Source organism: Pyrus communis, chromosome 10 (genome assembly GCF_963583255.1).
Source record: "Pyrus communis chromosome 10, drPyrComm1.1, whole genome shotgun sequence".
NCBI classification, from domain to species: Eukaryota; Viridiplantae; Streptophyta; class Magnoliopsida; order Rosales; family Rosaceae; genus Pyrus; species Pyrus communis.
Window position 1 is genome coordinate 15,716,762 of NC_084812.1, and position 64,474 is coordinate 15,781,235.

Below are 64,474 nucleotides of genomic sequence, written 5' to 3' on the forward strand. Positions count from 1 at the left end.
GTAGGTTACAAATGGGTGTTTACAAAACAACACAATGAGAAAAACGAGATTGACTCGTTCTGCAAGATTTTTCATAAAAGCTCGAAATTGATTATAAAGAGACATACTCTCTGACTACGAATGCAATTACGTTCCGTTACTTAATAAGTATGGTGGTTTCAGAAAAAACTTCATATGCAACTCATGGATGATAGGAGCATATTTATGCGACTTTGTTAGTTTAATTCCTTGCATTTAGTGAGTTAGTTTCTATTTATTATAGTGATTTAAGCTATTGTTGTGTGTTTGCAGGTTCAATTGGCTAAAATGGCAAGAAAAGGCAATTTGCAGCATTTTAGAGCAGTTTTGGGCTTGGAATGGATAGCATATGGTTGGAGCAAGATGGATGGACGAATTTGAAGTTCAAGAAAGGCTAAGAATATGCTAAAGAGATGGAAGAATTAATTTAAGACAAAGAAGATATGGAGCTCAGCAAGAAAGAAGGAATGTTAGCCAAGTTACCTTATTTTGTCCTAACCCTATTCTAATCCTACACCACCTAGGTTCCAACTGCAAGAAGGATTCCTAATTATATTAGGACATTTAAATAAATGATTCTAGAAGGCCTAATCCCATTCCTAAAGGGAGCCGCACCTATTTCTTCTAGAAAACCTATTCCCTTGCCGTGCAAGGCATTCCCCTTTCCTCTAGGATCTGCCGCACCTCGCTTTCCCTTTCCCTTTTGGATTCTGACATTTATTTACCCTTTTTGCTTCAGAATTTGGTGTAAAAATTTGTCTCCAAAATTAATTAGGGTTGTGACTCTCTTGCCATATAAATTCAAGCAAATGCCGCATGATGGGGGATTCCTCACCACAATTATAACCACTCATCCCTATCTCAACACAATTCGCAACATTCATCCATCTCTCACCATAATCCAATTTCAGAGACAAACTCCCTTGTGCCGCAACCTTGCAAGGAGAAAGGAGAGGAGACCCTTGGAGCCGTGCCCTACCATTCAAGTTTGGATTGTTGGAACGTTCTTAGGTGTATTCTATCTTTTGTTTTCAATGTTTAATTTAAGTTATCTTTGTTTAAGTGCGAACATGAGGAGCTAAACTCATTTTGGCTAGAGGAGAATTCAAAGCCATGAACATATATGTGATATGAATTGATTTCATCCAATTATTGCTTCATAAAACATGAATGTGATTTGCTTAACTGCTTGATTGATAACTTATTCTTGTATGTTGATTAAGGATGCATACTTAGTTTGCATGCATGAATTTGATGCTAAAATATAAGGGATTTTCACCTAATCATTATGAACTTCTATTTGCAAAGTAGTGGAGGTCGCTAGTCATGATCGTGTTAAGTAAATTCCTGGCAAGAGTATCATGCTTTTCATAGTTACGAATGCCATGTCAATGCTTATGATTTCCATAGAACTTAATGATCTTTGATATGTCTCTCTATTATGTTGTTCATATAGGGAACTTGATAAGAATAATTTGATTGCGTCGCTGAGTCCAATTCAATGAAATTAGGGAAATCTGAGAGTTAATTTGTGCAGTTCACAATTAATTTGGGGCATTGTCATTCATGGTTTGTTGGAATAATAATTGGAAATCAATTTGTATGCCTATCACCCATCAATTCACCCAAATTCGTACCTTTAATTTAGTTTTATGTGACTTGTTTGTTTAAGTTTTAAATTCATCAAAAACCAATTCCCCTTTAATATTTCGTGTTTACTTAATTAGAACCTATTTAAATTTGTTTCTTTTAGTGTTTTGAGTCAAAGTTTAGTTGGAATTCATCCAAAATCACCCTTAGTTTCTGTTTTGAGTCAATTTGCTTGTTTTGTGCTGTTTTTGGTCATTCTAGTTTGTTTTAAGTCATTAGAGTCTAGTTTTCTATTTTTGAGTCTAGTTTAGTGTTTTAGAGTTTAAAATTGAGAGATTAGCATCCCTTCTAATCTCCAGCCTATAACGATCCCTACTTATTCATACTACAACTACATAAAAAGGGTTTAAGTTTGTGTGCTATTTTATATCACATCAATGGATGTCATCATTGCATATCTATATGGAGAATTAGATACTAATAGCTGTATGAAAGTCCCATAATGACTTAAGTTGCCTAAAGCAATTAACAAACCACGAGGTATGCTCTTAATCAAATTAAGGCGATCGTTATATTGGTTGAAATAATTTGGATGGATGTGGTATAATCGTCTCAGTGAGTATTCAATTAATGAAGGATATACCAATAATGTCATTTGACCCCACTAGGTATGCTCTCAATCAAATTAAGGCGATCGTTATATAGGTTGAAATAATCTGAATGAATCTGGTATAATTGTTTCAGTGAGTATTTAATCAAGGAAGGATATACCAATAATGTCATTTGCCCATTGTGTGTTTATTAAGAAATTAGACTTTGAGTTTGCTATAGTGGCAGTATATGTTGAAAACAAATTCGAAATGAAAGAACTTGGAAAAATGAAACATTGTCTCGGCTTGCAGATCGAGCATTGTGTTAGTGGGATTTTGGTCAATCAACCAGCTTTACATTGAAAAAAGTTTTAAAATGATTTGGCATGGATAAATCCTATCTACTCAGCACGCCAATGGTTGTTCGGTCTTTTAACATTAAGAAAGATCCATTTTGCCTAAAAGAAGATGATGAAATGGTCATTGGTCCAGAAGTACCATATCTAAATGCAGTCGGTGCTTCATTTTATTTAGGATAATGTAATAGACTGGATATAGCTTTTTCAATTAACTTGTTCGCAAGATATATCTTTGCTCCAACAATTCGACATTAGAAGGAGTCAAAGATGTTTTATGATATCTTCGTGGGACAACAGAGATGGGCTTACTCTACTATGAGAAACCCACAAATGACCAGAATCTTGTTGGACATGCAAATACTAGTTTTCTCTCTGATCAATAGAAAACCTACTCACAAACCAGATATGTGTTCGCTTAAGGAGATACAACGATCTCATAGCGTTCAACGAAGCAAACACTAGTTGCTACATCCTCTAATCACTTAGAAATACTTACTTTCCATGAAGTCAGTCGTGAATGTTTTTAGTTAAGATCAACGATTCATATCTAGGATTCATACTGTTTATCATAAAAAATAAGCTCTCCAACTGTCGTTCATGAAGATAATGCAGTGTGTGTTGCTCAAATGAACGAATGATTCATCAAAGGCGACAAGACAAAACATATATCTCCAAAGTTTTTCAATCAACACAACCTTCAGAAGGCTAAACTTATTGAAGTCAAACAAATTCGATCCAACGATAATCTTGCAAACCTGTTCACTAAATCTCTGCCAAAATGTCGATTCCAAAAACTAGTACATGGCATCGGATTATGCCAATTTTGTTGGAAATGTGCCCTAAAACCAATCATATGATGATACTTTACGGACATTTCACAAAGTTAAACTAATGTAGTTTAAATGTAAAGGGCAAAGATTATTGTTTGAGCCGTCTCATATAAATGTTATATGCTTAAACGATAAGTCCAAGGAATATGTGATTGGAAGAATGCGATCTAAAGAAGTTAGATTCATGAGACCATTCTTTCGTTAACACATCCTAAACGTTCCTGATCATAGGATTGTCAATTGGGCATTGACAGTCCGTTAAGATCAGTACGTGCTATGTCTTCTCTTAGGGAGAGTGACTAGTCTCGAGTCATTGGTGTGTGTGACATCAAGACAAGTACGTAGGTGCTCAATAGAGAATGAGTTCACTGAACACGATCAATGAAGAGTTCTCATATTCATGTCACATGAGAACTCATGGTTGGGATAATGCAAATTAGTCTTTTGACCTGAGGCATCACAGTTGTCTTGTGGTTAGGTCCTTAATCTTTGATTATGTCAAAGTCACTCCATCAGGAGGGTGTCCACGGCATCGTTGGGGTTAAGCCACTTAGCCATGGAGGCAAGTGAATGCGCAACAAGGGATCTCTAACCTTCAAACTGTTTGAGGGAGAATACTCTATGATATGTTTAAGAATCTTTGGCCAAAGTATGAATGAGATTTAGGAATGTGTTCCAAATCACATTCAAGGTAATCATATAAGCACAAGACTCACATTGGATAGTAGACATGAATAAACTATCAAACCAAACAATGTGGTCAAGAGTATTGTATTAGAGAAAGACCGTATTGCATTTGTAATCCTAAAACTGAATAGGTTCTCCACCTCTTCTGATTAGCTTGGGTAACCATGACATGCTGCTAGGCGTCAACCATGGTTTGTGGAAGCCCTAAAAGTGTATTATCACTAACGGGAGAATTGAAAGTAAGTTTCAATTCACAATCGATTAGAAAGAGTTTTAATCGCCCACTGCCTCGCTAAAAGGAACCTAATGGATCGTTCACCGAGTAAGGTAGAGTTTGAAGAAACAACGGAGATGAGTAAGAATAATTAAATGGTTTAATTATTTATCTAAGGCTAGGATTAATTAATATGTTAATTAATCAAACGAATAAGTTCGTTAAAGACCTCGGGTTAGTTTTGGGCCGCAAGGCCCAACGGGATTTGAATGTCAAGCCCATTAACTCAAGTTGTATGACAACTTGAATAAACAAAGGGCTTGAAAGCCCAATAAACCCTATAGGCCGGCCATGTTAGAAGAATAGGGCTTTTGGTCCATTAGGTCACTTATTTGAAGGGACTATATAAAGGACTTTATAGCCTAAAATTCATTAAGGGTTGTTTTTGGGGAAAGGATGAGAACACAAGCTCTCCTTTCTCTCTAAAATTTCGGCCACCTTGGAGGGATCATCTAGCAATCAAACTCCTCCAAGGTCACTCATTTCTTCTTCATTATGCCTTGGTGATGAATCATTAGAGGTTCTCAATTTTGGGAACTTTGGAGAAACCTTTTTCATCCATCCAAATCCATAGATCTAAGATGCAAGAATGAAGGCCCTCTCTTTGGGTGATTAGCCTTTGTTTAAATACAAAGAGGAATCTACAAAGGTATATATATATTTCAACTCACTTTGTTTTGAGTTGATTATTGGTTCACCATTTTACCAGGCTTTGAACATTCATGGGTAATGTTTTGTTTTTAAGTGCATGCTAGCATGATTCCGCCTTTAATTTGTTAATTGCATGCTAATGATGTTGCTTAAATGAACATGTCATCTTCCAAAATAATCCTTCAAGTGGTATCAGAGCCTAGGCCTAGTTTATGGTGGATCCTTTTGGGTTTTGTGATTTAAGTGTTGTAAATGTTACAAGCTTTGTTCTTGCTTTGAATATAAATTTTGCTTGAAAATTTAGCATCTCAAATGTTGTAGATGTTTTTCATTAAAGCATGAATATTGGAACTAAAAGTTGGTGCCAAGTGTTTTGGGATTTTCGGCCAAATCCAAAGGGTGATTTTTTTGGGTTCATGTTAGGCTTGTTAAAATGGTTTTAAAGTGCTTTTTGGAACCCCTAAGTACCCTAGGATATTAACCCTCTTTTGAGTTGTGAAAAATTGAGTTTTGGTAAGTGAAAACATTCATGGAGCTATTATGAGTTTTCATGAGTGTTCTTCAATGTTCTTGAAGTTCTTACCAAGAACAAAAAGTTTTGAAGTTTTGATTCAAGAGTTTTATGTTTTTCATAAAGTTTTGTTTTTCAAATGGTGGGTGATAGTTATTGGTGAGATGTGACTAAAAGAATTTTAAAGTTTTATAAAAAACATTTTCTTACAAACCATCAAAGTCACCTTTGTCTCACCTACCAAAAACCACTTACAAAACTTTGGATTTTTTCAATTTTTCAACACTATGGCCGGCCACCTTTGGTAAAAGGTGTTGGAGGGACTTTTGTGCAATTATATAAAGTTTTGATACTTTTGTGTATTTGCATTTTGACCCCAAAAGTTTTTGTTTTAACAAAGTGACCCAAATTGTTGTGGTCATTGTTTTTTGGCCCAAAACAAAATGAGAACAAAAATTGTTTTGTCTCTTTAATGAGAATTTGATTTTCATTATATTTAGTTCCATTTAAATCAATTCTATGGATCCAAAAACCAAATGATAATTGTTGCATTCCATTTAATTAGTTAAAGTGTTAATTAATTAAAGGGTGATTATGAACCTTAGCCTACGATAATTGAGCTATGTGAATGGCCGTTTCAAATTTGTTTGAACCATGGGAATGAGTAGATTAGATTTTGGTTGTAATTTGATTTGATCAAATGTTGTAAAAGGGCATAAGCTCTTCTTTACTTTAAAGTAATTAGTTATATTCAATTGTTGTAAAGAGCATAAGCTCATATTTACTTTGAAGTACTTCTTTCTTGCTTTATTTGATATGCATGAAATGAAGTAGTTGGGTCCAACGCCCTAAGACAACACGCCTTAATGTGATTAAACGCGTAACTAAAATCAATCTCCATCCCTAGTCCGAGATTCAACACAAGTCTCGTGTTGGATCTAATCAAAGGTTCATAGTCATCCTAAGGCCCTAAGGCAACTATATAGTCCATCAATGAATGCAAACCTTATGTTAGTAGTATCATATACTCTTGCTTTAAAACCGTTTTAAAAGCTTAGTGGGAGTATTATATACAACTAAATCAATCATATGGACCAATAGTTGTAATAGGACCAAAATTGTTTTAATTATGATTAAAATGAATATATATATGTGATGAGACCTAAAACCCTCAACAAACGAATATTAAGTTGATAAACGAGAGATGTTTTGAACATTTCTTCGTAGGCCTTCCACCGTAGTGGGCTCCAATCGTTTGTGACTTGTACACCGGCTTCACCCTATCATGGGGGAGTACAAAGTGCATGCTTACACTCAGGAGGAGTCCATAAACATATGATGAGGTAAGTGTAGGCAACGAGGATGGCCGATATCATATCATTGTGAGGCTATTCTTGAACCCCTTCATGAACTAAGCATGGTGGGAATAACTTAACTAAGTGCAATGGTGCCGATATCGTATCATCGTGAGGCCACATTCTCTAGAGGCCAAACTAGATGGGTAATTACAAGAGTTGTAAATGAGTAAAGTGTTATTCTCTCATCATTATTTTTGCTAACCAATATCGTATCATCGTGAGGTGGGCTTGGTAATGGTGAGTCTCCCATACCCCGTTAAGAGTTCAACAAAACTCTCGAATTCCGATGAGGGATATGGAATTTGCCAAAAATAGTGGGTGGTGCTATTTGATTTAAAGACCCGAATCAAATGGCTTAAAATCAATCAATTTATATTCGTTATGTAATTGTTTACCAATATATTTGCAAACGCTATCCAAAACTTGACAAAGAAAAGCCGAATGCTTTAATTTCCGGACTTAGTTCTACAATCCCATAGATTGTCTTTAATGGCTTGTAGATGTAACTAAGTAGTCTCATCCTCACAATCTTCCTATTGATAATGTATCATTGGAAGAATATGTTAGATAAGTCTAACATGAGAAGGACAACACTTTTAATGTCATAATTCTTCAAATACAAATTGTTGTATGAAGAAATAAGAGTTGCTTTGAACAACCCTTAATCAACACAAACTTTAGTGCTTGTTTCTTTGTTACATAAACAAGGAACTTTTGAAGTAAGCACAAGGGCATGGACGCTTTACGTGCCATGATTCTTCACTTACAAATTGTTGTATGAAGAAATGAGAGTTGCCTTGAACAACTCTTGAAAGTTTGTAATTATGTTTAGAACATAATGGTTGGTTGACAAAAATAGTCCATCAACATGGACTTATGATGATTTTGAATCATTGAGTGTTGAAGTGTTAAACCACTTAACGAGACGGAAATTAGGCAAGGACTTCACCTTTGTGTCCCTATCCTAATGGTTCACTAAGTTTATTGTAAACTATATAGTGAACAATAACCACACACTCTCCAAATTGTTTGATGTGTATAACACAATTGAAATAAGTTTCAAGAGAGATAGTGGGAGTTTAGGGACCATGACTATTGTAGTCAAAGGAGAAGTCAAATGAAGAAGGCAAAATAACTCCAAGGGAACAAACTTTCTTTATGAAAGGATGGACATTGGAAGGGGTATTTGCAAGAAATGTCTTGCAAGTGTCAAGAACACACCTTTCGAAGGTGTTGTAATATGTTCTTGAAATAGTTCAAAACAGTTGGTTCTTCTACTTGAATGCTTGATTCCGTATTAGTAACTATGTTTTACAATTGTTGTAAAAGTGTGCTAATAAAAAGTAGAAGATTAATGAGAGAAGAGAAAGTACTTCACATTCGGAAAGTGAATAAAATATAGATCTCTGCGAAAGCGGATTGTACTTACTTCCTCATATGAACTACCAAAGAAATTGGAAAATACTAAAGATTGTCTTTACATTCCAATTTTAAGGAACTTAAATCCGTCACTATAGTAGAGATGGATAAATGTTTTGTTTGACAAAACATTGTTCTTTATTAATCAATAATTAGATTATTGTAATTTAATTGGTTGTCTCTATAGTAGAGATGATGTGGTAGTTTAACTGTTTAGAATACGATGATGCTTAAAACCCAAAAGGTTGCAAGGTAGTGACTAATCCCAACTGAGTTGTGATACCTCTAAAACATAAGTTACGAGTTGGTCATAGATGGATGCTTTGGATCGTTAGATCCGGATCCAATACCTTCTTGTTAAAATTGTATAGAGGCGAAATGTTCGAATCTTTATTCTTTTGGAAAGAAGAAAGAATCGCAAAGTTGTTGAGGTTAATTCACTTAGATGTTAGTGGCACTTGTCCACAACATAATACTACTCATGTTGTATGACATTCACCGAAGATCACTCTCGATTGGACTATAGTTTATTTTGAATAAACACAAGTCCGAATACTTTGCAAAAGGTTTCAAAGAATTCAATAAATGTAAGTAGATGAGTAAGACGTCTAAAGTATTTACCTCCTTAGATTTGATCCAAGGAAAAAGTAACACTTTAGATTAATTTCCTTGAAAAATATCAAGGAAAGTAGCATCGTAAGATAATGAATTTCTCCATTAGGAGAAGAATGAACATGAATAAGATTTAGTTCGTTGGACATTATCAATTACCCATATATATATGATATATACTTCTAAGACAACCTAGTTCCTATACCACAAGCTCAAAGGTAGTCCAGAAGGATTTATAAACCGTCTCAGTTGAATGGTTTGAACTTTATGACTATGTCATAGAGTTGCACCTCTTAATTCGAAAGAAATAAGAATGAAAATCCTTATGACTACATTGAGTGTATATACGATATATACTCAAGGAAATGGTAAAGTACCATTTGACCCGAAATAATGAAACCTTCACAGCTAATTGGTAGCTTAAGGTGACTACACTCAAAGAGAATGGTTGACTTTGAAGAAACCATCTTTGACGTAGTCTTGGTTTCAATTAATTCGAAGATTGCTAGCTACAACTAAATGGTGATTTAATGTTTGGACATAATATGGGTTTCTGAAACCATTATTAAGATAGTCTTGATAATATATGTCTAAAACTATAAATCACAAGACAGGTTAGTTGTAGAGATCCATACATCATGGATCTTAGCAAGCTAGTGGGAGCTATAAGCATCTTATGAGAAAAGATCAATTGTTTGATTTCTCATAAAGATGTAAATGAATATTTTGTTTACTAGGTTTACAAAAGATTAGTGGGAGTTAATCGTATTCCTAAATTTAAATATATATATATGATATATTAATTTTTGGAAATGAAAAGAGTACTTCTTCGTTAAAGTTATTCTATAACGATAGAATGTATATGGGAGATATAGTCTATATAATGGAATGGAAATCTATAATGATATATTTCAAGATATAATTGGATTATATCAATCCCTAAAATAGACAAGAGATGCTAGGAAGTTTCTCATTTGATGATAAACTTCAATTAGAATGACAATTCTAGTGAGACTAGGAAGTTGTTCTTCTCAAAGGGAATGTACCCTTTGACTCCCAAAGAAATAATGCGTAAATAGAATCCTTTATGCATAAGCAGAAAGGTGATTTATGTATTTCATATTGTATGAAAAACATTGATATAAGATGTACCTAGAAAGGTACAAGACAATATCAGTGCAAGCTCAGGATCAGAACCATGGCAACTGTCAAGTGAGTCCTTAAGTATTTGAGAAATACTAAAGGATATATTACTCAATAATTGAGAAAGAATTAGAGTAACGTAATGGAAGCGTAAATGTATTAGATTATGAATCTAATCCATCATTGGATATTTCTTCATTATGAATGAAGAGATAAACAGATATCTCTTTATTATGACTAAAAAGATATTTGGATGGAAACATTAAAGTAATGACTTTAGTGTGTTCCATTATGAATGCAAAATATATTGCCATATAGAAGTTTACAACAATGTTGTTTGGATGGGAAAGTTCATTCATGAACTCTCTATTCGGTTCCAACCAGAAAGTGTATGACACTAATGGGGCGATAGCTCAAGCCAGGGAATCAAGGTCTCATCAAGGTCCGAACTCAAATGAGAGACTGAACCACATGATTAGGAATCATGAATAATGGTGACGTCGTTATTCTCAAGGTTGCTTCTATGGATAACATATAGATATCCATCTTGTTTAGGCCTACTACTCAGCCATTTATGAAATGAATTACAGAAGAGGTATCATCACTGATAACCAAGCTGATTGGCTCTAGTGCAAGTGGGAGATTGTTGGAAATGTGCCCTAAAACCAATCATATGATGATACTTTACGGACATTTCACAAAGTTAAACTAATGTAGTTTAAATGTAAAGGGCAAAGATTATTGTTTGAGCCGTCTCATATAAATGTTATATGCTTAAATGATAAGTCCAAGGAATATGTGATTGGAAGAATGCGATCTAAAGAAGTTAGATTCATGAGACCATTCTTTCGTTGACACATCCTAAACGTTCCTAATCATAGGATTGTCAATTGGGCATTGACAGTCCGTTAAGATCAGTACGTGCTATGTCTTCTCTCAGGGAAAGTGACTAGTCTCGAGTCATTGGTGTGTGTGACATCAAGACAAGTACGTAGGTGCTCAATAGAGAATGAGTTCATTGAACAATATCAACGAAGAGTTCTCATATTCATGTCACATGAGAACTCATGGTTGGGATAATGCAAATTAGTCTTTTGACCTGAGGCATCACAGTTGTCTTGTGGTTAGGTCCTTAATCTTTGATTATGTCAAAGTCACTCCATCAGGAGGGTGTCCACGGCATCGTTGGGGTTAAGCCACTTAGCCATGGAGGCAAGTGAATGCGCAACAAGGGATCTCTAACCGTCAAACTGTTTGAGGGAGAATACTCTATGATATGATTAAGAATCTTTGGCAAAAGTATGAATGAGATTTAGGAATGTGTTCCAAATCACATTCAAGGTAATCATATAAGCACAAGACTCACATTGGATAGTAGACATGAATAAACTATCAAACCAAACAATGTGGTCAAGAGTATTGTATTAGAGAAAGACCGTATTGCATTTGTAATCCTAAAACTGAATAGGTTCTCCACCTCTTCTGATTAGCTTGGGTAACCATGACATGTTGCTAGGCGTCAACCATGGTTTGTGGAAGCCCTAAAAGTGTATTATCACTAACGGGAGAATTGAAAGTAAGTTTCAATTCACAATCGATTAGAAAGAGTTTTAATCGCCCACTGCCTCGCTAAAAGGAACCTAATGGATCGTTCACCGAGTAAGGTAGAGTTTGAAGAAACAACGGAGATGAGTAAGAATAATTAAATGGTTTAATTATTTATCTAAGGCTAGGATTAATTAATATGTTAATTAATCAAACGAATAAGTTCGTTAAAGACCTCGGGTTAGTTTTGGGCCGCAAGGCCCAATGGGATTTGAATGTCAAGCCCATTAACTCAAGTTGTATGACAACTTGAATAAACAAAGGGCTTGAAAGCCCAATAAACCCTATAGGCCGGCCATGTTAGAAGAATAGGGCTTTTGGTCCATTAGGTCACTTATTTGAAGGGACTATATAAAGGACTTTATAGCCTAAAATTCATTAAGGGTTGTTTTTGGGGAAAGGATGAGAACACAAGCTCTCCTTTCTCTCTAAAATTTCGGCCACCTTGGAGGGATCATCTAGCAATCAAACTCCTCCAAGGTCACTCATTTCTTCTTCATTATGCCTTGGTGATGAATCATTAGAGGTTCTCAATTTTGGGAACTTCGGAGAAACCTTTTTCATCCATCCAAATCCATAGATCTAAGATGCAAGGAATGAAGGCCCTCTCTTTGGGTGATTAGCCTTTGTTTAAATACAAAGAGGAATCTACAAAGGTATATATATTTCAACTCACTTTGTTTTGAGTTGATTATTGGTTCACCATTTTCCTAGGCTTTGAACATTCATGGGTAATGTTTTGTTTTTAAGTGCATGCTAGCATGATTCTGCCTTTAATTTGTTAATTGCATGCTAATGATGTTGCTTAAATGAACATGTCATCTTCCAAAATAATCCTTCAAATTTATTAACCAATCAAACTGAAGTGGGAATCAGGGGGAGATAACCAATAGGGGGAGCATCCAAAACACAAACATGTTGTACTCTTTTTCCTTCGACTAGGATTTTTCCCATTGGGTTTTTCCTAGCAAGGTTTTAACAAGGCAACAAAAAGCGCTCCCAACACAAAGTTGTACTCATTTTCCTTCGACTAGAGTTTTTCCTACGAGGGTTTTAATGAGACCACTAATCAATGATGTGTGGGCATCCAAGGGGAATGTTGTAAGTCTGGATGCCTATATGGGCAAAATAGTTGATTTGCATAAGGTGAATAGTATTTATTATTTTACTACACTGTCTTTTGTCTGTAAAAGATGGATGTAAGGTGGTGATATTTGCCTATATAAAGGAGCCATGCTAAGACTCCAAATACATATTGAAAAACCAGCTTTTTAGTCCTTTCTTGTGAAACAACAAAAAGCACAAACAATAGCGGAAAGAAATCATACAATTGTCTTTCTACATTTTTCTTTTGCATCCATTTCTTATACCCGAAACAAGTATAGATATTAAGGAAGTGAGATACTCTGATCTTGTTTCACTTCGACCTCCTGCAAAGGTTATCCCACTCTCTTTTTGGCCTATTTAATATTTATAACAGAAACCACTCACTAACGTAGGAGTTTTTATTTTATTTTATATTTTAAGTTCTAAATTTAAAATTCATTCAAAATTAAAATGTGGAGAATTACTTTAAATCATTTTTGACACACCTCGACTCGGAATGTCAACTAGGACTCCGAACCGAGCTGTGCTTGCCAACACCAGGAAGGTGACGAAGCCATAAAGTGTATTGATGTGGAATATGTGAATAAATTTAAACATAAAAGTGCCTAAATATAAGAGTGCGCTATGAGCGGTAATGAACCCATTTCCCGCGTGATTACAGAGCATAAGCAAAGTACAGTCAGGTAAGATAATGATTATACCATCATAGGTAGCCACCTATACTAGGATATGCTAAGAATCCTCGTCGATACGGAAACTCAGCTACTAAAACCTGAAGGGGGCGAAAAACAGAAGAGTGAGTGGGCTAAAAAACAAAGCTTTAGAAAACACATTTCTTTTTTTTTTAAAGTAACAACCCCTCACTGTAAAACCCATATAGTTTACAGAAAATAATACCACATAAGTACGAAAATGAATGCCTGAGTGCAGTGAAAATGGAAGCATACCATGCCACGATATCTCAGTAATAATAAGTGTAAGCCAGGTGTGAAATTAGTCTAACTAACATGTCAGTCGGAGTCACCTAATGTGACCTGTATGACTGGACCAATTGTTCATCAGTCTATACTAGCACACGAGTCGAAGTCACCTAATGTGACCTGTACGACAGGTTGGGTGTGATAGGATTAAGAAAACACCACAAAGTAGCACACAAATGTCCTATTGATTTTCTTTATTAATACTAAGATTTTTCAATTGTAGCATATGAAAATAAGGGTCTTTCCCGCAGAAGATTGTTTTATCTAACTACTTAAAATGTCACAAAAACTGGGCTGCTATCCCTACTGGCCAGCCACTGAAAAATAATTCTTAGAGCGACTTACACTTATCTAAAGTCTACGAAATTTTATATTCAAATACTAGACACAAAGAGCTACATTCACACAAATTTTTGGGATTTTTGGAGTTGATTTTCTATTTAAATTAAATCGAACAAAAACAGGACAAAAACAGATTTTTAAGTAGTTCACAAATTAAGAAAAACGAGTTAGGGGAATTGTTATCCACCACCAAATAATCATACAAACATCTTATGTTTCATTCAAATTCCTTTTATTTCCGGATTAAGATGCTCAAGTTGGCTCAATGTTAGAACTCAACTTATTACTCTTTCTTATGTAGTATGTTAAGAGAATGGCATGTTCATAGATTTAACAAGTAGAAATCATTAAGAATGAAAAGAGTTTGAGTCATCACAAGACATCGTAAGTACTGGCGTTGTCTTACTTATCCTAGAAATTGGTTCGCATGTTAATTGCGATTAACAAGTACTACTCTAGAACATATGTAGGTCCTCATTTGATAAGGGCAGGCACACACATGTTCATAGCATTAGAATCCTAGATATGCTTACTAAGTATGCATCCGTAGAAAACACATAAAGAATTCATCAATGAGACAAGTAGTGAACCAATTTTCATCCATTCATAAAAGTAATTCAAACGAAATGTCATAACAAACTTGCAATCATATTTGGGGCTTCAAACAGCCCCTAACTACTAAAAATTTAGTTACACAATCCTTAAGTTGAAACAAAAGATAGACATGATTTTGAGAAAATAGAACCGAAAGAAATCGACTGAGGCTCTCCCTTTCCTTCATTTCCCAACACTGCTTTTAAACCAATTCTTGCTGCATCATTTTCTTCTCCTTAACTCACCCACTAATAGTCATTTAGTGATGACAATAAGTGAGAGGAAATGGTAAAACAATTGTAACTCATTGGGTAGCCTTTATGCCAATTACTCCCTCTTAATCCTCATCTTTAATTCCATTTCCTCTGATATTTGAATAGGTGTCAGCTGGTTTGTTCTTGGCTGCATCAGTTTTGGCTGGTAGATTTATTGGATTTATTGCTTTCAATGCTTTCTTATCAGTTACAAACTGCTCAGCCTCTTGGGAACCTTTCAATGGTTAAACGGCCATAACTTCTTCTAGAAAAATGATATTAACAATCTGCGAAATGTTCCAGAAAATAGACATCCGTAACTTTCCAAGAATATAAGGCACATTCTCTAATTTATTCTGAGCTATCCGCAACTTGCTTCCAAAGTCAGTTGAACTGCACAGGCAGTTTTGACGAATTTGTTACTTAAAAATTTCACTTGTGCTATTTTTCTTTTCTTTGCTTGACAAATCCTACAAAACACAAAAACAAAGTAAATAACTCAAAAATATAAGGAACTAACTAAGAAAAGACAAGTGAATTTGATATAAAAAAAATATATAAATATGAGCTTATCAGGGTGTGAATATGGATGCTTTAGTGCTACGATCACGTGATGGCTAGCGATAAATCGCAGATCACCTATGAGTCGAAACTGCCTAATGCAGTCTGTACGACAGACTAGCACCAACTTGGATCCAAGATGAGCAAGCGGTGTGGGAGATGAACATCACGTGAAGGTTGTGCCCTGGCCCGTGGCAGGAGCACTAACACCGGGGTGTAGCAATGATGAGCTCTAAATGCATATATGCATGCTCATATAATGCAACCATTTCAACCACATAATAACTCACTTGAACTTACATGCGCTTTCGTAGGATCATTTGTCATGATCACAAATCTCATCGTAATGCAATATTTAAACATAACACATTTAAATCATGGCATGCTATGCATAATCAATTTAAAACATTTCCGGAAGCTGTAATATATATATATATATATATATATATATATATATAGATACCAAATGGGGCGGAACTAACAACAGGCGGCAAAGCCGGCCATAGAATATAAAGTGCGGAAATAAAACATAAAATAGCAGCAGGCGGCATAGCCGTCCATAGAATTTAAAGTGCGGAAATAAAACATATAAAAACAGAGTAGCATATCAAAATAATGAATTAAACGTAATGATGCAAATATATTTGGAAAATAAGTTTTATTGAAAACTTACTGCAATGCAGATAACAAACAGGTATTGCCTAATGGCAGATGAAACAAGTAAACAAAGAGATGGAGCTCGCAGGCATCCTGAATAATATATATGTACTACAAGTGTTTGAATAATCTCAGAGACTGAGCTTTTGAAGTTAAAACTTATATGCCTCTTCTGAAGATGAATCCTCGTTATATAGAGCGAGGAGACTGAATGAGACTTGGCCAATTGATCCGGGAATCCCGCTGTCTGCTAAAGCTGGGTGAATGAATAGTGAAGATGCTTTGATTCTTTTACAAAAGTTAAATGAATAGTGACCTTTTGTTTTTCACTATTGTGAATAGTGACCTTTTTGTTTTCACTATTGTGAATAGTGACCTTTTGTTTTTCACTATTGAAGAATAATGCTTTGTCTTTTGCGGAAGAGATGAAAGCAGCTACTGCTGATGATGTTGCTGGGCTGACACAATCACATGGGCAAATATTGTGTCTCAGATATCAAATGGGTCATGGGCATCTTGAAAATCTGCTTGATCAGCCCATTTGGCGGGAAGCTGAGACGAGGCAACAGAATTATCTGAATCTGAGTCTGAACCTTTTTTCTTTTGCAGCAATGCTGCTTCCGCCATTAGCAGCTGAGCCATATCCAGCAGTTGGGTAGTTTTTTCTTTCTTTGAACTGGAGGACTTGGCTGACTTGGAAATTCCTTTGAGAGAGGAAGATGGACTAATGTCTGATAAGGACTGAACTGGTTCCTGAGCTTTTGGTAATTCAGGAAATTGCTGATGAACTGGCAAAGCTTGTGAGGACAAAGATGAAACTTTGATTGGCAGTGCCTGAAAAGATGAAACTTTGATTGGCAGTGCCTGAAAAGATGCCTGGGGAAATTCCACTTTTACAAGATCAATAATTTTTTGGTGGTTGAATTTATCCCACCATTTTACCCATCTGGTTCTGTAAATACCACCGGTGTCCACTTCAAAGTTCCATTTGAGAATCCATGGGATCTTGTACTTGGCCATGAGCAATGAAAAAATAGTAACTCTGTTGTCGAAACGACTTCTGTCAAAACTGGGCTGGAAGTTGTTTGTGAGTACATGACGAAGGTCATCTGGAATGATAGAAGAGCTTGGGCCATGGGAAGCCCACCAATCTGGAAACCATGCAGGAAACCGCAATCTGAAATTCTTATCAAAGGTTATGAACCATGAATGACTAAAATCTTCTGTCTGGTGGAGAAAAATGTTGGTCCATGCTTGGATATAATCATAGTAATTGTAATGATTGTTTGGGATGAGAACATGCTGAGTATGAAGGGGTTTTGTGTGATAAAGGGGAATTCCCCATTCGAGTTCGGTAAGGAATTTTCCAATATGGAGTGAATGATACAATATTTTGTTTTGGTGAGTGGTACTGTAAATTGGCTTAATAGCAATGCTTTCTGTTTCTGAAAGGATAGCCTGGTAATATTTTAGGCTTTTGTAGGATTAGTACCCATTCTTCCCCTGCAAAAATTCTCTGGTTAGAAAATCTGGGATGCAATTCTGGCTGCCTTTAATGTATTCAATATCAAAATCAAAAATACTTAATATGGCTTGCCAGCGTGCAAAAATTTGTTTTGATGCAATGTTTTGAACATCTTTTTGTAAAACATGTTTTGCAGATTTGCAATCAACACGTACTAAAAATTTTTGATTTAATAAATCATCTTGGAATTTGCTAATGCATAATACAATTGATAAAATCTCTTTTTTAATAGTACTATAGTTACTTTGAGCCGGATTCCAAATTCCTGAATGGAAACGAACAATTTGTTCAGGAGATTCGGAAGAAGTTTTCTGTTTGAGGATACCTCCATAACCGATATCGGATGCGTCGGTTTCGACTATTTTGAGAGAGTCGGGAGTTGGAATGCCAAGGCAAGGCAAAGTCTTGACATGATTTTTTATCTGTTTAACAATGGAAGTATGATTTTGAGACCATGATGGAGGATTCTCCTTGAGACGATCAAACAAAGGTTTACATTGTTGACGAAGATGAGGATAAAATTCTGAAACATAATTGAGAGATCCAAGGAATCTTTGAAGCTGGGTTTTATCAATAATTTGATCTGGAAATTTATCAGCAAACTGGATGACTCGATCAATTGGTTGGATGGTAGACCTGTAAATATGGTAACCTAAAAATCTAACTTTGGTTTGAAATAACTTAATCTTAGATGCCGAGACGACTAACCCATTAGACTTAATGATCCTAACAAATGCATGCAAATGCTTCCAATGCTCATCTATTGATTTTGAGAAAATTAATACATCATCAATATAAACAATCGAAAAATGGCTGTATTGATTAAAAATCTCATTCATGATATTTTGAAATTCACTTGGTGCATTTTTCAAGCCGAAAGGCATTACATTCCACTCGTAATGTCCGAAAGGAGTTACAAAAGCAGTTTTGTATTTATCAAATTCATGAATTTGAATTTGCCAAAAGCCTGATTTCATATCAAATTTAGAAAAAACAGTTGCCTGAGAAAGTCTTTTTATCAAATCTCTTTTGTTAGGAATTGGATATCGGATCCATTCTAAAACATCATTCAATGGTTTGTAGTTGATAACCAGACGTGGAGCGCCGCGTTCTAATTCTGCGTTTTTCTGGACATAAAAAGCAGGGCAAGACCATGGAGATTTGCTTTTACGGATAATTCCTTTTTCTAAAAGCTGATTGATTTCAGTTTTACAAAATTCTAAAACTTCTTGGTTCATTTGAATCGGTCGTGCTTTTGTGGGGATTTTTGACTCAATAAAATCTTTAACATAAGGTAGTTTAACAATATGTTGTTTTCTGTGCCAAAAAGCATTTGGAAGATCGGAACAAATTTCTTTAGTAAGCTTATCGGAAAACTGGCGAATAGCATTTAGCAAAGATTTGTTCGTCAACTGTTCTTCAATTCTTTTGTGAATAATTTCTTCTTGTAGAAATGCAATTTGTTGGGATTTTGCAGTAATCTGGTTGAGAGTTTTTGAAACATTATCTTTTTGAAGTTGTTTTAACTTTTTAAGATCTGTTTCTATGCAAAATTCAAAAGTAATTTTTTGGCCAAAAACCTTGGTAGAAATACAGTTATGATGAACTTTGAAAGGATAAATTAATGCAATGAAAGGGAGTCCCAAAATGACTGGATCAGAAATATTCTTGATCAAAACAAATGGAGTTTTAAAACAAATATTTTGTTGACAAACATGGGCTTTGGGAATTTCATATTTTAATTTCATCGGGGATTGATTTGCAGCGCTAAGTGTTTCCGTAGACTTGTGAAAATATTTAGTAGGTATTAATCCTTCTTGAATGCAATTTAAATCTGCACCTGAATCAATTAAAGCGATGGTTTCTAAATGAAAATCTTCGATTACTATCGTAACTTTAGAATACCATTTTCGAATTCTTATTTTATCTAAAAGACTTAAAACAAGTTCTTTTGAAGAAGAAGATTTAGCTGAGTGAGCGTCGGAATCGGAATTTGAGGAAGAACCATTTTGTTCTTGGACGAGTTCTTGCGTACGTACTCTACTGAGTTGTGAACGAATTTCGGTATTTTCGGATTTTAAAAACTTAATTTCCGATTTGATTTGATTAACTTCTTTTTGCAGATCTTTGAGGGTGATCTCCTTTTTATTTTTATTAAAACGTTCCAAAGTGGTACTGAGAGAAATCTTTTGAGAAGAAATTTGACTAGTGCCAGGTTCATGAGAAGAAATCAAATTTTTGAGTTTTTTCAAATAAAAAGATTTTAAATCAGGGTCATCAACTTTACTAATTAATTCCATTAAAAACTCTTCTTGTTCTTCTTTCTTATTAAGCACTGAAATTATGTTACAACAAGTGTCCGTGCACCCAAACTTAATGTTTGGCGAGGAGACGTCGCTAGAACTGCTAGAGTCGGAGACGGAAAAATCGGGATTTTTATCAGATTGACTAGAGTCGGTATTTCTAATTTCTAAAGCCTGGATAAGTTGAACCTTCTCTTCTTCAAAGATTTTTAGTTGGTTAATAACCTTTTTAACCTTGCATTCATTTGCATAATGACCAAATTTACCACACTTGTAACACTTTCCCTTTTTATTTTGAAAATCCTTTTTAGACTTTCGAAAAGGTTTTTTGTTTGAAGATGGTTTTTCATAAAATTTATTTGTCTGAAAAGGTTTGTTGGAAGATCTTTTGTTTTTATAAAATCTGGATTGATGTTTAGAAAACTTGCTGGTTTGTTGGGCTTTTTTCTTTTTACTCGAAGGAACGATTGGAGGTAAACCGTATTGTTCACAAAATGTTCCAAGTTCGTATTTAGCAATAGATTTATCTTTATGAACTTGTTTTGAAATCTTCATGTCGATACACATTTTCAATCCTTCCTTTTGAATAACATTAACTATGTTACCATAAGTAAGGGTATGATAAGGTATGACACCTTCTTCATTTACTAAAACATTTCGAATTTTGTGAGCAAAAAGATTTGGTAAACCATTGATAAATTTTTCTTTCCAAAAAGGTTGATTACTATCTTTCCGAAGCATAACTCTGGATATGAAAACATCTTTATACCATCTGAAATCACTTAAGGTTGGACACCTTAAATTACTCAGTTGGTCGTGAATACGCGTAGTAACGTTGCTGGGTGTTCCTATAAAGTGTTCTATAATCGTATAAAGTAAAGTATTTACTCCGTCGGGTATTCCCTGTCCTATCGTTTCGTCAAAAATGGGAAATCCTTCCTCATCTTTTTTGACCGCAAAACGTATTTCATCTCTGGACTGAGAAGTTAAGTGCTTCTCCCACCAAGAATGAAGCATTCCAGTGAAACCAGTGACGAGAAGATCAACGATTTGTGTTTGTGTAAAATTGTGATTTGAAATGTAGCTATTAGCAACCATGGACATGTGTTGAAGTTTGTTCAAAAGTTCTTGTTCGGATAAGCCATCTATGTTCCACTCATAAAGTTTGTCGGCTGAAACTGAAAATTGATTTTGAATATTTCGTTCTTCAAATTGAAGGTCAGGAGGAGTTGGCCTGGGATACCAGTTTTTTGTGAGAGAAGTAGGGTTGACCGGATGAGTACGAATACGTTTTAAATCAAGAGTTGGTTGAAGATCAATGTTTTGAAAAATATTTTCAATATTTTTGATAGCAGAACTAGTTTCCGTGTCCTGAGAAGAATCTGGATCAGACGTGTTTTCTTCTTCGACAGAAACATCATTGTTTTGCAAAACATTAACAACTTTTTCTTTTTTGAGCTCAGTGAGCATATGATCAATTTTTTGTAAAGTAGTCATGGATTTTAAAACAGTGGAACTTGAAGCAGTATCAGTAAAATTTACTAAAGGTTTTTCTTTTTGAAAATATTTTGGTTGAGACAATTTGTCGATTTTGGTTTCAATTTTGTCTAACTATTTTCCAATAGTATGAAGACTTTGGTTTGTAAAATTATTCTGTTCAATGACAGGTTTAAAACCAGAATCTTCTTTTGGAATTTTGAAAGGAGTTGCGGGAATGCTGGTATTACCAGTGGAAATCAAAATAGTTTCTTTGGGAGGATGACTGGAAGAAACCAAAGTTTTGTCTTCCTTAACCCAATTTTCTTTGGTAACAACCGTAACTTTATTTTTGGTTTCATAATGTTTTTCAATAAAATCAAAGAAAGATATTTCAAATTAGTATTGTTCTACAAAAGCTTTCCATTCGGCATATATGGCTAGCTTTTCTTCATCACAATACTTTTTTCTAAAAATATTTCTTTTGGGGATGTTTTCCTCAGAAGCGATGTCAGCTTTAAGCTTCCTCCATCGTATTTTATGTGGTTTGTTTAAAACAAGTAATTGGTGATTCACCGATGTTGTTTCAAAATCAGAAGGAGTTGGAGAAGTGGGTTCTTCTTGGTTTGGAGGATGATAAACAGGATGTGCAACTTGTGAAGAGGTGTCGACAGACTTTAATTTGAGTAAATCATTGACTAAATCTTGTTGTGCAGCTTCCTGCTCTTTTAACTTTTTGTTTACTAAAGATTTGATCAAATCTTGATCTCGACCCAGTCTATCGGTTGATGTGGATCCAGAAAAAGACTGTCTGCTAGGAGTAAAAGATTTGTGTGACAAAACCGATTCACAAGATTTTCTTGCTGGACGATCAAAATTGATTTTAACTGTGCCGTCAAAATATTGTTCAATGTTGTCGAGATTAACGAGGCTGTTTTGGACGGAAACCGGCTTACTTTCATTAATTAAACACCAATCTGAGGGGAGACTGATGTCTGACCACCTAATGGTTCTTGGTACTCTAATGTTTGCGCTTTCTTGGGTTGTTTGGATTAAAAGAGTGTGGTCGCGAGGACTTTTGTTCAAAGCTTGAAAATTCATGTTTGTGCCAGTAACTTTGTAATAAATTCTAAAAATAAGTGCCAAAGGTTGTGTTCCTTCCAGGACTTGGTACCCAGAGGTTTTGATATTGAGAGTAAGAGCTTTTAAAACATGTGGGTCTGAAAGACTTATTGCGAGATCTGGAAAACAATCAAAATGGATAGGTCCGTTATAAAGACTTGATTCAATCATTCCAAGAATACTATCGTTAAAATCAGTAAATCGGGCGTCACGAAGACATAAAAGAATAGACGTATTAAGACCTTTTCGTGTTAAAGGTTTAACAGCGATTTGAACTAAACCAATGTGAAGATAGTTATGACCGTTTTTCCGATGCGCTTTGATTTGTTCTGGAGAAAATAATTGACAAGTCTCATGTTCTTTGCTAAGAGCATAAGCCTTCTCAACTGTTTTGACGTGATGTTCGGATTTAAAAGAGGTCAAAGACCATTTTTTCTTGTAAATATTTTGGGTTGAAACTTTTGGAATGTTCCAGTCGGAAAAATCAATACTTTCGTCTGTTTGAAAATCCAGTTTTTGTTCTTCATTGACAATGTCAGGTATAGTTCCTAAGGTGGATCTAGAGCTAGTGCTGGCCATTGAACTAGATCTAAATAATCTACTCATGAAATGCACAAAACAAGTATACTATATGCAAGACTTAAAAGATTCACCTTCCTCGTATGTCTAGACTCTTCCCCCGCTCATGCGCTCCGCTCATGCCTCTCCTGGGACTTATTGTTTGGACCACGTCTTACTGTTTGGCTGGAAGAAAGAAGAACTGAGGACCGACGATTAAGAAATGCAGATAAGATACAAGTATGTGAATAACAATGAACAGATTAGATAGATGCTAATGCAATTACCAACCACTTGGCTCTGATATCAAATGGGGCGGAACTAACAACAGGCGGCAAAGCCGGCCATAGAATATAAAGTGCGGAAATAAAACATAAAATAGCAGCAGGCAGCATAGCCGTCCATAGAATTTAAAGTGCGGAAATAAAACATATAAAAACAGAGTAGCATATCAAAATAATGAATTAAACGTAATGATGCAAATATATTTGGAAAATAAGTTTTATTGAAAACTTACTGCAATGCAGATAACAAACAGGTATTGCCTAATGGCAGATGAAACAAGTAAACAAAGAGATGGAGCTCGCAGGCATCCTGAATAATATATATGTACTACAAGTGTTTGAATAATCTCAGAGACTGAGCTTTTGAAGTTAAAACTTATAAGCATCTTCACTATTCATTCACCATATATATATATATATAAACAAGTGCCCACTGACCTCAAGTCCGCGGTATAACTCACTAGCACAAATATCAAGGCATCATGAACGATCGTCGCCTAGAATAAATATCAAATCACGTCTTAGAATTTTTATCAATAGAACACTTAACTTACATAAAACACATCCCCCAAGGATGTTCTAAAATGATTTGAAACTCATTGACCAAAATTCAACAGTCAGTCAAAGGTCGACGGTAAGGTCCATAACCCTACGTAACTCAATCTGGAAGATCTGTACCATAGATTTTCGATCCGTAACTTCCAAGGATTTGCATTATGCTTCTAAAACATCATACTAAAGTTTCATTACAATCAAACGATTGGATCTCCACCAATTGCAAATTCAAGTGGCGGTCAACTTTTTATTTTACGAACTTACAAATCCAATTCGGGAAGATCTGTATGTCAGATTCCCAATCTGTAAGTTTCTAATATCCTCAAATATTACATACTATAATGTATTAAAGTTTGGTGATGATCCAATGGTCGGATTGTCAATTCGTATAAGGATCAAGTAGCGGTCTCTATCAAAACTATGTTCAAACGATGAGATTTCATCAATCGGACTTCACCTATAGAATTGGGGTATCAAACTTAGCTTAGGAAGGTCATTGGGTGCCTTGGCCTACGCATCACCACACACAGCGGTCGATCGCCCCGACTCGTCAGAAAAATCAACTATTTCTAGAAATTCTCAAATTTTACAGAAATGAAGATTTCAATGACTACAGCAAGTTTTATACCTGTAGCCAAGTCCAATTTGGCCAAAAAAAAAAGCCTCAAATCGTCACAAACCCGTTAGAAACCCTAGAATGGGTGCTCGTCGATTCGACTTCTTCGGCGTTCCAACGCCCCTATCACTGGTTGGGTCTTGTTCCTGGGTCCAAGGGGAGTTGATTAGGAGGGGTGGTGGGTGGTGAAACTCACCAGAACGAAGGAATCGCCGTTGAGCACCTCCGGTGCTCCGATGGAGTTATACACGAAACGGGACCTAAAACCCTTCGATCTTGGGCAGAAATGGTAGAGGAGAGATTGAGGGAGTGGTTGCAAGTGTTGGATGATGGTGATTTGATGGAAAACTGGCTGAAATTCGCCGGATTTAGTTGAGTGGGGTGTGCAGGTGCACGGTTTGTCAGGAAAGGAAAGCTTCCTTTCTTTTTTTTTTCCTTTCTTTTTTCTTCCTTCTCTCTGATTGGTTGCTCACTCCCCCCTAAATTTTGATTGGTCCTCCACCATTCAACTGATTGTTTCCTTCCCTTTAGCCTGAATGGCCTCTTCCCCACAAGGTGGGAGTTTATATTCCTTTAAATCTATAGTTTAGTGAAGCGACTTCAAATGTCCATAACTATACCGTTATAATCCAGACTTGCAAACGACTTTCGCCTATGCGTTTGTAGCTTCAAAATCTATCTGGAAACATTATTTGTGACTTCGAATGGTCAACAAAAGTCAAACATCCTCACCTCTGAGGGTATTTTCGTAAAATCACTATTTTAAAATTTATAAAACTTAAAATTAGGGACGGGTTGTCATAATCTACCCACCTTAAAAAAATTTCATGCCCAAAATTTGAAAACACTTGTTATGCACAAAATACTCAAAGATAGATAGAAAATGTATAAAGAAGAATTCAAGTTAGAGCAGCTGCATAAAAAAGATTGTCATTCCATCGCGATCGGAGGGCAATGATCCCTCTTTCATGCCTCCAAACTCAAACTTTCAATCTCCTTTAGTAGAATACTAAAATATAAAGATAGGTGTATAACAACGTAACGTCAAAGTAAGTATATAATAAAGTGAAGTTAAAATTGTTGTACTGAAAACATCGAAAATAGAAAAACTTCACCTACACACCTGTGGTGCCACGTGCCCCGAAGATGAGTGTGTGGTATCTTTGGGTTAAGCTCAAACAATAAATAAATAACTAAAAATGCTAACGTAAAAGAACCTTCTTATCTACTTGCTTAACGAACCCAACAAATAAGTCGTTGATATTACGGTCTGTAGCTCGCAATACCGACAACTCACTGTTGTCTATATAAGCAAATTTCTGAGGGTACAATATTACCATCATGCCCCCATTGGGAAATACACATACAACGCCTGATCAAAGCATCGGTTGCATTCGCGCACTACCCTCTCGGGCAACATTGTCAATATCATAACATTTTCTATTTCGAAATCTCTATTATTCAAATACCTACTCACAATACTTATCTGTTAAACATGTTCCATGCGTAAAATCTCTATACCAAGGCTCAAACAATACCATAGCCAGACCAAAAATGTAACCACAGTTACACATAACTCTAACAAAGGTAAATGCCTACCATGACTAGCTAAAACTGTAAAATATTCAAAAGCAATATATCCTCTAAGGTCCAGATAGTTCATTCATATTAGTCGTTAGTTTGAGGGTGAAATGCGGTACGTGAGAAAGCTTAATGCACATGGCCTTCAAGAAGGCTTCCCAAGACTTGGAAATGAAACACGTGTCACGGTGAGATATAGTAGCGACATACACACCACATAACCCAACAATGCAGTTCATAATGCCATAGTGAGCAGGTTCATATTGAATTTCCCTCGAGTTTAGCAAAACTACGCCAATAAGAACAATCAAGAATTTGAAGGTCAAACAAGTCCAACAAATCTTGAATACAAGGTAATTGAAATTAATGCATGACATCTCACTACAACCGTAGCTTCTGGAACATTCAATCACCAACGGTTAAGATTCGTTTAGCAGAGTATTTGTTGGGTGATTGAGAAATTAATAATCACGAGTAAATGTCAATGTTCGAGCAACTCCTTTAGACGGTTTGTCTATTTAAAAAATAATACAAAGTGTAATAAGGTAGACACGGACCCAAGATTGACTAGAATACTTTCCAGCATAAAGAGGTACATATGGAATCCCCATCAGAATAGATGCTGGTCTAAATGCCCGAGAAATCTAATAGTTTCAAGAATGAGGAATTTTATCAAGTGGTCTAAAATGTGGTCCCTTTGAACCAATGGAAAGTGGGCTAACTTGTCGCGTCGATCAATGGTCATTGAAACATCATCATAACTCCATATGTACAATATACCTTGTATTGGAAGCTTATGGTGATATTTCCCATCCTTATACAGATACAGGAAGTGATTATAACCATCCAAACAATTTATTGATATCTCACAGGTAACGTCAAAACAATACTTGTGAATTCTAACTAAGGTGGGATAGGACAAGCTAAAGGTGTTTAGTAACTACGTTTGCATTACTGGGGTAATACACTATAGTGCAATCGTAGGCATTGATTTGGTTCTTCCATCGTCGCTATAAAAAATTTAGCTTATTTCAAATGAGAATGTATTTAAAAAGTCTAAGATTGTTAAAGGTCCTGGACATGTTACTCCATCGAGAAATACCATTCGGTTGAATATGATAATTGTTGACTCTAAGCCATGAATAAGACGATTTATTTCGAACAGTTTTATCCGTTGAAAAATATAAGCAATTCTCCATTATGTTGGCTCAGCACAGCTGAAACATCCAAAGAAAGCTTCATCATAGATTTCCAAAATGATCATTATCCTTGAAAGGTGTAAAATGAAGGTGAAATGAGAAAACAATCCAGTTGTCATAAACTTTATTCATAACTAACATGCCAACTAAACTAACATTCCTCGATTGTGAGTGAGGAAAAACACTCTAACCTAAAAATCGCTAACCAATTGTCGATAAAATTGATAAGACCAAAGATATCTCGAAATTCACAATACTTCATGAGAATTTCTACTTTCTTCCGCTACAACCTTTTGGAAAAGAGAAAGGAATATCATCTGAGGAGATCACATTTCCTGAGAAAAGAACCAATTTAATCCAAGTTAACGGTTGAAGAATTTGATATAAAGCTGACTGTCGATGTCTACAGATTAGATTCGTCACTGGAGTAGGTAAGTAAGTCGTTGACAAAGCTACTACAAATTCGTCAGGTTATGGAAGAAAACTCGAGTTACAAAGGTGGGTTGGTTAGGCCATCAACTTGAAGTAGTGGATAACGGTTTTTTTTAGGTTTCCAAGATAAAGTGTTTAGTCCTAGGTTAGGTAAGTTCCTAATTGGTAAACTTTATAACTAAGTTGCTTAATGATGCTGGGAACGTTCAATATAAGCAAGGGAAATTGGTGTAATACTAGGAAGTGGTTCGATGATGTACTTCACTTCACCATTTGATGATTTCCCAGATAAAATTTTGGGAAATGCCACCAAAGGTATTCGTCCTTGAAACGTACAATAATTAAAAAGTCTTCACAATTTCTCGACACTCAAATCACTTTAACAGTGAGATATCATCTCGTATTTCGATTCTACTGTCTACCTATGGAAGTGATCGAAAGGTGGCTAGTAGAAGAAGTTTTGAGTACCTAAATGAGTAATATGGTTAAGATAACCATTAGTGTACTGTCTTAATACAAAGTATGCTCCTTAGTTTCCACGATTTAGTGTCTTCGGCTCAAGTAGTCACTATTAATCAGTCTATCAGTTGCGCCACTAACTAACGCATGTACGATATTTTGATATTGTTCGTTACCTTGAAACTGTGAACCAGTATTCTAGCATAAGGGTATCACTCCTAGATACTAGCATGTGTCCAGTATCAGAAATCATACCGCCTGAATATTGGTTAACAACTTCTAGAGCTCGAGTTTCAATTAATAGTGCCATCATAGGTTGATTACAGGCTAAAGCCCGCTTGGATAGTTGATTTTGGACGATTGGTAAGGAACTAATCTGATGAGGGGGTTTCATTAATTCTAGAGAATATACTTACTATTTCAAGGATTTCTATTGACCGTAGGTATAACATCTTGTACACCTGTGCCTATGCTTATCGAAATGACGAGTACATCACCAAAAGAAACTTGGGAAACTAGCGTTGGCAAGAATTTCCTAAGGCCGAAAAAGAATTTTCTAATAATCTACTTTAGGATGGACTTAAACGAAAGTCGATCCTCCTCCTGAAGATCTGGAATGATCACTAGTGCGTTTGGAAAAATTAGTTCTATCAGGGATCAAGGGTACATTTCTAGAGTCTTGACGAAAGTAGACTTCGTAGGAATTCTAATAGGTGGTATTCTAACGGATACTGCCAAGGAATCAAAATTATTTCTGATTTCCAATCTCGAAATGTTTAATACTGATGGCTGGAGAATAGCGATGGAAATGGTTGGTAAAGTCTTCGGTGATACACAGTTATCGATACATTAGCCCTGTTTTAGGGCCATCAACTTGCCTCTAATTTACACCTTTCCTTGGCAGGGAATTTCTTCACTTTAAGTCTAAGGCATTCGCCAAAGTGATCTTCTAAAATGTCGACAAGTCAACAAAACTGCCCAAAAGGAAAAGCTCACACATTTTTGGTGATTTGACGAGGTGGCAAGATTCTAAAATTAGGCTTAAGAACCTAGAATGCTTACATCATGTGTGTGATGAATGCAATACTGCCCAACTTATGCTTTGATAACAAACTGACACACCCCGACCCGGAATGTCAACTAGGACTCTAAACAGAGCTGTGCTAGCAGACACTATGAAGGTGGTTGAGCCATAAAGTGTATTGATGTGGAATATGTGAATAAATTTAAACCTAAAAGTGCCTAAATATAAAAGTGCGTTGTGAGCAGGAATGATCCCATTTCTCGCGTGATTACAAGGAATAAGCAAAGTACAGTAAGGTAAGATAATGATTATACCATCATAGGTAGCCACCTATACTGGGATATGCCAAGAATCCTCATCGATATGGAAGCTCAAATACTAAAACCTGGAAGGGTGAAAACAGAAGGGTGAGTGGGCACAAAAACAAATCTTGAGAAAACACATTTCTTTTTTTCTGAAAGTAACAACCCTTCACTGTAAACCCGGTATAGTTTCCAGAAAATAATACTACATAAGTACGAAAACAAATGCCTACAGTGGTGAAAAGACGTTGCAGAAAACGAATGCTTATAGTTTCCAGAAAATTAGTTCATATATAGCCTCGAGCAACTAATCACAACTATTGCAAAAGAGGCACCAAAATGGCAAGATCGTGACATGTGGCATCTCGGTCGATTTAGTTTTCAAAAAAGAAGGGACGTGAAAAGACGTTGCAGTGTATGAACCCATGCCTGCCTACAATGCATTTAATGTGGATGTGCCTTGATTGCTCTTTCAATCTTCCACTAACATTGCCCTCGGGCACCCCGACTGTCTCCTAACCACTACTCTAGAAGAGGAGTAAATGAGACAAAGCCGAGCGACTGACAGTAATAAGTTAAGAATATCCGAGACGTTTTATCCAATCGAGCACCACTTGAAAAGCCAATTAATCATGCAATTCCATGCCCAAGAAAAAAAATTCTTGACCAAGAAGTTAGGGACTTGTTAATGTTGGGCACTTTTAGGCCCACATAATGGTGCATGCCTAGAAATAATCCACGAAAAGCCTATGAAAGATTGAGAAGCCCAAGGCCTAAAAGACTTAGAAGAGGATAACCTCGAGCGCTATAGCCGATAACCTACGAGCTATGCCCGACAAGGATACGTAAAAAGCTTTTTGACTGCGAATGGCATGTGGGCTAGCTGACAGCTTTATGGCACAAGTTTCTAGGAATAAGTCTACCCATATATCAATCAGGCCATGTGGCAACCCTTGGTTAGTGGCAGAGATCTAGGATGGGATATAAAGGTGGTCGAAGAGGTGCTCAAAGAGGCAAAGTTGGATAGCCAAGGCCAAGTGGGACGCTCGTCCCACATCACTTTGATAGAACGCGCTATTCAACTGAACATATGTAACTTCACTGTCAAAAGTTTGATTAATAAGTGGAATATGTCAGCATGCTAATCTACAGTGGTGACGCATTAAATGCTAAGAAGACTCAAGGCTGATGGGTTCGTTGTGGGCATATATAAAGGGGTGGGAACCTTCTATATTAGGGTCGGACGACTGGAATGAGAGAAAGTTCATGTATTAGCCAAATGCTATTTTTAGTCTTGAAAGTAATATAATCCGAGCAACACAGTGGATGTAGGTCAGCTTTTTGGGTGAACCACTTAAGCCTTTAGGTCCATTTCATTTTTGTCCATATCCCAAGCGCACCAATGGTTTAGTATTTTAGTTTGTTAACCTGCAATTTTTGAGTGTTAACAACACCTATGTATTATTTAGTGGTATTTTCTTTTTCGATGTCAATGAAAGACATTAAGTGCAGATCGTGTTGAAGGTTGAAATTAGAAGACCATTAAATTGGCGATTGCAATTGATCGACCAATAATTGGGCAATAAATCAATAAGTATAGAGTAATGACAATTAACAATTTGACATGTGGGACCATGATTTTCCAAGACTAGGGTAAGATAGATCGAATACAAATAAGTTATGGACTCAACATCTTCCATAGAAAAGCTGCACAGATGGAGCAGTGATGCCACCATCATCTTGTCCACAGCAGTGGGCGAATTCTGATGACTTCACTAAGATTAACCATGCTTGTCCTATAATATATGGAAACCTGATCCAATAAGGAATCAATTAGGTATCCTATAATCTTGGAGTCCTTACAATCTAAGGATTGGCTTGCTCCTTAAGTAATCATACTCCTAAGAGAATGCAATATCTACACCTAAATATCATTTAGGATTCTCCCAATTTAATACGGATCCCATATCTTAAAATGACTTTATCTCGATTGATGTAAATACACCCTTATATGTTCATCTCTGGTAACGCAATTATCGCACACTTATTCTTTTGCCTATTTTTTGAGTCTCATATATTTGCTTACTAACTTGACCGTTGGAAAGCCATTGGCCTGCAACCCCCTTCCCCGGTGTCCTTGGCTACATAAGGTTGGTACGAATTTGTGCATCTCCTCCACACGGTGGTGCGCAAATTTGGTTCGAAGAATTGGTGCCTTTGTTGAGGCTAAACTCATAATCCCCAACCAAATGACTCTACCACAACAATGGCCATTTCAAGTAACGTCCTTCCACCTTTGTCGCCCCACTCGACACTGTAGAGAGTTGTCTCTTGTTTATTGTACACAAGTAGCATGACATTTCTCTTTGATGTTGTCTTCTCATCCCCAACTTTCTTGGTCGCACGTCTGAATCTAGAACAGTAGTTAAGTTACCACAAGTCAGAATGATTTGAAAACAATATGTATACTGATTTACTTCAAAATGCATGGTCTTTGGATAACTATCCATCCTCAAAAGGAACAGTCTTTTCAGATGCATAGCTAGGGGCAATTGTAGGACCATGATTTATCAAGACTGAAGTAAGACGAATCATTTAAATAAATATTTACTAATAAATCTATAACAAGATTTTAGAAAATGTCTACATCTCCGATTGAATCTGACTTGAATATTAGGATCTAGTACTTGCAGGTGGTAGACGTCGGCGGTGAGCGAGGAGACAGGCAAAGAAAGTGAAAGAGAAAAGGTGTCTTGAGGCGACAAGGAGGAGGGTAGTACCCGCCGGTGATGGGGCTTCTGGGTATGCGCCTGCGTTGTGTTCTCCTAGTGTTCTAAATTTGTTATTTGTTACTTTTAATAAAACAAAACAAATACTTAACACTGTTAAACTGTAAAACACGTGTCAAGTGGATAAATAGGAGACATGGAAAGGAGACATAATCACGGAGACAGCGGATTTGTGGCAGGCCATATAGGGCCATACCGAATTTACTTTACCTTCAAAAATTTGCCGTACAATCCAATAATCTCACAGCTCAAAAATGCCGAAACGCCGTCTCTCCGACTCAGACGTCGAAGAAACCTCCGAGAACTCCAGCGCAGAGTCGGAGGACGCGGGAAAACCCATCAATGGCGGGAAAAACCCAGCGGGAGCAGTGTCGGAGTACGAGAAGCGGAGGCTATCGAGAATTGCAGAGAACAGGGCGAGAATGGAGGCTCTGGGTCTGCCTAAAATCGCTTCTTCTTTAATGGGTTCGGGCCCGAATGCGAAGAAGAAGAAGGAGCAGAAGAAGGGGAAAGCCAAGGTCTTGGAGGACGACGAGGACTATAGGCCTGACGAAGACCAGGAAGGACCCAGTTCGTCTGGTAGCCGAGAGGAAGAAGCCATGGAGGAGGACGATGACGATGATTTTGTGACTGTAAAAACAAAATCTGGTTCGCGGGGAAAAAAGGTTAGTTCTTTGTGTGCTATTATTTGATTTGATGAATTCATATACTTTCTCTTTGTTTCTTTTTGTTATTTTCTTCCTAAAGTCTCATAGCGTGGACTTGTAACTTAGAAGGGCATTAAACTGATCGGAACTATGGTACATTAGGTCTTTTTTTTTTAATTTGGAGAACAAAAAATCAAATATTGTAAAGGATCTGCCAATTACCAATTTTTTGGTGTTATTTTCACCGAGTAAAGAGATTTATGTGAAGCTTATAAAACAATGGGCTAAGCTAGTTTGGTATTACTGTGCTTTTAAAAAAAGTTGCTTCTTGCCGTGGTATGGGAATAATCAACTACAAAAAAGCAGATACGCGTTTGGTAAAATGTGTTTCTAAAGCTGCTGAGGATTGATCCCCTTGAAACCAGTTTAATTGCGCCGTGCGGCAGCATGGATTAGTGAGAATTGGACAATGCACATTAAGTAGGTTTAGATTGGGTGTCATTTCAGAAGCTGCATGACGGTTTTAAGACAGTGATGGTTGATATAAAGTAAAGCGAACTTCAGTGTATGATTCAAGCAAGATCGAACGTTCTAGACTGCTTTGTTTCCTCATCATGTTTTGTTGTGCATAGAAAGCCATATGTGGTATTGCATGACTTCTACTAGTTGGCTGACTTCTTGAATTTTATCCTTGTTGATTCTCTATCCTGGTGAAGAATAAAAGTGCAAAATCTAAGAAGGTTCTTTCCCTAAGCACTTTGAGTAACGATGACTGCATCGATGATGATGAAGCATTGAAGCATGTATGTGACAGTATCTTCTTAAATGAATATCATTTCTGATTGCTAATTGCCAGGTTTAGAATAATTGGGTGGATCATTAACCAACTGATATGATATTAGTCCTAGGTGGTTATACCTATAATTTTACTCTTTTTGCAGGCAATTTCTCTTTCATTACAAGGCTCTCATGTGAAAAATGCTAATGTTACGGGAAGAAAGGGAAACCCTCAGATACAGGAAGATACAGGAAGGAGGAAGAGGAAAAATTCGGTGTGTGAAGCAGAGTTATTTCACGTTTCTCCTATTGTTCCTTAGCTGACTGCCCATTTGTCGGTTTTCATTGTTTGTATTCCACAGTTTGCTAGTCGGCTCCAGATGACAGAGGATGAGTTGATTTTGCACTTCTTTCAGTTTGATGGTAAGTTATATTATCTCTGTCTTGGAGGGATGGGCTAAGCTACACTCATTTACTCATGAAGTGGATACATTTAAGGAGAGACAATGAGTAGTTGCTCATCTTCCTTTTATGTTCTCTAACGATAAATGCCCTACATGAACACAATCTGACTGCATTAGTAAAACAATATCAACAGAAGCACATCAAAAGCATTGAAGAACGTCACGTATGAAGCTAATAGTAGGAAGAAACACTAAACAATATAGTACGAGTTTCTGGTTTAGTCAAGTGATTGACTGATGTTTAGCTCCCGCAGCATGCTATATAGTTGTATGGCTGTAGTGCTCTTATGTGAAGAGTCTTTTATCCATTTTCTTAAGTCTTGCTTCTGTTGAAATTCAACATACTGAAAGCAAACTTTGTAATAACTTGCATTTGGATCAAGCGCACTTGGGATCTGACCACGGTGGAGTCTTTGTTTCGTGTTCTCTTATTTCCACTCTGAAACTTGTGGCATATTCTCTTTACTTTATGTATCTTCCACCAACTGAAGTTTGTTGTTTAATATGTGATGTACTCAACTCGTATGGTTTCGAGTATGTACACTCAACTCTTACCAAGCCAAAATAGAATGCACAAAATGTCCTTGACCTTGGTCATTGCTCCTGGCGTGCAGAGAAATGTGACGGGGGAATCTCTATAGCAGATGTACAAAGATTAGCAACTACCCATGATTTTATGTGGAATAAGGAGGAGTTGGCGGACATGATTCACTGTTTTGATAGTGATGGAGATGGAAAGGTCGGTACCAGCTGCTCTCAACGTTCTTAGCAGAGTTTAAGCAACTTTTGTTTCGTCCTTTTAGCATCTTTAGTAATTTTAGCTATATTTATGTATTTACCTGGGCTGATGAACGTTACCTTTTGCAATGTATTGCAGTTGAGTCTGGAGGAGTTTCGAAAGATTGTCGTTCGTTGCAACATGATCAAAGAGCCCGAGCAGTCTTGATGAGTTTACACCGATTCTAAACCAAACAACGTGTTTTAATTTGCAAAGAACTACAAGTTACATATTATCTTTGAAGATTGAAAGCAGATGCGAGATGTTTGTTAAACTCCGTCGACGATAATAGCTTGCGATCAGTTCATTTTTCTGATTACACTACCTCAATTCATTCTACACATGTTTTCCGACCCCATTTACAATCAAAATGGTTCGTAACATTATTCAACACAAGGATAAGAGAACACAATTTTAACGAAGGTGGCGGCCACAGAATGAAAGCTTTTAACCTCCATGTCAATAACAAAACCAGTTTTAAGGTGTCAACACCTACTCATACAATGAGAAAATGCTCCGTCCGATGGACAATCATTTCGCAGTGTTCTAGAGTGTCGATACAGATTGGTAATACGATACACAAAAGTTCCTTCTAATCAATCACACATTCAATTTCCGGACTTTTCCATTCTTTTTTTACATTTCATTGTCCAGCAACGGGAGTGCCCGGGGAATGTGAGGTGCCCAGTCATGTCTTCCTCAGAATGTACCCCAAAATAATGCCAATCAAGCCAACTAGAAGAACATAGATAAATGGAATGCCACCAGCACTCTTGTTGACCCTGCGCCTCAAAACATCCTGCATATGATGATCGTTTGGTTAGAATGGGAACCATATCAGTTAGCTACCATTAATTTGGCGTTAAAACTTACAACAAACTTTTTTCGAGATTAAACATTGAAGCAACTAACAATATATCAAGGCACAAAGATAAAAGTGGAAGCATATTGTCAAGAAAATTCTTCTGGAAGATAAAATACACTGGTATCTATCAAAAACTTTAGTAAAATCTCATAAACATATTGACAACATAAATTTCTTTTGACAATGTTCTCCTTTTCTCTTCTTTGAGAGAGATATCAACCCCAGAAAGCTAGTTTTTTCACTACATATAATATAGGCAATTTAGGACTCCGGTCTAGTGGTATTCCTCTTCACTGGTAAGTAAGAGGTCTTAGGTTCGATTCTCGCCAAAGGCGAATTTGAATCACATTATTGCTAGCCCATTGTGAGGCTTAGCCCACTCCCCCACCCCCTTAGTGTAGATAATATCGTTTGTTCAAAAAAAAAAAAAAAAAAAAACAGAAAAAACTATATATAATACAGAAAGCATCAGTGATGATGTTTTATTAGTATTAGCACAAGTCGACAATCTCGTTTCACTTTCACCTAGATGCTTACGTCTATAGAGATTTGTAACACAGCTTTAACATTTACAACTTGGCAGTAATATGATGTACCATAAATGGTTGGTTCCGAGAATTATCAAATACTGACAAATAAGATTTGACAAAACAGCTATATGTTGTTAAATCTTTAAACACCTAGGGTTCATGCAATTTAAAATATCATTAAGAAGCTTTCTAGATTTTAATAAGCTTTCTGGATTGTAATTACTACACTAACTACATATCACTATTAAGCTCAATTAGCTCAACTTAGTAGTTCTAGTGAGGATTAAAGTCTTGAAAACTTCTCATGATCTTTAGTTATTTTGTAAAGAGATCGTGTTAACTACCATGTTCCACTCAGACATTAAAACGACAGAAACAAAAAGTTCCTCACCAGTTCTTGTTGAAGCCTGTTATTTTGCTGAATGGCAGAATTTTTCTCCTCAGTCAGCCTTGCAATTAATGTCCTTGCCTGCAATTACAAAATTATATTAACTACCGTGTAGTGCCGACATCAATATTTCTGCAACCCCACAAATTCATTCCAGGATAAGAAACATTCTTCACTGTTAAAAAGAAGTATACAATGTTGATTAAAGGACAACGGACAACCAAAATGGTTATCAGCAGCAGTGACTCTAAATGAGAAACTTGAAAGGGGTTATCGAGTTGAAATATTGCTCAAGCTCACTATACCGTATTGTTAAAGGGGCATTCTCCAAAAGGGATTTTTTTCAACCTACATGAATCCAAGACTTGCAAACTACTTGAGCCATCGTAAATTCTGAAATCATGACTCCCTAACTCAGTTTCTTGTGGAAATGGAGGGATTCATAATTGAGGAATGGTAACTAAGAAATAGAGCTTTATGAACAACAGAATCTAATGGAAAGGTAGCCAGGGAAGACTTAGGTGTCTCTCCGCCGCTATACCCTAAAATATCTGAAAACAACTGCATAAGATACAACTAATCCACCCACCCTCAGGTCTGCTAGGTCATTAAAATGCTTTGCTATGATGATCAAAGGTAAATTCTGAAATCGGGAGTTTCATGAACCATTCAAATTCTAGTGGATGCTAAACAAGAAAGGACACACACTTGGATGGCGTAGAAGTTTAAAAATGTTGTATTGTACTAGTAAAATAAACACAGATGCAAATCAAGCAAAAACAACCAACATTAATTCAATGTTCAACACTCTATATACCACCTAGTTTAAAAGTAAAAGGTATACCTCAGACGAGTTATCTTGATGCTCGTGTTGCTCAGAGAAAGCTCTTGAAGCCTAAAACGAAAATTAATCATGAAATCGTAAATAATTTAATACAGTTAAAGGCAAAAACAAATTGTTCTATTTCCATTTTGATCCATCAAGAAGTACTCACAGCTTTGAACTCAGAGGCTGCTGCACTCCCGTTGTCCACTGAAGCCCTGGGTGACGAACCTTCCTCTGAACCTTCGCGAACCGGCGATGGTGGCCGAGGTGGAGCAACATAGAGAACTCTCAATTTACACTCTTCAACATTATGCCCTGATTCCTTATTGAACTGAAATTCAACAAACACAAAACCCCAGTTGCGCAAACACAAGTTTTACATTTAGACAAGTGAATTGCACAAATATTTAGCAAAGTAACCTCCAAAACTCATACACAAGGCCACATAAAATCATAACATCTAGTTACCATCTCTGCAGTGATGTCCTTTGTGGTAGTCCCGGGGCTGGCAACGACGCTCTGAAGAAGGAACTTGTCCTTGCATTGCATATCCGAAGGTGCCTCCTTTTGCGCTTGCATTGTCACTAAACCCACATACAAATTTAACATGTCAACACATTGGGATATTGTAATTACGCAAATAATTCGCAATTAAGCAAGATGATACAGTGTGGGAGGTATACCTATAACATCAGAAGTGGACCTTGGCAACACAACCCCAGTGTTTGGTCTAACACAGTACTTTTTGGGATTTGTTGTTTTTACCTAAAACACCACAAAATTACACCAAAATCAGGATTTCAAATCTCTAACAGTCAAAATTGAGCAAACCCAGAAATTAACTTCTCTGGTGAAAAGTTAAAAAGGGTGAAAATTTAACCTTGAAAGCCACAAAGTCATTGGTTTTGTTGGAGAGTTGCAGAGAGCAAGAGATCTGCTTCCTCAATTCAACTAATTTCGTTCGAATCAAAAGAATTAAATCCAAAAAGTGAAGGTAAAGTAATCAGAAACAGTAAAAAATAAAAAACGCGGATCTGCAATTAAAGGAGAAGCAGTTTAAGAGAGTACAGGGGAACTGGAGTTCTTGGGGTTCGATGCTGAGAAGCTCGCCGGTGATCATATCGGAAGCGATCAGAGAAGAGAGAGGAGATGGTGGTTTTGCGGCGGAGATGAGTTGTTTCCCGGTGGCGGGGAGTGGTCGAGAGAGAGGGAGAGATTTGAATGATTTTGAGAGTGGTTTCCGAGAGAGAGAGATGGGAAGAAATAACGTGGGACCCTGTTGGGTTGTCCTTTCTTTTGGGTTTTTTTTTCAGTGCTACGAAGATCAGATATTACGTGTTATTTTTTAATTAAATTAGCGGTTGTTATCTAAATCTAAATTACAGATAATAAAAAAATAATGAAATTATTATTATTATTATTTTTTTTTTAGGAATTATTATTAGCATTTCAAAAATCTCATTATATACTCTAAACCTTCTATATTAGGAAAGAAAAATACACTTGTGAAGAGGGTAGAATGAAAATTTTGAAGTGCTAATAACACTTCCTTTTGTTTTTTTTTTTTTAAAACCAATATACTCTTTTCTACTTTTTTTTTTTTTTTTTTTTTTGTATATCAATATTTTTACATTAGGAAGAGTGCCAGTTTGGTTAAGCCACACAATAGACAATTTAATTTGGTATCGAATTCGTCATCCACAAGATTCGAAGTTAAGACCTCTCACTTCTAAGCGAAAAGGAATATCACCAGACCGTAGTACTGAGTGACTATATTCTTTTATACTTAACTGAAAGAAAATGTTAGAAAAGAAACAAAATGTGTTGCAGTCCTATTAGATTAGAAATGTAATCGTGTAAATCCTATCATATATGGGATATCCTGATGGGATTCTACCATATCTCTTAGACTAAATATTATCCTATTATAGTTGTAATCCTATTAGGATAAGGAATTTACCTTCTCTACTACTATAAATAAAGCCACTATGGGGTGAGATAACACACACCTCACAATTACACATCTTTCTTTCTCTCTACTGTTGTCGCACCTCTATCTCTCTGTCCTTATTATACCTCAGTAAATTAGCCCTATAACACGTTATTAGCATGCTTTTAACGCTGCGCTAAAGAGAGTTTGATCTTCAATCAGGAGAGTATTACGTTTTAATCATTCTTTTTATGATTAATTTATTATTTAATTAAATTGATCTACATGCTATTGATTCAATTTAATTTTTCTGTGTTGAACATGATACAACGTATTAGAGATGCAATTCTGGCTTTCCGAGAAGAATATTCTACGCATGAAAGGAAAATATTTGAAATGACCATGAAACATAAAAACATTTCTCATGATGCATGAACCTCCTACATTTCCATTTACCTTCCGATATATATACACGTTCATGCATTACACAATTATAAATCTCTATGTGGAATTTGTGAGTCAAAGAAACAAAAGAAAATAGAAGTATAATTTTTTTTTTTTCTGGATTTTGAAAACCTTTAAAAAAAAACTATTGAGAAAAAGGGTTTCTAACACTAGCCACACGCTAAGCCATGGTAAGAAGTCGACGAGCCGCGTGAGCCAAGCCACCAAAGAAGCCGAATTGCTCCTGCACCCAAAACCCAGAAACAACGACATTTTTCGACGACATTTTTCTCCGTTTTTTGGTGACGCATGATAGTTGGATGTCATATTCAACTTTAAACCTCGAGATTCCAGTTGAATCTCAATGAAATCTTGAAATCATGTTTTGAATTTCACTGGTTTTGGAACACTCTGGTCAACACCGACGTCGAGAAGCTCCTCCGTCGTGAATCTTAGGGACCCTATTAAAACTTGGCTCATCTTGCCGTCTGTGACCACCACTGATAATGATGGTGCTACTGTCTTCTTAGACAAACCATACACCCATCTGGGCCTGTTGCTTTCTCAACCTGCAGCCAACCTGAAACTGGGATGTCTTCCCTCACAGCCTATTGGGCTTCATTTTTTCTTTGTTTTGGGCCTGTTGTCCCCCCAACCCATCCTTCTATTGCAGCCTGCAGCTTGCACAACACACATGGGTTGCCTGAGCCCAAGCCCAATATGGGCTTTGTTTTGTCAAGGCCTTCAGCGCAGTCTCTTGGGGCTGCCATTCATTTAACCCGAGACCAATTTGGACCTGATTTTTCTTGTGTGGCTTATAGCCAACATTAAATCATATATGGGCCTAGGCAATTTTTTTATTTTGCTTCTATGATCGATCCTGTATGGTCTGATCTATTGAATTGATTAAAGTGACCATCAGTCCACTAATATGACAAGACATCCAAAATTATTAGCTTGAAACCCACTTTTGGACATTAACGATTCAATATTTTATTTCTTTTCTTTGAGCCGCTAACTCCCTTTCGTAGTCCCGAAGCACTCAAACTTGAGTTCTTGAAACAACCCAAATCCACTACACTTAGTTGTATATTGTATTATGTGTTCTTGCAGGTACCTCCTTTTATGAACCAAAAGTTCATAACTAAACTCAAACTTGTGGTTTCGAATTTAGTGCCTTTGAAACCCGAAGTTTTCATAACACAATAAAGACCCATGAAAACCCGTAGTTTTCCTGAAACCACATCTTAGAACTCGAATGTTCTAACTTTAATGCTTATGGATATTTTATTTTCCATAACACCAATCACAATCTTGTTCCCTCCATTCAGTGGATTGTCGAATGGTAACAAGTTCGATTTCACTGATTTGGACGTTTCTTGACAGAAACTACTTTATGTGGGTATAAGACGTGAATCTCCACTTGACTATCAAGAAGCTGAGAAACCATTGAAGCCAACAATGGCATAAAAGAACTGAATAAGCCTCCGCCATTATCTTCGCTTGAAGACTTATGCCTAGCATTACAAACGGAAGTAGCTCCCAGACGAGGATTCCATGGCTCTTTGGCTTGCTCATACGGACTGTCTAATCATGAAAGACATTGCCCAAAACAAACCATGATTACATATATGAATGAGTACAATTCTGAAGTTTATAAATTTGATCGAATTTTGACTGGAGAATATTTTTCTAGTCCTTGCATGTTTCTAACTCGCTCTTGAAGCAACAGTACAGAGAGTGGAAGTTTACCAAATTCTCGGATTTGATTATTATCATAAATGTGAGAAAACGGTATAAACTCAACTTTGGCTGGAGTCTACCAAATAATGGTGCCCTGTTTCTGCAGGGATGTACCGAAGGGTATGCTATTCTTCAATAGAATGGCACTGAACGGTATTGCTCTACTTTGGCAGAGGCCAGCTGAACAAACTTTTCCAACTTCGGTTGGAGCTTACCGAATCCAATTTTGGGTCTGTCTCTCTCATGATCCAATTTCGAGTTTGTTTTTACAACCTATGGTAAAATCAAGGCATGTCAACGTGTGGCACATGCCTGAAGCATGATCCTTGACACCTAAGACCTAAAACTTCAAGAATAAGGGATATTGTTCCCAAACCTCAACCCTGCAGAATATACTTCCATCTTGATGGAATAAATCATTGGTTATGTACTTGTTCGTGCCTCTACCAATGTCGTGAAGAGTACCATTCTAGTAGTCAATATGAGATTAATTTTGTTTCACCAAACACTATTGGAAGAGCAGAATTTTGACATGAATGGCCATGTTGGCCGAATCGCCTTAGTAACTTTGGTTTACTTTGTGAACATTTTTTTATGTTATTGGTTCAAGTTTGGTGGTTGTTTTAGTTATGGATCATCGTATTGATATTGTCCTCAAATATGAGTTAATTGAATCATGTTTCTTAATACATGTGACTAAATTCAATTAAACACATGATTAGGTATGAATGTGGTAAGTTAGTTGTCTAGATCAATGCAATAATACACACACTAACTTTATACCTAAATCACATCTCTAGCAAAGAATTCAGGTATATCCAATCTGATTAAGAGCATTGGCATGCTCCTTGTTGTATGGATGGTACTAACTTTTTGGAAGAATGTTGTTGAGTTTTAAAGATATTCGAGATGGCAATGATCATGAATGAAACCGCTAAAGAAAATAGAGTGAAATATCTTTGTACCACCTCCAAAATACAAAGCTCGAAGCTATATTTTGGGGCCAATGGATTGCCTCCCAAACTGGGAACACGCCATATGGCCACCCTGCAGTAAGGTGATTCGAGCAGTTTACTTGCTTTGGCAAGACCGTTTGGGACTCTTCAGTCAAACAATGATGCTACGATGCATCTTCTTACCCGAAGTAAGGATCACGTGCTTACAAGCACATTTTGCCAAGCCTGCTTATTTGGAAAATTTGATTTCTATATCATCCCTAGCAAAGATAAGAACCAACCCTCTTTTCATAGTGGATTCATAGGAATATATGTGGACTAATCCAACCAAAATATGGACCATATCAATACTTATAGTTTTGGTTGATGAATCGACAAACTGGTCACATGTTTGTCCACACACATTGCTGCTAAACCTCCTGGCCGATTTTAAGGGTTCACCACCCTGCTTATCCCATAAAGTCTAGAAGACTGGATAATGCTGGAGAGTTTATATCAATGGTTTTCAATAAAGTATTGCATTTCTTTAGGGTTTATAATTGAACATCGAATTCCCATGTTCACCCTAAAACAACTTTGCATAGTGATCATAAAAACGCAATTTAATTGATCACCTGAACCTTCGTAAATGCACCAAGCTTTTGGTTCTGCAACCTTGGTAAATGTACCAAGCTTTCGGTTTTGCCTAAGGTTATGCAATCTTGTACACAACTATGTTGGTCCGTCTTGAGGCCCATTGCTACCCAACCATTTCGACGTTACAGTTGGTTACTGGGTATGAACCTGACATTTTGTATTTACGCATTTGGGTGTGCATTCCATGTGCCAAGTTGCGCCGCCGTAATTTACCAACATGGGTCCTTAAAAGAAGGATGTGAATCTTTGTTGTTTATGATTCTCCTTCACACTAGCTCGTTAAAGCCTTTGCATGCGATCTCCTTACCGCTCATTTACATATTGTCACTTCAATGAGATAGTTTTCCCACCATTAGGGGGACATAAGAACGTCAACGTTCCTGTAGAATGATGTGAATTTTTGTGGACATTACCCACTACGTCTCATCTTGATCCTCGTATCACACAAGTATCATAAGTAAATGTGATGTATTCTAGCTTTCAAAATGTTGCTCTAGACGCATTCCTTTGATCTAGCTAAAGTGACAAGATCATATACTGGTTGCAAACATGCCTGCAAGGATAGACGTCGAGTCAACATCCCCAAAAGGTGTGCCGCCCCTAGTGGACGGTTTGGCCGCCCTTGTTAGATAGTTTGGTACACTAGTGGATAACCAATCAATCTGTCTCAGCCTGAAGCATGACAAATTAGTCGGTTAATAGGATTCACTTTCCTAGAAGAGGAAGAAGACGACACACAATGAATCCATACTCGGTCGCTGTCTCAGATCATTTCCATCTTATGAGATTAATCCGGATTACTCCCGAGACTTAAAGCTCTTGGTCCAATATACTAGTTTGGTTGAGATAAGGGAATTGGAATGAAATTATCATCGATGGTGTTTTCACTTATATGGTAGCTACCGACATAAATGAAAAACGACAATAATGAATCGTGTTTTATTGATTAGTGACAACGTAGAACTGATTAGACAACCGAAATTACAATCCAGGTTAAATTCCTTACCAAAGTGTGTTTGGACTCGTAATTTCTACTTTGCCTAAGGTAACCCTATTGTGTTACAAATGAGAAAGGAAGCGTAATGAGATGAATGAAATACTACAATATGATGCACATCTTACAGTGCAAGGTTTCTCTCAAACATCCTGTGATAGACTGCAACATTATGAAATGTGGTTAGTGTTTTTCCATGGGGATATTATACGAAGATTTACATGTAAGTTCTCAAAGAATTAGATGGACATATCAAATAGTTCCAAACCACAGAACACTCTCTCAACTCATTTGAAGGCGTTCACTTACGTATTAAAGTAATCTGGCGGATGTAGTATATATGTCTAAGTGTTATTTGATCAGTTATGGATCAGAATTACGCCTTTGTGTGTTAAATATAAAGTCTTATTCTGAATTGCTAGAGTTACAGTTTATGTCAATGACATGAATCTCACTAAGACTCTAGAAGAGCTTGAGAAAATTGCCTCGCACCTGAAGTGGTGTTTTGACAGTACTTTGGTCTATCAGTCGAACTACACCCCGAAGGTGTTACATTTTGAGTATACCTATGATCTTCCAACGTTGCATTCAAATGAGACCCTTGAAGAGGTTATGGAATTCGAAGTTCCATATCTGAGTTCAACTTTGCGCTTTGTTGTACTTAGCTCATTGAATTAGACAAGACATCTCCTTCGCTGTTGATCTATTGGTAAAGATGCAGCACCGCTCCTACACACAGCTGCTGAATTAGTATTAAAGACATATTTTCATTACCCTGAAGGTGCTATGAATTTAGGCTAATCCCAACGCATCTTATGCGGATCTGACCCCTTTGATCCTTAGAATGATGCTTAACTTTTTTGTTATGATGACGCAAGTTACTTATCAAAACTGCACAAGGCACATCCCGGAATGGTTATGTCTTTATCATTAAGGATATTGCAATATCTTGGAGGTTCACGATATGACCTTAGTTGCGAAATCTTCGAACCGTTCCAAGACTCACCTTACTTCACTACATCACATGTGAGACATGGTTAAGAGCTCTTGTTAATCATATTTGAATTACTTGTTGTTTTTATCCATCGTATAGTCCCGACGACGATCAATGAAGACTATACAGCATGTATCAACCTGACCAAGACATGATACATCCATGAAGTTAATGGCAAGACATATTGCGTCTACATCACATCAGCAAAGCATCAGGAGATTGAAGTCATGACAGTCGATCCTAGAAAACCTTTCCGATCTCTACACAACGTCACTGCCGAAGTCAACCTTCCAGTAGCTTGTTCGAGGAATTGGTATGCCTAACTATTCATATGTAATGCTTGTAGTTCTCAATGTCAAACGCAGTGGGAGTATCCAAAAGTATACTTACTTGATCTTAATGTACTCTTTTTCCCTACGATTAAGAGCATTTTTCCCATCGGGTTTTTGCTACCTAACTAGATTTTGATGAGGCACCCATTCTGGGCTGGTTATACCCTTGTGAGCTATTCTCCTTGCATTCAGAAGACGCTTAGTTTTGACTTAATGCAACTTCTCACTTTTCTCCTTATTCTATGGGTTTTTATCCCACCTTGGGTTTTACCATAGCGATGTTTTGTGAATTTTACCTTTATGCATTCTTCCATTGTGCCGACGACTTCATCAACTGTACTTACTTCATCGCTGAAGACCTGATGCACCATTTGTTTAAGTATTTACACACTCAAGGGGGAATGTTGCAGTCATATTATATTAGGAATGTGATCGTGTAAATCCTATCATATCTAGGATATCCTTATGGGATTCTACCATATTTCTTAGACAAGGTATTATCATATTAGAGTTGTAATCCTATTAGGGTAAGAAATTTACCTTCCCTACTACTATAAATAAAGGCATAATGAGGTGAGATAACACATACCTAACAATTACACATCTCTCTTTCTCTCTACTGTTGCCACACCCTTATCTATATGTCCTTATTATACTTCAGTAAATTAGGCCTGCAACAAAATGGACATTATAATAATTTTGCACAAACAAGTATTTTTTTTTCCTAAATCTCACAGCCATGTCATCCTATCAATGTCACATCCCGCCCTGGGGTCCACCATATCCCGGGCCCACTTCACCATCGTAGCACGATATTGTCCGATTTGGATCCCGACCACGCCCTCACGATTTTGTTTCTGGAAACTCACACGAGAACTTCCTAGTGGGTCACCCATCATGGGAGTGCTCTTGCGCACTACTCGCTTAACTTCAAAGTTCCAATGGAACTCGAAGCCAGTGAGCTCCCAAAATGCCTCGTGCTAGGTAGGGATGAGAATATACATATAAGGATCACTCCCCTAGGCGATGTGGGATCTAACAATCCACCCCCCTTAGGGGCCCGACGTCCTCGTCGACACATCACGGCCAGGGTTAGGCTCTGATACCAAATTGTCATATCCCGGCTCGGGGTCCACCACATCCCGGGCCCGCTCCACCACCATAGCACGATATTGTCCGCTTTGGGCCCCGACCATGCCCTCACGGTTTTGTTTTTGGGAACTCACACAAGAACTTCCTAGTGGGTTACCCATCATGGGAATGGTCTCGCTTAGCTTCAGAGTTCCAATGGAACCCGAAACCAGTGAGCTCCCAAAAGGCCTCGTGTTAGGTAGGGATAAGAATATACATATAAGGATCACTCCCCTGGGTGATGTGGGATCTAACAATCAATACCTAAGCTCACTCTCTCTCTCTTATTTGCACCCACATCTACTTTTTCCCACCTCTAACTTCCCAAATCCAGTAATTTATTTTACATAAATTCAATTTAGTTTTTTTAAATTTTAAATCACACAAATAGTGTCTATACTGTATCTAGTTCATATTAATGAAACCTTCTTTGCCAATTAAAAAATAGTGAAAAGACAATTTTATCTTCTATCACAAAATAAAATTATGGATAATGAAGTAATTTTGCACAAACTAAATTTAACATTTTTTAAAGGCATCATCTACATGTGTTCCTAACAAATTTCTAATTTAAAAAGTAAAAATAAAAACAAAAACTCATCCTCTTTCCACGTTGTCTCTTTCTCTCCCTCTCTCTCCTTCTCATTTCAAAATCGAAAAATTGTTCACCACATAAAGTGTGTGGACATATACTATTTACTTATTAATAAAAAAAATTTTGTCAATTAAAAACTGATGAAAAGACAATTTAATTTTTTTATGCAAAATAAAATAAAATTATGAATAGAAGGTCAAAAGATAATTTGTTCGTTTATTAAAAAAATAAAATTATGAAAAGTAATGTAATTTCGCACAAAATGAAATTTTTTTTTTAATTTTTTTTCGTCACCCATATTTCATCATCATTGTTCTTAACAGAGCAATGCCAAGATTAATCCAAAATCGTTTACAAAATTAGCGAGGCTATTAGGCGGACGATTAGGGGAGCTAGACGGCTGCTAGGCGGGCGTTTGGTGGTTTAATCAGTTACTAAGGGGTGCCTGGCGGGTTAATCGGGCACTGGGCATTTCTGTTTTTAAAAAAAATGTCGAAAGGCACGGGTGGAAGAGTGACTGGTTGGTGGGGGGGGGGGATTAGTAGGGTGCGAATGAGGTAGATGGAGCAGTGTGAGGATGCTGTGGACGACCGTTGCATAGAAGAGGAGGTGGTATGAGAAGGCGATGGATGACTGTCGAAAATGGAACGATGTTAGGAGGCGATGGATGTTTTAGAGAGAGAGAGAGAGAGAGAGAGAATCGGATTGCAGTCTCACAGAGAAAATGATAAAGGGAGATGATGTACACTTTTTCACGTGACCAACTACCTTTTTGCTTTTTCTTTTTTTTAATTGTTGTCCAATCGGTAATTTGCTTGGAAAATGCAAGATGCGGGGGCTCTTTCTGCCACTTAGCATCTTAATTACTAAAAAGATATATTACTCATTCAACATTTTTTGTATGTTATGTGTTAAACTTAAAAACTTAATTAAAATAGTAAATTCAAAATTCCAATACAATATAGTTTTTATTATGTATAAATAAACATTTATTTATATCTGTTATAATAAATTTACTTCAATTTACCTAGGCTCCCGCCTAGGCATTATGCCTCAACCCGCCATTTGGCTAGTGAGAAAAACTTGTGTGGGGCTTAGGTTACTACTGGATTTTGCCAAGTGACACTCCACCATCTTTCAGAACTTGCCATTTGTTAAACATTAAATATAACTTCTATTAAAAAGTTTATGTATTTTTTAGCACGGGTTGATCATTGAGATAATAAATCTTTTGTTTTATTTTTCAATTTTAGTTTATGTAGTAATTGACACACCCCGATCCAAATATTGGGGCGTGTTGGCCGTCATGTGAAGGTGACGTAGCCAAGTGCGCAATGCGGAAGCAATAGAGTGAAAATACGAGAAAATAAAATCGACGAGATAATTTACAATAAAAAGATCAGTGAGTGCTAGTGACAAACATGAAAGGAGAAATGCAAGGTAAAAGCGCAAGTATCCTAGGTGCAGTCCAGAATAAACAATACTACACAAGCGATAACTAGAAAATCCTACATGGAGGGTGCTCTGTTAGAATTGTCTCGATGCCTCGTTCGTCACCTCGTTCGTCACCCACGTTCTCGCTATTTAAAACTTGGAGGGGCACAAAACAGAAAATGTGAGTGGGCAAAAACAAAGTTTTCCAAACCATTTCAATATCAAGTAATAATCCCTCTCTGTAAAACCCATATACTTTCCAGAAAATATTATACGTACTTGTATATCAAATCATGCTAAAATTGATAAAGCTCAAATATGCCATGCCAGAATATGCTGTGTCAGAATATCCAATCAAACAGTATAAACATCAAGCAGGTGAGATAAAACAAATCATACTATGCCGGTAATATCAGTATGTCAGCTGGAGTCACCTAAAGTGACCTGTACGGCTGAATCTATAGCTCCTCAACCACTATCCGACACACGAGTTGGAACCACCTATAGTGGTTTGTACGGCAGGCTGGTGTACATAAATACGCTCAGTGCTACGATCACATGAAGGCTGTGCGATGTATCGCAAGTCACCTACGAATCGGAACCACCTATAGTGGTCTGTACAACAGGTTGGCACCTGCCTTGGATCCAAGGTGAGCGTATGGTGTCGGAGGTGAACGATCACGTGAAGGCTAGGCCTTACTCTCCCGGAGCACAAACACTGAGGTGCAGGAATACAAGCTATAACTCAATCTCATCATCACCACATCTATCACTAATAAACATACTCACCTGACTTATCTGAGCGTCCACGGTAACAAGCATAACCAACACAATCACAATAATAATATCGACGATATTCGACATGGCATTTCAATTATAACCCATTTCGATTATAAAATCATGAAAACGTAATTTTTGGAAAGATACCAATCATAATATACATATACTAAAAACAAAAGCTCACTCACTGATACGTATAAGGGTCGTAAGCCCCGAGCCTCGCGTGGCTGCGCTCGTCCTTCGGATAGTCCTCACCTATATGTGAAACAACTATAAAACCGTCAATTTAACACACATAACCAGCCTTAGGTAATAACTTCTCATACATTGCTCAATTAGGGTGTTTGAATATACCAACATGCTCTACTCAATCCCATGAACACCCCCATATTCTTAGAAATTTTTTCTAAAGCCTCACATGCCGGCCAAGGCACAGCCACACGTGCTTCCCACACACAGGTACATGCCTCGCGCACGGATAGAATCCCTAACGCCGTTAGGGAATATTCCATTAATTTACCAAAATATTCCGTTAACTTTAACCTGACGCCGTTAATCTCCATTAGGAATATTCCATCAACCTTGATGGAATATTCCATCAACCTTGATGGAATATTCCGTCGTCTCTTACCTCAGGTCGTCGGAATCCAACGCCGACCGCCGTTGCGTCGCCGGATTCTAGAAAAACTTTAAACTCACTTTTCTCACTCAATTCTCAACCAAACTTCACAAAATTTATGTCAAAATGAAGCTTAGGACAAGGGGAAGAAGTTTATACCACTTTGAAGCACCAAAAATGCCGAAAACTCGCTGGAGAAAACTCACAAAATCCGGCCAACCATAGAACTTGCTATCCCGACATCCAAAATCCTTCAAACTTGTTCTTTGAGCTTTGTGAGAAAGTTTTAAGACTCCTTATGATCTCAAAACTCGATAAAACCTCCACATTCGCGAGCAAATGAACAGTACCATCGACAGAGTCCACGGATTCTACGAGTTTTCGAGGGTTCCAAGCCAAACCAAGGGTATGAGTGTGTTGGTTAGGCCACAAGGAACATAAAGAAGGTATTTGGAACCTCGATTCAGGCCAAAATTATGAGGCATGAAGTTATCCGTACAAATGGTGAAAATGGAAGAAACGTTGAGAAGGAGAGAGACAGAACCAGAAAAGAAAGAAGAAAGGTGCACGTGCGCATGTGTGGATGTGTGTGTGTAGGTTTAAAATACTCCCAAATGCCAACCTAAACGTAGCCCATTTACACACACGCAACAACTAACGAGTAAGGGCAAAAACGTCATTCTCGCGCTAACGATAAATATTTTGAAACGGGCTGTCATAACCTACCCTCCTTAAGAAAATTTCTTCTTCGAAATTTATAGAATAATTACAATCCACTAATACTCGTAAAACAAGCATGGATACATTTCTTTCATCCTCTCTTCTGTCACCCAGGTAGCCTTCTCTACCGAGTGATTCTTCCACAAAATCTTCACCAAGCACACTATCTTGTTCCTCAGAACCTTATCTTTCCAGTCTAGAATAGTCACTGGCTCCTCGTCGTAAGTCAAATTAGGATTAATTTCCAACGGCTGCGGAGGTAGCACATGTGATGGATATGAGACATAATGACGAAGCATCGAAACGTGAAATACATCGTGCACTCGAGACAACTTTGAAGGTAACTCAAGTCTATAAGCTAATTCACCGATCCGTTCAGTGATTTATACGGTTCGATATACGTGGGACTCAATTTCCTTTTTTTTTTTTTTTTTTTTTTTTTTTCATAATCGTACAACACCCTACCACGACAACAGCTTCAAGAATACCCAATCACCTACTTTATAAGTCCGACCAGTGGCATGTCTGTCCGCTAAGCTCTTCTGACGATCTTGGGCCACTTTCAGGTTAGACTTGATTACTTGAATATTTTGGGTAGTCTCATCCACTATCTCTGGGGCCTCCAAAACTCTTTCGCCTACCTTTGACCAACATAACGGCGTACGATAAGATTTACCATATAATGCCTCGAAATGTGACATACCAATGCTCGAATGGTAGCTGTTGTTTTAGGCAAACTCCATCAAATCCAGACATTTATGCCATGCATCGCCAACTGCAAAACAGAGGATCTCAGCATATCCTCTAGTGTCTAAATGGTCCTCTCAGATTGCTCGTTTGTTTGAGGATGATATGCCGTACTATACGGTAATCTCGAACCAAGAGCTTCTTGAAATGCTATCCAGAATTTAGAAGTAAATCTCGAATCTCGATCAGAGATGATGCTGACTGGTACACCATGGTATTTAACGATCTTCAACACAAAGAGCTCAGCTAACCGTTTCAGGGAAAACTTCTCTTGAACTGAAATAAAATGTGCGGACTTGGTGAGCCGATTAACCACTACCCAAACACCATCATAACCATTCCGTGTACGGAGAAGCTTATACACGAAATCCATGGTAGTATTTTCCCATTTCCACTGGGGAACGGGAAGTGGCTGCATCCGTCCAAACGGTTTCTTTCTCTCGGCTTTAACCTGCTGGCATACAATACATCTGCTAACATATTCAGCAATCTCTCATTTCATACCCGGCCAATAGTAAAATAATCGTATGGTATGATACATTTTAGTGCTCCCCGGATGCATAGCATATGCCGATATGTGTGCCTCATCCAAAATATCCCTCTTTAACTCCACATTGTTCGGTACAAACATTCTACCTTCTAGCATAATCATGCTATCTAATTCACGAATCCGAAGGTCTTTCTTTTTCCCCTCATTTCTTAGCCAAATCAACTTTTGAATTTCATCGTCATCCATTTGTGCCTCGAGTATACGGTCAATTAAGATTGGCCTAACTTGAAAGTGAACAAGTAAGGTTTCCTCTCGAGCTTCCATTTCTAACTTCACTTCGGTTGACCTCAAATCAGCAAGAAGAGGAACACGACTTGTGTGAAAACATCAATTCTGCCTTGAGATTTCCGACTAAGTGCATTAGCCACCATATTTGCATGTCCTAGGTGATACTCGATCATGTATTCGTAATCACTTAGCAGCTCTATCCACCTCCGTTAGCGAAGGTTCAAATCTCGCTGAGTAAACAGGTACTGGAGACTCTTGTGATCTGTGAAGATCCTACATCTCTCACCATAAAGATAGTGTCTCCAAATCTTCAGTGCAAACACGATTACCGCCAGCTCAAGATCGTGAGTAGGATAATTCATCTCATGAGGCTTCAATTGTCTTGAAGCATAAGCGATAACCTTGCTGTGTTGTATTAGTACGCAGCCCAAACCATTCAATGACGCGTCACTGTAGATCTCAAAGTTACCACTATCATCTGGAGGTGCTAACACCGGTGCATAAGTGAGACATTACTTCAATTGTTGAAACTCTGCTTGCAACTATCGTCCCACTCAAAACTAACATTTTTCCTGGTTAGCCTCGTAAATGGTAACGTAATAACAGAAAAATCTTGAACAAACCGTCTATAATAGCCTGCCAAACTAGGGAAACTCTGTACCTCAGATAAGGTTCGTGGCTGTTCCCAATTTTCCACCGCTGCAATTTTTTGGGAATCCACCTGAATACCTTGAGCTGAGATAACATGCCCCAAGAACGCTACTTGATCTAACCAAAACTGACATTTACTAAATTTAGCGTATAACCGATGCTCCCTCAGTTTATTCAACACTAATGTAAGATGTCTCACATGATCTGCTTTGGACTTGGAATAAAACAAAATGTCATCGATAAAAATAATGACAAACCTGTCTAAGTATTGCTTAAATACCCGGTTCATCAAATCTATAAAAGCAGCAGGTGCGTTAGTTAACCCGAATGACAGAACTAAAAACTCATAATGACTATAACGGGTTCTAAACGCCGTCTTAGGGACATCATCACTCTTAATCTTCAGCTGATAGTAGCCATACCTTAAATTGATCTTCGAAAACACGCAATCTCCTCGTAGCTGATCAAACAAATCGTCAATTCATGGCAACAGATAACGGTTCTTAATCGTCACCCGGTTCAGCTACCAGTAGTCTATACACGACCTTAAGGTACCATCATTCTTTCGCACGAACAAGATTGGAGCTCCCTAAGGCGAAGTACTAGGTTGTATAAAACCTTTATCTAATTACTCCTGCAACTGAATTTTCAACTTTCTCAACTTAGCAGGAGCCATCTGATAGGGAGTCAAGGATATATGGTCTGTACCTGGCAATAAGTCGATAACGAACTCTATGTCATAATCCGTCGGCAATCCTGGTAAATCATCCGGAAACACGTCGGGAAAATGCCTGACCACTCAAATATCCTCCACATGGCTAGAAACGTTATCATTCAGTACAATATGTGCTAGATATCCCTGACAACCCTTCTGTAGCACCTTCTTGGCTCTCACTGCCGAAATAATACTATGTCTCACGCTGCTACGCTCGCCAACAAACGTAACCATAGGTAGTCTCGGGCGATGAAACGTAACTTTCTTCTCGTAACAATCAATATTGGCTCGATTATATTGTAGCCAATCAGTGCCCAAAATGACATCAAACTCAACAATATCCAACGGAATGAGGTTAGCTGGCATAACCACATCCTCCACTAACACTGGGCACCCTGGGTACATCCAGCCCACCTGACACGTCTCTCCTCTAGGCATCGAAAACTCTAACTGAAACCCGAGGGGTATGAGATTAGGTTGTGTCAATTGAGCAAATGTATCAGAAATAACCGAATGAGTAGCCACAATCAATCAACACTTTAGCAAAGTGACCAAGGATATTTAACGTACCCATGATCAAATCTGGGTTGTTCTGGGCATCCTGCACTATGAGGTTATGAATACGGCCCTAAGGCTGCTGCCGACCACCTCGACCTCTACTCAATTGACCACTACGTCCAAGTGTACTACGGCCCTATCCAGTCTAACCAATCTGTCTCAACGACCCTGCGCTGCTAGAAGCAACATCTCTCTGCTAGGGCTGTACTCCCGAATACCACTGCGATCCGTCGGTTGGATAAGGAGGATAAGGGGTATACCCTCCAGGGTACTGCTGATGTTCGCTTTGGTAGCCACTCGAATAATACGGATCCTGAGGATACGGGTACGGCGCTGCCGAATAAGGGGTAACATCTCTTTGGTAATAATAAGTACCCCTATGACCTGTCTGACCATAACCGCTCAACGCTGGAACCTGCTAACTAAGAACTGGTGGTGGTAAAGAAGGCATATAGGGCCTCAGCTAACCCTATAGACAATTTGCTGCCCGATATCTGACTTGTCCACAAGTAAAACATCCTTAATTGCCCTGTCTACACTTGCCAAAGTGTCGACTGTTACATCTTCGACAAAACGGAGCTCTTCCTCTACTAGCATCCCCCCTGTCTCTGGCCTCTAGGACTCTAGAAAATCTACCACTTCTACCCTGACCAGTGGCACTAAAACCTCCGCTGGAAAAATTGGAACTAGCTTCACTTTATTTAAAACTCTGGGTCTTGCGAGGTCCCTTACGAAGACTGATTTTTGCCTTTAACGTTATTCTTCGGATCATCTTTCTCCTATTCTTCCTCACTATCGCTAGGCAAGTTCTCAAAATCTTCAATTCTTAGCAAAATCTCATAGAACTCCTGATAAGTATCGCAAGGAGTAGTGGTCACCATAGAACGCCACTTCTTCTTAATACCCAATCTGAAACGACGAAGCATCTGAACCGGATTAGCAGCAACTTCCAGATGATAACGAAACAAATTAGTGAATCTTCTGTAATATTCATTCGCCGTCAACTTTCCCTGCTTCAAATCAGTAAATTCTTGCTTTTTGCGATCAATATACTCAGGGGGAACAAACCTTTTCCGAAACAACCGTTTAAACACTTCCTAGTCAGAAATTTCCTCTAGGGGATCCAAGGTGAGCGTACGGTGCGGGAGGTGAACGATCACGTGAAGGTTAGGCCCTACTCTGGCGGAGCACAAACACCGAGGTGTAGGAATATAAGCTATAACTCAATCTTATCATCACCACATCTATCACTAATAAACATACTCACCTAACTTACCTAAGTGTTCGCGGTACCAAAGCATAACCAACATAATCACAATAATAATATCGACGATATTCGACATGGCATTTCAATTATAACCCATTTCGATTATAAAATCATTAAAACGTAATTTCTGGAAAGATACCAATCATAATATATATATATATATATATATATATATATATATATATATATATATACTGAAAACAAAAGCCCACTCACTGATATGTAGAAGGGTCGTAAGCCCCGAGCCTCGCGTGGCTGCATTCGTCCTCTGGATAGTCCACACCTATATGTGAAACAACTATAAAACCATCAATTTAATGCACATAACCAACCTTAGGTAATAACTTCTCATACATTGCTCAATTAGGGTGTTTGAATATACCAAAATGTTTTACTCAATCCCACGAACACCCCCATATTTTTAGAAATTTTTTCTCAAGCCTCACGTGCCCCCACGCGCCGGCCAAGGCACGGCCACACACTCCTTCCAAGCGCAGGCACGTGCCGGGTGCAAGAACGGAATCCCTAACACTGTTAGGGAATATTCCGTCAATTTACCAAAAGATTTTGTTAACTTTAACCTGACACCGTTAATCTCTGTTAGGAATATTCCATCAACTTTGACGGAATATTCCATCGTCTCCTACCTTAGGTCGTCAGAATCCGTCGCTGGCAGCCGCTGCGTTGCCGGATTCTAGAAAAACTTTAAACTCAATTTTCTCACTCAATTCTCAACAAAACTTCACAAAATTTATGTCAAAATGAAGCTTAGGACAAGGGGAAGAAGTTTATACCACTTTGAAGCACCAAAAATGCTGGAAACTCGCCGAAGAAATCTCACAAAATTTGGCCAACCATAGAAATTGCTATCCTGACGTCCAAAATCCTTCAAACTTGTTCTCCGAGCTTCGTGAGAAAGTTTTAAGACTCCTTGTGATCTCAAAACTCGATAAAACCTCTATGATCACTACTAAATGAACAGTACCATCAACGGAGTCCACGGATTCTATAGGTTTTCGAGGGTTCAAAGCCAAACCAAGGGTATGAGTGTGTTGGTTAGGCCATAAGGAACATGAAGAAGGTATTTGGAACCTCGATCCGTGCCAAAATTGTGAGGCATGAAGTTGTCCGTATAAATGGTGAAAATGGAAGAAATGTCGAGAAGCAGAGAGACAGAACCAGAAAAGAAAGAAGAAGGGTGAACGTGTGCATGTGTGGATGTGTGTGTGTGTAGGTTTAAAATAATCCCAAAAGCCAACCCAAACGTAGCCTATTTACGCACACGCAACCAGTAACGAGTAAGGGCAAAAATGTCATTCTCGTGCTAATGATAAATATTTTGGAACAGGCTGTCACAATAATTTATTATTTTTCAAGTTTTAAGAAAAACTCAATAAAGAAAATGTTAGGCCAAATTGGATTAACGGTCACTGTGATGATAATGTGTTTAGAAGATTGCCCTTGAGGTCAGAAAATTAAGATTTAAACCCTTGTGGTGAAGATTATTAGCAAATTTAAGCCAAAAAAAAAAAGAGAATTATGTTAAATCTCAATTAAATTTAAGGATAAAAATGTCCAACCAAACTCTTTCTTTCTGTTAGACAAGATGATATTCAAGACTTCCTAAGGCTCGACTCCAAGCACGGCCACAACGCCTGCTACCTCGTCTGCAAATGCTAGCTCGCCCTCGAGCGCCTTAACATTTCGTCGATAAGGCTGCATTCTGCCAATGGCTTTGACAACGACGTGCTTGATTTGAACATCTTATCGAACGTCGCTATGAGTGCTATCGACCATAGATTCTCCAAGCTCGAAAAGTTGAGCTTAATCTAGTACTCCAATGACTCTTCAACATCGGTCTAATTTGGCTTGCTGATAAGTGTAAATTTTTGAATTCATTGGATTTGCAGGTAAGCTTTTGCTTAATTGGCTTTTAAATCTCTTATGTTATTGCTTTGTTAGAGTTAAATTATAATGCTTGAAGTCTGAAATTCTTTGTTTGAATACTTAATTGGAAATTTTGGTACATTCCTGGCTTTTACCTGAATGCTTATAGGTTACTGTGGAGGACATGGTCAAAGTCTTCTTATGAATGAGTATCGTAGCGATGGTTCACTGCATGATGCTCTGCACATGGATGATGAATTCAAGAAGAACCTCCCGTGGAATGCTCGGATTAGAATGACACTTTTAAAGTGAGTACCATTTCCAAACATACTCATCCCTTGTTTTTCCCTTCGTTGCGAGTTATATATTAGTTAAAGTGTAAATAGTAGTCTGTTGTCCCACATTGACAAAGTCCATATGTAAAACCAATTGTAACTCCTATATATACTCCACTTTGTAGATTAATGAATACATAAGAAATTCCCAAATATTGTCATATATATTTTTGGTATTTACCATGTTTAATTTGACATGGCATCAGAGCAGTTCACTCTTGGTAACCTATGTGCTTTAATTTTGTGCCCACCTCTGTCGTGATTTCCTTCGTTAAAAAACAAAAAAAAAGTGAATAGTGCCATGATACAGTACAACGAACAATGCCTTGCTACAGTGTGTGAACAGTGATCTGTTATAGTGTTCGTGAACAATGATCTGCTACAGTATTCTGGTAAATTGTTTTCATTCCATTGCATATTTTTGTGCCTTTATTGTTTGTGATTTAGTTCAATGGCTCAAAATAATCATCGTGTTGTTATGCATCGTGGTGGAACAAATATATGGATAATTAACACTGAGGCCACTGATCATGTGATTAGTGACCCTAGAGTGTTTGATGAGTTATGTGACTATGTTCGTGATCCATATATTACTAGTGCAAATGGTGCACCTTCCCCCGTGAAGCGTGAAGGCACTATCTCTCTTACTCCGACCTTATCACTGGTCCGTGCTTTACTGTTCCTGATGTTAAGTGCAATATTTTGTAGGTAGGTAAACTACTTGATACCTTATATTGTTTTGCTCACTTCTACCCTACCTGTTGTTATTTTGAAGACATTTAAACTTATAAGATAATTGGTCGTGGTAAAAGAATGAGGGGTTTGTACATCTTGACTATGAAGGATACTGTTGTTTCGGGTTCGACAATTGGGACATCCATCATTCAGTTATATGAAGCATTTATTTCCTTCTTTGTTTCGCACTTGTAGTGATTCAGAGTTCAAGTGTGAAATATGTGTCATGGCTAAGAGTCATCGTGCTTCCTTTCCCATAAGTGATTCTAAAGCTACTTTACCATTTGATTTAATACATTCTAATGTGTGGGGTCCGGCAAAAGTTACTTCTAATGGATTTCGTTGGTTTGTTACTTTTATTGATGATTGTACTCAATTAACTTGGGTGTTTTTGATGAAGAATGGAGTGATGTTCCTTTGCTTCTTCAAGAATTTTGTGCAATGGTGTTTACTCAGTTTCAGACCAAAGTTAAGGTCTTCAGGTTTAATAACGGAGTAGAATATGTGAATCACACTTTGGCATGCTTTTTTCGTGATCAGGGTATTATTCACCAGACGACTACTCCGTGTACACCTCAACAAAATGGTGTGTCAGAATGGAAGAATCATCAAATAATGGAGGTTGCTCACTCCTTGATGTTGGATAAATGTGTTCCTAATTATTTGTGGGGTCATGCTATTTTGGCTTCTGTGTATTTGATAAATCATGTTCCAAGTAGGGTTCTTGATTTATCAGACACCGCTTGATGTGCTACAAAAACATGTTTATCTTGTTTTTGTATCAAAACTTCCTTCGAATGTGTTTAAGTGTATTGCGTATATGCATGTCTACTCTCATTAGCAGAGTAAACTTGATGCATGTGTTCTCCGATATGCCTTTATTGGGTATGTTAACAATCAGAAAGGCTATAAGTGTTAAGACTTAGAAAACTTATATTACCATAGACGTCACCTTGCACGAGGAAGTTCCGTATTTTGTGAGGCCCTCTTCCAACTCACTTCAGGGGAAGAGGGGGAGTGAAGTGCAGATTTGAAGAAATGGTATGTATGATGTTTTATAGGCAGAGTTAGGGACAAAACTTATTATGTTTCATGATATTGATCAGCCGACTATAGATAGTGAACGGTCAAATGTCATTCTCGAAACTATTTCTACTGACGACAGATTAGATGTGCCCAACAAGTTACCTGTTAGTGTGTCTGACGAATTACCTTCCGATGATCGTTTGTCTAGTGATGATTCTTTTAACAATTTGGTATAAGATGGTGAAATACATGAGGTAAATTATGATGATTCTTCTACTTATCGGTTGCCTCCACAAGCTAATCGTGGAAAACCTAAAGTACAATATGAGCCTGATATGCATGCTGAAGACAAATATCCTATCAACAATTATGTATCTACTCATCGTTTGTCCAAACTATATGAATCTTACATATGTCAGCTATCTAGTGTATCAATTCCAACAAAATTGCGTGATGCTTTATCTGACCCTAAGTGGGTTAATGCCATGAGAGTTGAGATGGAAGCTTTGGAAAAGAATTCCACTTGGGATTTGGTTCCTTTACCAAATGAGAAGAAAGTTGTTGCATGTAGATGGGTGTTAACTATTAAGCACAAAGTAGATGGTTCTATTGACCGGTATAAAGCCAGATTAGTTGCTAAGGGTTATACTCAAACTTATGGGGTGGACTATCAGGAGACTTTTGCTCCTGTTGCCAAACTTAATATTGTGCGTGTTCTTCTGTCCTTAATAGCAAACTAGGATTGGCCTCTGTTGCAGTTTGATGTTAAGAATGCTTTCCTTCATGGTGATTTCAAGGAGAAGGTTTATATAGATTTCCCACCTGATATCTGAACATCTCCTAGAAAAGGTGTTGTATGCAGGTTACGAAAGGCTTTGTATGATTTGAAACAATCTCCTAGAGTGTGGTTTGGGAGGCTTACAAGTTCAATGAAGAAGTTTGGGTATGTCCAGAGTCATTCATATCATACTTAGTTTCTAAAGTGACAAAATGATAAGATAACTGCATTGATTATGTATGTTGATGACATGATAGTGACTGGTAATGATAAAAAAAGAGATACAACGCCTTCAAAAGTACCTAGCTACTAAATTTGAGATGAAAGAATTGGGTGAATTAAAGTATTTTCTTGGAATCGAGGTTGCACAATCCAAGTATGGTATTTTTCTGTCTTAACAGTTGTATGTCTTGATTTGTTTGTTGAAACAGATATGTTAGATTGCAAACCTATTGATAGTCCGATCGATTAGAATCACCATCTTGGCTTATTTTCGGATTAAATTCCTACTCATAAGGAATGGTATCAGAGGCTTGTGGGGAGATTAATTTATTTGTCTCACACTTGCCCTGACATTGCTTATGCAGTTAGTGTGGTAAGTTACTTTATGCACTCACCTAGTGAAGCTCATATGGATGCAGTAATCCGTATTTTGAGGTACTTGAAGATGGCTCTTGGTAGAGGCTTGGTTTTCTCCAAGATTCGTAATTTGAATGTTGAAGGGTATACAGATGCAGATTGGGCAGGTTCTATCATTGATCGTTGATCTACATCTAGATACTTTACATTTATGGGTGGTAATCTAGTTACTTGGAGAAGCAAGAAACAAAAAGTGGTGGCTAGGTCAAGTGCTGAAGCGTTTTGTGGTATGTCTCATAGTGTATGTGAGTTGTTGTGGTTGAAAAAATTGTTGAGAGATCTTGGATTTAAACCTAAGGGTGCTATGAAACTCCATTGTGATAACAAGGCTACTATTGAGATTGCTCATAATCTAGTGCAACATGATCGAACAAAACATGTGGAGATTGATCGACATTTCATCAAGGAAAAATTGGATGTTGGAATTCTCATGTTTCCGTTTATGGGATCTGAAGATCAACTTGTTGATGTACTTACTAAGGCTGTGTCTAATAGTGTGTTTTCCAACTCGCTTGACAAGTTAGGCATACGTGACATCTTTGCTCCAACTTGAGGGGGAGTGTTGCTAGTTATATATTAGTTAAAGTGTAAATAGTAGTCTGTTGTCCGACATTGACGAAGTGAATATATAATACCAATTATAACTCCTATATATACTCCACTTTGGAGATTAATGAATATATAAGAAATTCTCAAATATTGTCATATATATATATTTGTGGTATTTACCATGTTTAGTTTGACACCCTTATCATATGATAATCATTACAGTGAGTCTAACTCCGTTCTTGTTTTGTTTGAAAGCTTGGAGAGAGAGAGAGCTGAAGAGGTACAATTACAAAGAGAGAAGAGAGAAGGAGGCTAACAGAAAGAAAAGTGTGGTTTGATATTTTTATCCCTACATTTAATTGAGATTTAACAAAAATCTCCATTTTGGGTTGAATTTGCTAATAATCTCCACCATAAGAGTTTAAATCCTAATTTTTTTACCGCATGGTCTATCATCCAAATACCCTATCACCACCGGTACCATTGATCCAATTTGGCCAAAATGTTAATTAATTTGGTTTAACACATGACAAGTTCTGGTGGAGTCACTCAGCAAAGTCCAATGGCAACAAAGTCCAATGGCAGCAAAGTCAAATGCCAGTATCGATACAATCAAAGTTTAGGGCATAAGAAGTAAATTGGGGAGTTACAGATTCCCAAATATGATTCGACAGAATACGTGACCCATGCTTGGCAAAAGCATCCTCTACAAAATTTACTTCCCTAAAAATATGGTTCCACTTAATAGCAAAGAACTTCTTGGCCAGTTCTCTGATTTCTTTGACCACTGTAAGAAGGTTCCATGGAACATCCCAATGACCAAGGACTGCATGAATCACCAATTTAGAGTCCCCTTCCACCTGCACATTATGGAAACCCTTTCTAGCCGCAAAAGCCAAACCTTCCTTCAAAGCCCGTCCATGTTGAAGGAGCCTGCACCCAAAATCTGCCCCATATCATTTCTCACAACAAATCCTGCTGCTGCCTTTTGCTGACAGACCGACCCATCAAAGTTTAATTTAACAAAATTGTGATCCGGAGGGTGCCATTTAATATTTATTGAATTGTCACTAATAATTTTGCTATGCAATTTAGCATTCGCTTGAAAGTAAGAGTTCCCTATGGAAGTGGCAGTCGCCATAGATCTCACATGTGAGGGATTAATATCCGTAAAATGTTTATTATTTTTGTCATTCCAAATTTGCTAGTATAAAAAAAATAAAATAAAAAAAAAAACTTTACTAAGATCACATAAATCATCTTTATCAACACGACACCAAGTTTTCATCCAATCTATAACGTCATAAAACCGTTATTAGTGTTAGTAGGCAGACTTACATTGCATAAACTCCATACTAACTTAGCATAGTTGCACTCAAAGAAAAGATGAGACTGAGACTCCTCCCCATTATTACAAAGAGTACAACCTTTATATATATCCTTAATAAACTTACTTAAGCGCCCTTTCGTTTGGAGTCTCTCGTGAATGAACTTCCAAGCAAACATTTTCACCTTTGGTGGAATATTTAACTTCCACATTCTCTTAATAAGATCTCGTCTAGTATCAGCCTGTTGATCATCTGTTTGTATCCAAGTAGCAGATTTAATTGTAAAATGCCCAAAGTTAGAGAAACCCCATACAAGTCTATCCTTCGACTCCTCCTGAGGAAGAACAATATTACAAATCTTCTTGACAATCTCATAACTCACAATTTGGTCAAGCTTGGCCCTATCCCAGCAGCGATTATATATAAACTCACTTACCCTTAGATTCCAATTAATATTATCATGATTATTGTCCGGGATAAGATGAATAATAGGGTAAAGAAAAACTCAATTATGAGTCCAGAATAAAATATCCTAACCAATACCCACAATTAATATAACATTATATTTATTAAGTTTAATCTAAAACTTAAAAAAAAAAAAATTACTAAATAAACTAAAACAGAAAAGTAAAACAAAAGATTTATTATCTCAAACTCACCTCATCCCTCTCTCCCTCCTTCCCGTCCCCACAAACCCAACCTATTCATTAAATTAACCCAAAATTAGAATCCCCTACAATTTTTTTTATATATCTTTTAGACTAAACATTTATGTCTTTTCAAGATTTGATTAAAGTGCTTTGACTAATAGACACTTCAACATTTTCTATTAATTTAAATTACATGTTATTTTGTGTTTCTCAAAAATAAAATTTTAATTATTAATTTCTAAATTTATCCCTTATTTAATGATATATTAGTTATGAACTTTATTATCTCTTTTTTTTCAATTATATTTTTTTGATCAAAATAATTTTTTTTTTTGTCCTACAAACGTTAAATATTATCTCTTTTTCCAAATGCAATTTGCTAATCTCACCTATCCCAGCCACAACTAATTAAAGAGGGCAAGGAAGGCCATCTTTCGACAAAATATGAACTAGAGAGGACTTATGTCTAGAATTCATAATGTAAATCAACCAAATGACTTTTGAGTAGTGTGGATTGAGTAGTCCCAAGTTATTTTACTAGGATTGGGATATGCATTTGGATTTTTTATACTTGGGAAATAGGAATTGACCACGGTGGTGGATTCTTATGCTAATAATTTGGAGCAGTGCTTTGGAATATAGATAGGGAAAATTTGGCAGACTTTTGCGGATTTTACTGTATTAAAATTTCATGAAGTGATATTATTATTGATCTTGTTGGATGATTAATGTGATTATTAATTGGATAAATGCTTCTCATGGATGTTTACTTGTTATTAATTATGGAATTATTGTTGTAATACTATTCATTGAGAATACGATACATATGAGAAGGAAATGACATTATTTGTGCAACTGACATCTTTTGTGCATCACTCATT

At 37.2% G+C, this 64,474-nt stretch overlaps 2 protein-coding genes across 3 annotated transcripts; one reads left to right on the forward strand and one right to left on the reverse strand.

Moving 5' to 3' along the window:
• The first annotated feature begins 32,551 nt into the window (after nucleotides 1–32,551).
• LOC137747282 (calmodulin-like) lies at nucleotides 32,552–35,346 on the forward strand. 2 transcript variants are annotated; one of them, XM_068487363.1, is made up of 6 exons: nucleotides 32,555–33,032; nucleotides 33,731–33,817; nucleotides 33,956–34,066; nucleotides 34,154–34,214; nucleotides 34,870–34,994; nucleotides 35,133–35,346. In XM_068487363.1, the coding sequence occupies exons 1-6, from the start codon at nucleotides 32,622–32,624 to the stop codon at nucleotides 35,199–35,201; spliced, it is 864 nt and encodes a 287-aa protein (XP_068343464.1). In that variant the 5' UTR covers nucleotides 32,555–32,621; the 3' UTR covers nucleotides 35,202–35,346. The 2 variants fall into 2 exon arrangements, with proteins under 2 accessions (XP_068343465.1, XP_068343464.1); XM_068487364.1 differs by lacking the exon at nucleotides 33,731–33,817 and having other exon boundaries at nucleotides 32,552–33,032.
• A 125-nt stretch (nucleotides 35,347–35,471) lies between these two features.
• Nucleotides 35,472–38,910, reverse strand: LOC137747283 (vesicle-associated protein 1-2-like). Its single transcript, XM_068487366.1, has 8 exons — nucleotides 38,711–38,910; nucleotides 38,523–38,593; nucleotides 38,326–38,407; nucleotides 38,111–38,226; nucleotides 37,812–37,973; nucleotides 37,661–37,711; nucleotides 36,820–36,897; nucleotides 35,472–35,832 (listed from the first exon to the last, which is right to left on the reverse strand). Exons 1-8 carry the CDS (start codon nucleotides 38,760–38,762, stop codon nucleotides 35,722–35,724), a joined length of 723 nt encoding a protein of 240 aa, XP_068343467.1. The 5' UTR covers nucleotides 38,763–38,910; the 3' UTR covers nucleotides 35,472–35,721.
• Nucleotides 38,911–64,474: the final 25,564 nt, after the last annotated feature.

Bases quoted from the DNA above. Each gene is read 5' to 3' on its own strand.
- LOC137747282 (XM_068487363.1), top strand. From the start codon at position 32,622: ATGCCGAAACGCCGTCTCTCCGACTCAGACGTCGAAGAAACCTCCGAG. The intron at 34,067-34,153 runs GTGTGTGAAGCA...TGTATTCCACAG, and splicing joins GGAGGAAGAGGAAAAATTCG to TTTGCTAGTCGGCTCCAGAT. The intron at 34,995-35,132 runs GTCGGTACCAGC...AATGTATTGCAG, and splicing joins ATAGTGATGGAGATGGAAAG to TTGAGTCTGGAGGAGTTTCG.
- LOC137747283 (XM_068487366.1), bottom strand. From the start codon at position 38,762: ATGATCACCGGCGAGCTTCTCAGCATCGAACCCCAAGAACTCCAGTTC. The intron at 38,227-38,325 runs GTATACCTCCCA...ATGTGGGTTTAG, and splicing joins GTCCACTTCTGATGTTATAG to TGACAATGCAAGCGCAAAAG. The intron at 37,712-37,811 runs GTGAGTACTTCT...TTTTCGTTTTAG, and splicing joins CAGCCTCTGAGTTCAAAGCT to GCTTCAAGAGCTTTCTCTGA.